The sequence below is a fragment of the Cyclopterus lumpus genome, chromosome 12 (assembly GCF_009769545.1).
Source record: "Cyclopterus lumpus isolate fCycLum1 chromosome 12, fCycLum1.pri, whole genome shotgun sequence".
Classification (NCBI taxonomy): Eukaryota; Metazoa; Chordata; class Actinopteri; order Perciformes; family Cyclopteridae; genus Cyclopterus; species Cyclopterus lumpus.
Genome location: NC_046977.1, coordinates 4,941,155 through 5,004,377, shown reverse-complemented (window position 1 = coordinate 5,004,377; position 63,223 = coordinate 4,941,155). Strand labels below are relative to the sequence as shown.

The following is a 63,223-nucleotide window of genomic DNA, read 5'->3' as shown; positions in this document are numbered from 1 at the left end:
AGCGTTCACTCCAGCGCCGAGGGTCTGTCCCCGAAGCTTTTCTCTGGCAGAGGAGAGAGCGCCGTGGAGAAACTCCAGCTCATCTCCTCCGCGGAGTCTCCGCTTCGGAAGACGTCGTCTGAATATAAACTGGAAGGACGCCACGTTTCCTCTCTCAAACCCCTGGAGGGCACTCTGGATATCGGTCTGCTCTCCGGGCCCCGAGTTTCTAAAACGGAAACCTGCTTGTCCAAGATGGCGGAGAACACAAGCGACAGTGTTTCTTTGAGTCCTCCGATTTGGCTCCAGACCCCCGCTGAGAGACAAATAACCATCCCCCACGTGAAGGCTTCAGACAAGCTGAAGAGCCCCCTGACTTGTTCCACAAGCCCTGAAGCGGTTTCTTCTCTAAATAGCATCGTTGCCTTCAAAGATCAGTCAAATAACGCAGCCGCAGAGATAAAAATAAGCACCACTGGTGAGAAAACAGACTGGCACGGCGAAGCGTCAAAGGCTCAAACCAGCAAAGTGGAGGCGTCGAGCTTCAGTGTCAAACAAGAGAGCCGGACGGCCACCAAGTCCAGTTCCTCGCTGGCTCATGAACACAGAGGCCCTCGACACGGCTCCCACTTCTCCTGTGGAAAAACACCCTCCATACGGGAAGTCAGCAACGAAGATCAGGAGGACGAAGCGGAGCCGGAGGAGGTCGCACCGCACGCCACATCGCGGGCCGCCGGCGGCTCCAAGACAGTGGCCCCTTTGACTTCGGCAACGCCGGAGGTGGACGTAAAAGGTTCGGAGGCCGCAGCTGCCGGTGAACCGCGAGCCGTGCCGCTGAAGCGGAGCGCAAACTGCGGTTTGGAGAGAGTTCGCCGTCCGGGCTGCGAGAACATAACGACTGCAAACACGACCTCCGCGTCTGATGTGACGGCACAGAACGGCTCTTTGTCTGCGCTCGTTCCGGAGAACGTGCTTTCAGCGCAGCAGCTGTTGAACATCTGCTCTTCAAATGCGGAGGCGCGGGTTTCCATCGCGTCGGCGTCGGCATCCGGTTCGGTGAAAGACGGTCGGGACTGTTCCCAAAGATCTGGTAAGGAACAGTCTAACGGATCGGCTGTGAACGCGGTCGCTGATGGAGGAGCGACAGGCAGCTCGGCCTGGATGGAGGAGGTCAACGCGTGGGTCGCAGTCACACAAGTGGAGCAAAAGAGAGAAGTTTCTAAAGTGAACGCGGTCGCCTCGTTGAATAATGTGACACTGAACTGTAATAAAAAGGGCAACACTGTCGGTTCGATAGAAAGAGAGGAACCCATATCGCCAAAGACCAAGAACATAGTCAACGTGAACGATTCAGAGCAGCCATCACAAATCTATCCGGCTGAAAAAGCACAAAACAAATCATCCGATTCGGAAGAGACTGCGAAACGCAAATGTTTATCCTCGGCGACCGCGAATGAAAATGTTCCGGTTGCCAAAGGTAAGTGGAGGCCCGTGGAGCCGGAGGCCAAAGCCCAGGAAGGGAAAGCTCCCGGCGCCGTGAAGGGCAGTCCGAATTCAAAGCGGAGAGATCCGTCGAAAGAAGTCGTGCTCTGGACGTCGAACATTCAAACGACCCCCGACCCCAAATGGAAAGAGGCCCCGTTGCCTTCCAAGCGGGAGGACTCGGTTCATCCGGCCGATACGAAGCGGAGAGAAACTCAGCCCAGAACCTCCGCAGCCACGTCGGCGAAAGAAAACGACTGGAGGCCCAAGTCTCTCTCTCCCAAATCGTCGACTCTGAAGACTTCCGCGGCGCCGACGCCGGTTCTTAAACAAGCTCTCGATCCCAAACACAAAGACCCCTCGCCCAAGAGACAAGCCCCGGCCGCGAGGAACCATCACGGCTCCAAACCAAAGGAAGTCTCTTCGCCGCTCGCCGCGCCTCACCAGCTGCCGGCCGACGTCTCCCCCCAGCCCGGCCCGCCGCCGGTGCTGCCGAAACCCGCGGCGAAAAGGGAAACGCCGAGCGGCGACGCCGCCCCGAGCCGCATCTCCGGCGGCGCGGCGGTCAAGGTGCCCAAGGAAGGCCCCGGGGCGCTCAAAGCGGACGGTCCCAGGGCCGCCGACAGCCGGACGACCACGCCCGACAAACAGGTGTCCTCCGCCAAGAGGGAGCCGGCCGAGAGGAAGAAGAAAGAGGGCGCGCCCGAGGTCGCGTCTGCACAGAGAAACTCTAAGAGAGACGCGTCCAGAGCGGCCGCCGCTGACAGGAAGCAGCAGAAGGAGTCGCCGCGTAGCTATGGCAACAAGAAATAAAAGAAGGGAAGTGAAAAGTAGCAGTCAAGAGAACCCAGACGTGTGTGTGTGTGTGTGTGTGTGTGTGTGGGTGGTCATATCTACATATGAAAACACATTTCACTTTAGTTTCTGCTTTGTGCAATCAGTGTGTGTCGGGGGGGGCGCAGTGAGGAGCCTCACAGAGGTGCGTGTGTGTGTGCGTGTGTGTGTGTGTGTGTGTGTGTGTGTGTCGTCCTGTAGAGTCCGTGCCATATGAATGATTTTGAATTGCACTCGTAGCCTCGGAGGACCCGGAGTCTTTAAATGCAGTTTATTATTTAGCAGCTGCGTCACAGATTGTTTAATCTCTCGAGTCTGATTTGATTCTTTGTGCGTCGGGTTTTTTTGTCCTGAAACTAAAAACACGGAACGTCCTAAATTAGTGAAGGGGCCTTAGAAATTATGGGAAATAACAACTTGCTGTTCTTAGCAAGGTGTGGGTGTTTATTCACATTCCTCTGACATCTGTACATACACGTTGTTGTTCTTTTTGATTTTTATGCAATATGGTGTAAATATGAAAAACACTGTAAAACTGGGATTCATGGGCTTACATGATTGTCTATATGTATAGATTTTTTTGGCAGTATCATTTGTCGGTATGCTCGATATTAAGAGCCGGATTCCTCCGTGGTCTGAAGTGATGCGTCTCTTCCTCTTCTTTGTGACTTTCAACATGTTTGCACATGTTTCCAAAACGACCTTGACGAGCGCGAGGAAAAAGGCAGGAAGGGGGGTAAACGGGCTATTTATGGAAAACAATGTAGCATTCAAATAACGAAAAACTGTGAGGGCTGTCAGCATTTTTCCCCAGGAATGTCTTTATTGTTGATGACGAGAGTGTAAAAAAAAATAATGAAATGTTGTTGTTGTTTTTTAAGGAGACGAACCAGACGCCAAATAATTGGTCTCTGAGGGCTTCGGCCACCGTCTCCGGTTATGTCCACGTGCAGAATGATATTCGGAGATCCGATCATAAGTACAGCTTCGCGAGTTCGGGAGTTTCAAAAGATTTCGATGTCCGGTTTCTGATGTGTGTTGTTTCAGTCGTGTGTGTGTGTGTGTGTGTGTGTGGGTGGTCATATCTACATATGAAAACACATTTCACTTTAGTTTCTGCTTTGTGCAATCAGTGTGTGTCGGGGGGGGCGCAGTGAGGAGCCTCACAGAGGTGCGTGTGTGTGTGCGTGTGTGTGTGTGTGTGTGTGTGTGTGTGTCGTCCTGTAGAGTCCGTGCCATATGAATGATTTTGAATTGCACTCGTAGCCTCGGAGGACCCGGAGTCTTTAAATGCAGTTTATTATTTAGCAGCTGCGTCACAGATTGTTTAATCTCTCGAGTCTGATTTGATTCTTTGTGCGTCGGGTTTTTTTGTCCTGAAACTAAAAACACGGAACGTCCTAAATTAGTGAAGGGGCCTTAGAAATTATGGGAAATAACAACTTGCTGTTCTTAGCAAGGTGTGGGTGTTTATTCACATTCCTCTGACATCTGTACATACACGTTGTTGTTCTTTTTGATTTTTATGCAATATGGTGTAAATATGAAAAACACTGTAAAACTGGGATTCATGGGCTTACATGATTGTCTATATGTATAGATTTTTTTGGCAGTATCATTTGTCGGTATGCTCGATATTAAGAGCCGGATTCCTCCGTGGTCTGAAGTGATGCGTCTCTTCCTCTTCTTTGTGACTTTCAACATGTTTGCACATGTTTCCAAAACGACCTTGACGAGCGCGAGGAAAAAGGCAGGAAGGGGGGTAAACGGGCTATTTATGGAAAACAATGTAGCATTCAAATAACGAAAAACTGTGAGGGCTGTCAGCATTTTTCCCCAGGAATGTCTTTATTGTTGATGACGAGAGTGTAAAAAAAAATAATGAAATGTTGTTGTTGTTTTTTAAGGAGACGAACCAGACGCCAAATAATTGGTCTCTGAGGGCTTCGGCCACCGTCTCCGGTTATGTCCACGTGCAGAATGATATTCGGAGATCCGATCATAAGTACAGCTTCGCGAGTTCGGGAGTTTCAAAAGATTTCGATGTCCGGTTTCTGATGTGTGTTGTTTCAGTCGTGTGTGTGTGTGTGTGTGTGTGTGTGTGTGTGTGTTTCGATGTTTCAAAGGACTCTTCGTGTCGAGCAGCAGCAGCTGGGGAAAATATTTCATACGCATCATTCACGTCCACTACATACATTCGATGTTAAATACTTGGTACTACACATATAGGCTGTATATACACACACACACACACACACACACACACACACACACACACACACGCGTGTTTCTATACTGTAGATGAATTACAAACCCTTAATGAGAATAACTTCGTCACGCAGTATTTGCCGGCTATGTACAAAGTAATAATCTCATCCGCCACGCACACACAGACATGACACATGAATATAGTTTCATCCTCACGGCGCACGGAAACAACGCGACATCGGGGGCTTTGCAGAGATTTTAACGTTAAAAGAATCTGATGTTTACTTTGCATTAGATGTTGTTAATGTATATTGCTAATGTAGTGTGAGAGAAACAAAATGCACCTTAATGTTTGCCAATATTCAGTTCAAAGGGCGAGAAGAAGAACAAATTGAACATGTTTTTGTTTGTTTTTTCCTCCTGTGACGACTGATATTAAATCCTCAAAGCACATTCAATGTTTGTTTACAAAGCATCATGGATGTATATTTTGTATATTGTTGATTTGCCAAATCTGCGTTCTGTGTCAGAGATGTTGTTTATAGTAGTGTGCCAGCAGGATGTTTAATAAGAACATTTGTTTGTGCTGTAATTAATGTATTTTCATACGTCCGGTTCTTCTTTCTCTGCTTGTTTTTTCAGTTTCCTTTTTTCTTTTTCTTTTTTTTTTTTTTTTCTTCCTCCTGTGCAAAACTAGTATTAGATGAACTTGCTTACGATGGTTTGTCTTTTAGAATATGTGCAATAAAAGTGTTTTGAGTTTTGTATTTTGCCCAAGGAAAAAGCTCTATGGATGTCATAGATGTTGTATATTAAAACAGATATTTATACTTCTAATGTTGCGTAATACTGAAAATAAAATGGAATTATAAATGAATCTCTTCGGTCCTCCTCTTGATGGATTTCATAGATTGGCAGTCAAATGTAATCGTTAAAATACGGCGCAAAAAATGGTATATGGAATAATGACAATTTCCTAAAAAGTTTCCTGAAATCATTAAAATAATTTGGTACTAATTATATGCAGAAGTAGCACTAAACTATTTAGACGGTGTACAATTGGTTAGTAAATATATAAACCTATTTGTTCATTTATATTAAATGTTTTAAATGAGCTTCAGTTCCAGTTAGACTTTACATGGAAGGTCTGAGAGTCCTAGGAGGGCCAATAGAAAGCTGATATGCTCATATATATATTTCAATATAATATATTCATGGGTGTGCAGTGTAACGCCAGCAGAGGGCAGTATCCTTCCACCTGTGTGATGCGGCTCAAATAGGTCCTCAAATATTCAGGAGAGATACTGAGGACTAATGTGATGGCCGGATATCCTCCAAGATCAGAATGACTTTGATTAAAAAAAACATATAGATTATATATTGTATAACAGTACACATTCATCTGAATTTTAAAGCAACATTCTAAATATTATGACTTATTATTATTATTTACATTCATGTAATAATGAGTTTATGACTCATTAAAGGTGCTTCCTGGAAAACTCCATTGATTCCAATATGTGTTTGGTTTGAGCAGATAAATACATAATTGTTCAATACCTGTCGATTCAAATGGGATTACAGTGTTAATGACTCGGATGGATCAGTGGCCACACAGACTGATTACTAAGCACAAATATTGGCTGGAAGAATGAACGGGGGGAAAGAAAATCCTCTTAGGGTTTTTTTTTGGGGAATGTCGTTAGCCGTCTGGAGAAGGGGGCGTTGCAGCGGCGAGTAGCTCCCACTGGGCAAAGAAAGAACGCTGACTTTTATTGTCATTAAAATACAGATAACTCTTTCCTAGATGCCCTTTTTATTGTGTTTTAGAAGGGATGTAAACCCAACTATCCCATTTCCTTTTCATTAGTGTGAGTCTGCTGTGGATCAGGGTCTCATGTGGGAGGTTTTCCACCACTTGAACAGCATTCATCCCCTTAATTAATTAATTTCACTTCATAAATAAAACGCATGGTATGACGTGCAGAGATAATAGATGGAGAGGATAATAAAATGTGTCTTCTTTGTCCATCTGACAGCGAGTGGAGGCTGGTTTGTAATCCATTTTAGAAAGACTGATCAATACTAATGATGTGACCGACTGTGTGCATTGTTATCAATCGGGTGTGTGTTTACACACATACACACACACACACATTGTAGAGAGAAACCAAACAAAGGGGGTGTATCTGATGTTCAGCAGGTTTTGAGCTATTTGAGCTTAACCTGCTAATAGTTGCTACTGAACACATTATGGGATTGTCATTAGTTTTGCAGGTATTTGGTTGATGAATAAATCCAGATTTTCAAATGTTTGACCTGATGGTGGCGCTAGATGAGAAGTTAAGAGATCACAAAAGGTATAACAATTCACCTCGCGGGTAACAAGAATGTCTGCGCCAGATATCACGACAATGTGAAATATTATATTGTATATCTGAAAACTTGAACCTGCTGGTGGCCCTAGATGAAAAGTCATGGGATCACCAAAGTCGGTAGGCTTCATCCTCTGGGTACCATGAATGTCTTTACCAAATTTCCACATATAACTCTAAATCAAACGTACTCAGTTCAATGTGGTGCGAGAGAAAGAACTAGGGCACTTCCAAAGTCAATAATCCTCTGAAAACCATGAATGTCTGTACAAATTGTCCTAATCATCGTCATGGGAACAGGACTAACGTGTCCCAATCTATGTTGTAGATTCTTTACTGTATAAGTTAAGAAACAACAATCAAAAACATATTAACTTCAACCACCAAAATCACAAGGGATCATCCTCTGAAAACCATGAATGTATGTCCCAAATTTCAACACATTTCCACAATTGTGGATATTTCACAAAGCCAACATCAAACATCAGTAGAGAAAATGTTAAGGGATCATCAGAGTCACTAGAAATCCTCATCTGGGGACCATGAATAAACCTGTCCTAGTCTGTTGTAAATGTAGAGATGTTTAACTGTGTATTTTGACATGCTGGTGGCTCTATAAGGGAAAAGAAGGGATCACCAAAGTAATTGAGATTCATCCTCTGGGTACCATGAATGTCTACAAAAAGTTCAGGATTGTCAAGATATTTAACACCAACATTATTAACTTCAGAGAGTAGAGAAAAATCTTGAGGACCTCCAAATTTGCACCAAATGTTCATTTCAGATTGCGAACGTTTTAGAGGAAAACGTAGGGAGAAACCCGGGTCTGGGGACCACGATTAACATGTGTCCAAATCTATGTCGTAGATTACTTATTGTATAAGTTACTATTTTGACACGATGGCAGGCACTGAAATGAAAAAGAAGGGACCACCAAAGGAATTGAGATTCGTCCTCTGGGTACCACGAATGTTTACGCCAAACTTCACGGCAATCAACCTAATAGTTGTTAAGATATTGCATTTCATTCTGGACCAAAGTTGTGTGTGTGTGTGGGTGTGTGTGTGTGTGTGTGTGTGTGTGTGTGTCGGTGGAGGGGGGTAGCGGTGGTAAAAAAATAAAATAATAATCCCTTAAAACATCCACTTGTCCTCTTTCTGTGCGTCTCGAAAGGACTTTATGGTCATTTTAGAGTCGACCGCGGAGGAAAAGTGAATCTCTTATAAATAAAGAAGTGGAGCCGTTGAAGCCGGCGGTGGGAGGATTGCTTGTTCTTGTACACACACGCACTCCGAGACACGGCTAGATAAATCCACTCTGGCCTGTATTAACTCTTGTCGCTGGAATTTGCTCAAGTACATTCTGTGACTTGGGGGGAAGCCAAAAAACTCCAGCCCAGCTCTCATATCTCATGTTGCAACTAATGGCTTCGCGCCGAGCTTTCAGCCCTCGGCCACAAGGCCCATCACACACACACGGGGAGAGGCGCGCTTCTTTGTGTAGGCGAAGGGTTCAATCTGGCGTTTTAGTTCTTTACTTCCTCGTTTCTTGCAAGCCTATCGTTCCCTCCGTGAATTCCACCGGCCTTGCTCGTTTAAAGCCGCAGTAATCCTGTTGTTGTAGTGTTTCAGCCGCTCCGTTCAGTAGGAGTAACGGCTCAGCAGTTGAAAACATTCTTGACGATTACGCAACTGTTCCAACTGTCATGCGTGTCCTGTACCCGACCCCGACCTGTCCGTCGCGTGGCATATTTCAACCGTGTTGACAACATTAAACACAAGTAAAAGTGTGTGTTTGTCTTGGTGGGTGGCGGGTGTGTGTTTTTAAAAAAAAAAAAAAAAAGTTAAGAAAAATGTTGTGTGTGTGGCCCCCGAGTGAATGCACGGAGATTGTAAACAGTGTGGAACACCGAGAACCGAATATTATTTTGAGAACTCCAGGAAATGCTTGTGTTGCGACATGTCAAATAAATAAACACTGGATTGTGACCGAATCACCTTGCGGCCGTGATGAAATGCCCGCTTTTTAAAATAGATTATGGGACTTGAAAAGCTTCTTTAAAAACTCCTTGTGTGGCAAAAAAAAACAAAAAAACAAGGAGCGCGTTGATTAAAACCTTCTCCGAGACCTGTGTAGTTACAGGGAAATGAGAGGATGGCGATGTATGACTGTATGATATTGTGGTTTTTTGTGCAAAGGCTGCTAAATGGTGGGTGTACAAAAGAGTATATACAGAATGGTGCTGGGTCATCACAGTCACTGCACATCGCAATGACTTCATTTTAGTCTTTAAACAGACAGTTGTACATATTGCAGTTTGTTTTGTAAGGCGTGCACTCAAAGAGCTGCAGACTGCACATTAAGACTTGTTATCGGTAATCGGATGGACCTACATCTGACTAGAACTAGAACACATCTGACTAGAACTAGAACTAGAACACATCTGACTAGAACTAGAACTAGAACACATCTGACTAGAACTAGAACACATCTGACTAGAACTAGAACTAGAACACATCTGACTAGAACTAGAACACATCTGACTAGAACTAGAACTAGAACACATCTGACTAGAACTAGAACTAGAACACATCTGACTAGAACTAGAACACATCTGACTAGAACTAGACTAGAACACATCTGACATCTGACTAGAACTAGAACTAGAACACATCTGACTAAAACTAGAACACATCTGACTAGAACTAGACTAGAACACATCTGACATCTGACTAGAACTAGAACTAGAACACATCTGACTAGAACTAGAACTAGAACACATCTGACTAGAACTAGAACTAGAACACATCTGACTAGAACTAGAACACATCTGACTAGAACTAGAACGAAATGAGCCAATGGAAACGGAAATAGACTGCAGCTTGCAGAGATGAAGTTAACATTGCACCATTTAAAAACTTTAAAAATGTTAATTGACTTGAATGACCGATCTCTAACCTTCCCTTCCTCTCTAAGATACTCAAGATCCTTGAGAAAATAGTCGCAAATCAGTAGTGTGAGTTTCTTCCTCATAATAGTTTATTTGAGGAGTTCCAGTCAGGATTTAGATAACACCACAGCACAGAGACAGCACTGCTGAAAATTACAAATGACCTCCTAATTGCATCAGATAAAGGACTCATCTGTCTTGTCAGACCTTAGTGCTGCGTTCCACACCATTGATCATGACATCCTATTAGAGAGATTGGATCAGTCGATTGGCATTTCAAGGCCCTTCAATTTGTATTTGTAAACGATGAAGCCTCGATGACCACCAACGTTAATCACGGAGTTCCACAAGGTTCTGTGCTTGGACCAATTTTATTTACCTTATATACGTATGCTTCCTTTGGGCAATATTAATCAGGAAACACTCCATAAACTTTCATTGTTATGCAGATGATACTCAATTATATATATGGATCAAGCCAGAAGAGACCAACCTGGTCGCCTAACTTCAAGCATGTCTTAAAGACATAAAAACTTGGATGACCTGAAACTTCCTGATGTTAAACAAGTTATTTTACTGGGCCCTGAACACCTCAGAGATCAATTATCTGGTGATGTGGTTTCTGTAGATGTCATTGCCCTGGCATCCAACACCACTGTCTTGGTCACATCTTGTCTCAAAGCGATGCAGAAAAGCTGGTTCACGCGTTTATTACTTCCAGACTAGATTACTGCAACTCCTTATTATCAGGCTGCTCTAATAAGTCTCTTAAATCTCTCCAGTTGATCCAGAATACTGCAGCTCGTGTACTCACACAAACTAAGAAAAGAGATCACATTACTCCTATATTAGCTGCTCTGCACTGGCTCCCTGTAAAATCAAGAATCACATTTAAAATTCTTCTCCTCACCTTCAAAGCCTTGATTGGTGATGCACCATCATATCTTAAGGAGCTTGTAGTACCATATTGCCCCACTAGAGAGCTGCGCTCACTAAATGCGGGGCTACTTGTGGTTCCTAGAGTCCTAAAAAGTAGGATGGGAGCAAGAGCCTTCAGTTATCAAGCTCCTCTTTTATGGAACCAGCTTCCACTTTCAGTCCGGGAGGCAGACACAGTCACCTCATTTAAGAATAGACTTAAGACTTTCCTCTTTAATAGTGCTTATAGTTAGGGCTGAATCAGGTTTGCCCTGGTCCAGCCCCTTAGATATGCTGCTATAGGCTTATCGGCTACTGGGGGATGTTTTAGGATACACTGAGCACCTATCTCATCTTCTCTCTCTCCTTATGGATGAATTTACGTCTCTCCATTGCACATTACTAACTCTACTTCTTCCCGGAGTCTTTGTGCCTTTTCGCCTCATACAGTCCTTTGGACCTAGCTGTGTCCTGCTCACCCTGCCCCCTTGCCCCTGCTTCCTGTATCCAGCCCCTTGCCTGGGCCTGGCCTCCTTCCCATTGAACCTGCCTCCTTCTTTGTGCCTCCTGCCTCAAAGGCCCTGGCCTCATTGGTCCGGCCTCTTTCGCGATGCCATTTCCTGCCATGGCCCCCACCCTCTCCTCTCTTCCTCCTTCTATTTCATGGGTTGTGGAGGTCTGGATCGTGGTCCATGCCTGCTTCTCATTATTCATACATTTCTGTCACATTCATTGAATGTGTTGTAACTCTGTAACGCTGTACACATGACATCTATTTGTGATTTTGGGCTATACAAAATAAACCGAATTGAACTGACTCAGATACACAAAATGTGTTTCGATGAGTAACGGTATACTTTACGTATAACTTCTACACATTTTGTGGGGAGTCGCACTTTTAACTAACATTCCATCTATTAAATTCTACACAGTAGGGTTCTTGTTCCAACTCCATAAGTATTGAGTAAAGCAGAAAGACAACATCTGTCTCTCAGATGATCAACAGTTCATATTGCGGCTCTAACTCTGCCGATCATCACTCGCTTGCTTTCTTTCCGTTACTCATTCCTCATGATGAGATGTGAACTTTGCCTCTTGCACAACACAGTGTGAGACCCAGAACATCATTGTTTGAAGTGGCAAGAAGCGAGGCTCTCGCACACACATGGCAATCATTTTTGAATATTCTGGTTCTGTTTTGCCGATTCATTACTCATCTAAACACTATTGAGTCATCGAGGTGCTGAGTAACAAATCAAATTACTGCAATGACTGTTTGCCAAATTGCACGCTCGTCTGCGACCCTCGAGGACAAGCGGATATAGTAAACGGCGGGATGGATAACAACTTCCGTCTGTTTCCAGTCTTGTTTCGAGCTCAGCCGACCACAAAACCGCTTTTTCTTTGAAAGCCACGTAAACTCTGACTGCACTTTGTGGCCTGAGAGTGCTCTCTTAGTAATAAGAGGTGTTATAAATGCAATAAAAGCTGTGCTTTTCCCTTCCAGAACTGTATTCTAAAAAGATCACCTGGACAAAATGAACGAGAAAATATGTCACGGAAGGATACAGTCAGACAATTGTGAATGTGAGTGTACTTTAAGTTCATTTCCACATCAAACAGTTTGAGCAAAGACGTCGACGTACAACTAAATGATGAGTTAATGTTGCCGTCCTTACAGTATACCTGTGGAAGGGGATGAGGAGGCCAAGAGGGGGAAGAGGATGAGTAGCATTGGTTGAGGATGAAGAGGAGGAATGAGGGAGGAGAAGATCCCCCGGTCAAACCCAGGACAAGGGTCTGGGCTCAGGAGAGTGACACAGGCCCGGTGTGGTTCCACAGCGAGAGCATTAATGAGCGTCTGAGAGGGATTTAAGCCTCGGGGCTTAACGCGGATCAGGCTCTGATGCTCCGGTCTTTGGAAAACGGGACCGGAGTCCGAAAAAAAAGCACCATTCTGGAGGCACCGACAGTCTAAAAGGAAGACGGACTTTGAAGTGTTGACTTGGTGGAACTCCCATCGGAAGGCTAAAGTGATGCTCCCTAGCATGACATTTCAGTATTGGTCAGGTTCATTAACAAGTACAACAAAGTACAGTTTTGAGGTACTTGAGTATTTCTAAGTTACAAATGTAGACGATACAAGAATGTACAACTTAAAGTTATTAAATTATGGACGACTGAGAAAACACTGCTTAAAGTTTAAAGAGTAATTTCTTAAAACTCGGGGGTGCAGTTCTTTGATTGACTGACTGTAGAAACCCGAGCAAGAGGAACATCCTACAAGAACCAGAATGCATTGCAAGGCCTCGTGCCCTCCGGAATGACACAAACAAGTGTTTCCTCATTCCTGGCGATGCACATGTTTCTTTAAAAAGATTTATTTTACTTTTGATACTTTAATTACATTGCAATGCATTTTTACCTCAGCAAGATTGTAAATTCTGTAAAGACCTTTTTCTTGCAATTTCCACTGCTCCCTGTATAATAGACACCGCATCGTCTCCCGCATAGTGAGCAGTAAATACAGATTTAATGATCCATTGTCATTAACAACACTAATTATAATGATTCAAATGATTTCCTCTCGTAAGTGCCAAATCAAAACAAAGGCCGTCTTTGTTGTCGTGTCTCGGCGGTGGGTCGGTGTATCATTCGTGCGTTGAAATGTTTTGACCCTGTCTGTCAATCATCGCTGCGGTCATCCCGGCTCAAATATTAACCAAAGATAGACTTTGGACTCCCCAACCGGCCGCAGACATATGCTCGTATCGAACATCTAAAAAAACACCATTACTGAACTGTTTCACTCGTAAGTCGGTGAAGGGACAGAAAAATACGTTTCCATAGGTTGCGGGGGTTAAATCTGCACTCATCCGGCTAATTCACGTGTGTATTAAAAGACATAAATGTCTCATTAATTAATACATTTGTTCAAGATTATGTTTTACAGCTTGAGATAGTATCTTCTTCACTCATCAATTATATCTACATTTACATAATAGTGGAGACAAATGTGAAGGAGATGAATAACAACCTCCAGTAAGAGAAATAATTCTTAAAGCCATAAAAAAACAACACTGAACATCATGCTTTAAACTTCCTATAGGACCTGCTGTGTGAATGGGGGGGGGGGGGGAGCGTTATGTAAACAGTGCCAGCGCACACGACCCAAAACTGCCACAGCTGGCTGAGTTTGCGTAGGAGGACCTGGCTCAGACTCTGCGTACGCCATCAGGGTTTGTGGATCATTGGAAATCTGCTTCGGTCCAGGCACCGACTGCAGCGGGGCGGATTACCCTGGGAGCGGGATTGAGCCTGTCCCAGATGGAGTCCTCATTTGGTCCCAAAGGATTTTACAAAAGCATTTGTGAAACTTTTTTTTTTTTTGGGGGTCGTCCGAAGGTCATGCGCATCAGTTATGTGCGTGTATTACGACGCTTTTTATGGTCGAAACAGAGAATGTGAAGTTATTAGAAGTTGTTTTTGATCGTTTTTTTCCTGAAATGATATGCTGCAGGCATAGCGAGTGACTGGGGGGACTTGACATATACGTTGCCGTTGTACTCTAGAGGACCGGACTTCCTGTTTAACCAGCTATGTGCTTGGTGTCTTTTGTGCTTTCTTGGGGCCTTTGCGCTGTGAAAAGGAAGCGTCTTTAGCTTCTGTAGTGTGAGTATCCCCCCCGAGGGAAATGGAATATTCGAGCCCTGTACAGATGAAAGAGGGATTTAAATCAAATCCTCTGCATTTAATTGGACCGTTAAAAAGTGGGCAGGCTTTTGTGGCCAGTATAACTGCTATAGGCCACCACGTCCCATTCAAGGTCAAATAGGATACTTCTATCTCACTGCAGAAGAAGACTGTCAATCAAACACAGAACAAAAACAATGCTGCGTTCACACCGTCCCAAGATAAGGCGTTGCAAATGTTTATGCAGGCAGAAAATGCCGTCCGGCCACTTTATTGTTTTGAGACACTCACACAGCGACAATGTTTTCAGAGTAGAAACCTGCTGTACACTATAGCACACGGCAGACAGACACAGCATGTAAGCAACGGAAGAGTTGGAGAGTTCCCTAAAAGAGTCGGAGGAGACCAAAACCAGAGCTAAAAGAGAGTGAATATTGGCCTCAGAGTCACCGGGTGGCCAGAAACAGAACTCCTCGTGAATGATCATATTGCTCTGTATTTGCTGCACATGTGAATAAGCACCTTTGCCAACAAGTTTCATCATATCAACCTAAAAACTGTCCTTGCAGGTTTCAAGGATACAAAGTGCATCTCCTGTGTTTCAGTTGTGTTTTGCTCCTACAAGAGAACACGTAAACTCCACAGAGAACATTGGACATATTCATATTTGTTTGCTTCACAGCAGCGTTTATGCTGATGTCGGCTGTTTGCTGGAGAGAGGAGGTAAATACTGCTTTTGCATACGAATGAGAGAATTCACTGCGACGGAGAAATGAGAGCTAATTTACCAGAAGCACTTACCTCGGCTCGCATATGAGGGGAGGTCATGCACTGACAAGTACAGCCAGGCACTGATTAGTGGGTAATGCACTTACTTCAGTAAGTGGTGTAAAGCGCTCCACGGAAAAAAATGGAATCGTCTGGATTTGCCGCACTTAGCACGCCGACAACATATTAACGGTCACAGGAACACGCAGCTTACAGCGGCGCGTCAACTCCACAATGAGCCGCCGTTGAGAAGAAACCGCTGGTAAAATACTGCAAATTAAATGTCTTTGTGTCACGTTTTGTGTCGATCGGGTGTTCGTTAAGTGGCTTCTCGATTGTAATCTTTGGCATGTCAAACTCCTGCATGAAGAGATATTGAAAGAAGTTTTCAAATCCTTTACTTTGAATAACATTTCTATTCTTATATATATATATATATATATATATATTTCCTGAGGTAATCAAATGGTTTCTGGGAAAAGATCTCAGTGTACAAAGAAACTTGTATTGCTGCCATAAAAAAAATAGATTCCTCCGTTAAAAAAACTGTTACTGTTATCTGTCCTGTTATCTGTTTGTTCGTTGACCATGTTTATCTATTATTGCATGGTGTTTATTGTTTTTATTATATTTTTATGTCTATGTTTATTGTTATGCACCTTTCAAGTCAAACTGTGTGCAAAGTACTTGGCCAATAAATTATTCTAGATTCTGATTCTGAAAAACTCTAAAATTACAGCAAGTTTATTTATATGGCACATAATTGTCATAATTCTAGATTGTGTATGAAGTATGTACATGCACAGTCTTTAAGTATGTCTGAATGTACACCAAACATAATTACACATCCAAGTCACACTAGCTCCCTTGTCAGATTATTCCAAATTAATATAAAAACTGAGCTACTTCTTTGAGGCGAAAGTAGACGAAGCTGCTGACTTCTCACACTGTGGAGACCGGCGGCGACGGACCATCCGAGCTGCAGATGTTTACAGATTATAGGTCCGGGGCAATAATCATCTTGCTGGAGATGTGCACGCTCTCTCATTACAAGGCGGCCCCACGGACGCAAAGATCTTTGTCCTTATTCTTTGGAAACTGTGCACGTCTGTTTTTTTGTGGGAAAAAAAACCAAATTCACGTTATATTATCTCAATAAGATCGGAGGGGGAACCTCGGCCAGAATAAGCCCACTGGAGGCCACATATTGGAGGGGTGCTCTGGTGCATCTGGGTCAACAGCGCCATATATATATATATATATATATATATATATATATATATACAGTATATCTGCAAGGCCTGAGAAGGCAATATTGGACCACGAGGTCCAGGCTCAGGTGTTCGCAGGAGACGGGTGCAACAACTATAATGACTTAGTGCAGATTGACGCCGTAAAAAAGAGTTCCCATCCCCCTAAAGATGAAGTTTTACGGCCCCTCCAGAGGTCCGTTGCCTACCGACAGATGGTGAATGGTGAATTCATGACGGTGCCTTATTAAAAGTAGCACGCCGTGCTGGAATACATCCAAAACAACTAGTGGAGGTTGCGCTATAGAGCAAACACCAAATTAGATGGAAGCATATGTAAATGCTTAATGGTTTCCTGAGACTCTTATTGGAGAGCCGGGGGGGGGGGGGGGGGGGGGGGGGGGGGGGGGGGGGGGGGGGGGGGGGGGGGGGGGGGGGGGGGGGGGGGGGGACATTGGGTGATTTAATGTGCAGAGGCAGAAGCGAGAGATTAGCATGCACGTTAAAGCAAAGTCCTTTAATTCAGATGTGTGTAGCATCTGGACTCTAAGACGTCCTCAATACATGCAAACCACAACATCCATCTATCTTTTAAAAAGTGACAGCTAATCTACGGACGATATATATATATATATGCTCACATGGTGCACAATTTATTGAACACCCTTTTGAATGAAAATGCAAAGCCGACAAGTCTAATTCAGACGTTCCCCTCACAGGAAGCACTTCTCTCTCTAATGGATGACTCACGCTGCCCACTTGTTGACAAGAACATGCTGCGATGTTCCCGGAGGAGTTGCACCGAAACGCCTCCCACTCACATTAACCATTGTGCTCTTCAATAAAGGACCAGGTATAATCAAATGACTGAAAGGCCAAACTTACCCTGCGGCAGCAGACGCGTTCTCCTTGTTCCCGGCCGGTACTTCGCAGACTTTTTGGCAAAGCCATGGATACAGCAGGGTATGAACACATTAAATATTGAGTCATTTATAACGTCAGTAATTATAGTAAAAAATTTTTAAAAAACACTGACACGATCGTGAAGGTTTTCGACCTGCACAGATAGATTTTTGGAGTACACCTTTTTAGATCATATTTACACATCCAGCAGTTATGGAGAAACCATACATATAAGTTGATGTCTGGCTATCTGATGAATGTTGCATGTCCAATATCTGAATAATATCCCCTCTCTTTCTGCTCCACCATGTTCACCAGCTAGTGAAGTGTGTGTCTTTCGAGGTGAGATGAGCAGACAGTCGGTGTTTAGAGATATTTGGTGGAAAACGACTGGCCTGCAGCATCTGGAAACGACACCGACGAGAGCGAACGAGAGCAGTAAAGTTGTTATTTGTATTTTTTACAGACACCATTAAGCCCCCGAGCCTAACATTAACAAGCGCCTCTAAACGCTGTTTAACGTATACTGTATATTGTCCTGAATGTCGAGGAGAGGGAGGCGAGAGTCGTGTCGCGTTGGGGAGCTCGTAATATTAAAAAAAGAGCTTTTTTAATTAAACGAAACCCTCAGCACGATAGATCTGATACGGGACGGTCCCAACAGAGGGCCGATTCACGGGCATTAGCTTTGCCACGGGTGTTTTAAAGCACAAGAACCCAATGTTGTTGGTAAACACTGAGGTCATTTCATCACTTTGTGATGCAAGTCATCAATTTCAGCCGTGAAAAAAAGGATTAAATATGATCTGGATCTTCAAAAGAACGACTTGAACGTCGGGAAAGTACATTTCGTGAGTTGCATCAAAGCCATTCCGATTTTGTTTGTTGCTATTTAAAAACTGCGAGCGGAAAAGAGACATCTGATATGATCTTAATCTTCTTTTTTTCCGTTCCCACGTGGATAAAACGGTGGACTTCTCTCTCGTTGCGTCGAAGGTATTGGCACACACACATATGTATCTCGTGCCCTGCAGCGGCCCCTGAGGCTCTCCTGCCGAGATGTGAAATTGGCGTCATGATGAAAGTCGGAAGTGCGAGCTGCAATATCTTTCATATCACTTCCTGGAAGGCATTCCTAGAGAGCACAATGGTCCTGTACATCAGAAGAAAACATTTAATAATCAAAAAATACTGCAGTAAGGCAAGGCACGTTTTTTTTGTATAGCACATTTCAAGACTATTCAAAGTACATAAAACCATTAAAAGCATCGATACATAATGCAAAAGAAAAAAACAATTAAGAACATTCATTAAAGCATTTTAAACAGTCAAAAAGTAAGAACTATTTTTACAAGAATAGATCAATTAAAAAAACACTTAAAATTCACTTAAAATTGAACAAACCAACTTCTTTAATGTTTAAACTTTTCAAATATCTTGTTTTAGTCTCATTGGAAATGCAATAATTTTATATTATCATAATGATGACAATCACATTTAGGGATGCAACTCATTATTATTATTAATTAACTAATTCATTATTTATTAATTGGGGGAAATCACTCCCAAGAAACCAAGGTGACGTCTTCACATTGTGTGTTTGGTCCAAAATACAATACATTTACAATACTATAGAACTATAAAAGCAACATATTCTCATATTTTAGAAGCTGGAATTAGATAACGATGTTTTTCTAATTTTTTTTAGAAACGACTTGATGGATTGATTGTTAAAATGGTTCATTTTCCTTTCAACTGATCAACTAAACAATGAATCGCCTGTTGGTTTCAATTGGCTGAGTTGCGATTTAAAGTGTTATTTCGTGAGCTTACTACTTGGGAGTACTCGTTGGATGTTGTTGTTTTTGGACAGAGCCAGGCTAGCCGTTTCCCTCTGTTTCCAGTCTTTATGCTAAGCTAAGCTAACGTAACTGTAAATTAGCGCCAGGTTCCTTCCCATATTCTAACAATGGGGTATCATGAGGACACAAATAGTGTCGTGGTGATTCATCTCCTACCGTGTGCCACTAAATTCAACCTCGAGTATGCACCTGTTCACGTCAACAAGTCCTAAAATACGGAAATAAAAAGAAAAATCTAATATTTCGAGAATTTATACTTCTTTCTGACAGAAGCTGCTGTTTGAGACGCTCTGTGGGGCCTCTCTGCTCCCGGCTTCTTTATGACGCCAGATGGTCGGCCTTGTACACAATGCAGCGCTCTCTCTCTCTCTCTCTCTCTCTCTCTCTCTCTCTCTCTCTCTCTCTCTCTCTCTCTCTCTCTCTCTCTCTCTCTCTCTCTCTCTCTCTGCACACACTGATACCTCGTGGTGGGAACTGGATGCGATGGTCGTTGCTCAGACTTTAACTGGTCTCCAGAGCCCCCGGGAAACCTCCCTTTCAGCGCCCCCCCCCCCGCCACCCGCTTCTCTGTTCGCTCGCTCTTCCTTCTGCCATCTTCTCGAGGTGTTTTGAAATTCTCTCGCCATCTGCTGTCAGAGTTGGAGGCCGAATGTATGTTAGAGCCCCCCTTTCCTCTGGTTTTTTGCCTCCCTGTGGCATACAATGTGTCCCTTTCAAACAGAGGACGTGAGAGGTGGCACAGATGATAGTGTCGAGGTTATTGTGACCGTGCTCTCAAATCATAACACTGCGCTTGTTCCCACATGCAGGAATCTAACATAACAGCATATCTTGTACCCCCCCCCCCCCCCCCCCCCCCCCCTCCCCACACCCCCCTCATTTCCTGAAACCCGCTCAAGCAGCAACATGAGTTCACAAATACCACGATAAGATCAGATTGAGAGCACCGAGTGTCACCGACATCAGATATTTCCATGTCGGGTATGTCCGTTATTAGATGTGCTTACGAGCGCCTTAAACTAAGTCAGTAATCTTATACATGACAATGAAACAGCACCACGCACAAGATGATACCACAATTGTACTATTTGCATAGAACACTTACAGTGAATGTGTCTTTTGCTATACCATAAGTTTGGGTTTTAATATTATTCAAGATATTAGACTAGCACGCATTGATTTCATAATGCATTATAACTTGTAGTGTCTATATTTAGGCAAAGGGATCGGATCAACCGGGTCTTTCCAACAACGTATCTCACGATCTGACTGAAGATGTAACGGCGGGGTCCCGCAGCGCCATGGCGACAGAGTAATGGATGACTGTATCTACCAGGAAATTCAATTTTGCAAATAGCCCCCTCATGTAATTCAAATCGACACGTTGAAGAAGAAAGAAAAAAAACCTTGCTGTGTGTTGATGACGAATTTGAAAAGTAGGTGAGAAATAGCTGGACGGATCCTCTGCGGTTGGTGTGGAGAGAGGAGCGGAACAATGCGCCGCCTGTGCCGGCATCCTGGGAGTCATGTTTATTAGCGAGAGGCTGGAATATATAACGTGCGACACATGTCATGCACATTTGAGCTTTTGCTCTATATTCTTAATTGCAAATCAAATCTGCCAAAGGAAAGCTAAAGGGTAAACCCCATCCCCCACCTTGCTATTGGCTCTTTGAGGCCGTACTTACACACACAGGCACAGCTTACAATGGCAATGTTAAGCAGGTATTGGTATGAACTTGTTCGGTATTTCAGAACACGGGACTCTCCCGGATAATCTAACAACCCTCTGTGTCTGAGAAATATCTGTGATAACGGACGGGGGTCTAAAAACACTACATTACCCATGAGCCTCAGCCCCCGTAGCTATGGAGAAGAGGGGTCTAAAAACACTACATTACCCATGAGCCTCAGCCCCCGTAGCTATGGAGAAGAGGGGTCTAAAAACACTACATTACCCATGAGCCTCAGCCCTCGTTGCTATAGAGAAGAGGGGTCTAAAAACACTACATTACCCATGAGCCTCAGCCCTCGTTGCTATAGAGAAGAGGAGTCTAAAAACACTACAATACCCATGAGCCTCAGCCCTCGTTGCTATAGAGAAGAGGAGTCTAAAAACACTACAATACCCATGAGCCTCAGCCCTCGTTATATGGAGAAGAGGGGTCTAAAAACACTACATTACCCATGAGCCTCAGCCCTCGTTGCTATAGAGAAGAGGGGTCTAAAAACACTACAATACCCATGAGCCTCAGCCCTCGTTGCTATAGAGAAGAGGAGTCTAAAAACACTACAATACCCATGAGCCTCAGCCCTCGTTGCTATGGAGAAGAGGGGTCTAAAAACACTACATTACCCATGAGCCTCAGCCCTCGTTGCTATAGAGAAGAGGGGTCTAAAAACACTACATTACCCATGAGCCTCAGCCCTCATTGCTATGGAGAAGAGGAGTCTAAAAACACTACAATACCCATAAGCCTCAGCCCTCGTTGCTATGGAGAAGAGGGGTCTAAAAACACTACATTACCCATGAGCCTCAGCCCTCGTTGCTATAGAGAAGAGGGGTCTAAAAACACTACAATACCCATGAGCCTCAGCCCTCGTTGCTATAGAGAAGAGGAGTCTAAAAACACTACAATACCCATGAGCCTCAGCCCTCGTTGCTATAGAGAAGAGGGGTCTAAAAACACTACATTACCCATGAGCCTCAGCCCTCATTGCTATAGAGAAGAGGAGTCTAAAAACACTACATTACCCAAGAGCCTCAGCCCTCGTTGCTATAGAGAAGAGGGGTCTAAAAACACTACAATACCCATGAGCCTCAGCCCTCGTTGCTATAGAGAAGAGGAGTCTAAAAACACTACAATACCCATGAGCCTCAGCCCTCGTTGCTATAGAGAAGAGGAGTCTAAAAACACTACATTACCCAAGAGCCTCAGCCCTCGTTGCTATAGAGAAGAGGGGTCTAAAAACACTACAATACCCATGAGCCTCAGCCCTCGTTGCTATGGAGAAGAGGTCAGTCACAGTTAACGCCTGTACTTCTTTTTATGAGCACAGGCTCGTACTGTTCAAAAACCCAAATATTTTCAGTTCCATTCATCTTTTGTGCTAATAATTCAGATGGGAGAGGTTCATCATGTCCATCCGGAGTCGCTGTGATATTTTTGTCTCTGCTAAAGTGAACGGAATGACTTAAATCTTAAAATAAACAAGTGAGATCACAAAAGTCTCAGGGTTCAACCTCCGGTGACCATGAACGTCGGTCCAAACCTTCACGTCGTGTCAAACACAGCTTGGGTTCCCCCCCACACACAAAAAATGATTTGTTGTCGAAAAAAATAAATACCAGACGGAAAACCAAAAAGTGGGAAATGGATCTCGAGGCCGAGTCAAGCGTAGGAAATGATCATCCGGTTGTGGTTTAGTAACTGTGTCATTAATGTCAGAAAGGAAAAAAGCTCATGCCGTCCTCTGACTGATGGGCAACGCTCTCCTCGGCTCTTTTTATTCATCCAATCTCTGTGAATTATTTCCTCCCTCACAGGGAGAGCGTTGTGGCGAGCACATCAAACAAGATTACACGTATAGAGCAAAGGGTGTGTTTACTCTCCTTCGGGGGAGGGGGGCATATTTAATTTGCCCTGTCGCCCTGGTAACGTGAGACTCACAAAGAGTGGCTGTGGCGTTGCCTGTAATTACAGGAGAGGCCTCTTCATCGGAGGCTTTAATCTGGAAAAAATACGTGGCCTCGGACACCAGGAGCCAGAGGAGTAAGGACTCGGCCGAGCTCTTGAACCTGTGAACTTGTGAATTGAGCATTAAATATGATTTATAAAAATAATGGGCAATGAGGCCATCGGTGTCAATCAAATAAGCAACTGAAGGGTCGTTCTGTGAGTATACGCCAAATGTACTTGTCTCATATTGGAGGGGAAACTAAATAATTCAGGCCAAGGAAGAAGAAAACTACCAGGAAGAAAGTGCACGAAGAGATGAACACGCAGTCTATGACCTCATGGACAATAATCTGAAAAATGTCTCTCTATAAAAGTTTAAATGAGCTCCCAAAAAGAATAATTTCAATCATAAACCAAAGAGTTGGACATGGTGACAGACAGACAGACAGACACACACACAGACAGACAGACAGACAGACAGACAGACACACACAGACAGACAGAGAGACAGACACACACACAGACAGACAGAGAGACAGACAGACAGACAGACACACACACAGACAGACAGACAGACACACAGACAGACAGATACACACACAGACAGACAGACACACACACAGACAGACAGACAGATACACACACAGATAGACAGACAGACAGACAGACAGGCAGACACACAGACAGACAGACACACAGACAGGCAGACACACAGACAGACACACAGACAGACACACACACACAGACAGACAGACAGACACACACACAGACAGACAGACAGACACACACACAGACAGACAGACAGACACACAGACAGACAGACAGACAGACACACACACACAGACAGACAGACAGACACACACACACACAGACAGACAGAGAGACAGACAGACAGACACACACACAGACAGACAGACAGACAGACACACACACAGACAGACAGACAGACACACACACAGACAGACAGACACACAGACAGAGAGACAGACAGATGGACGTCGCTGAAGTCCTGCCGCTGTAGCTCGGCTGAAGAATGTAAGAGAGGTGAAAGAAGAAGAGACGTAAAACCAGAGAAAGCGAGAGAAGACACGGGGGGGGGGGGGGGGGGGGCGGCTCCACCCAACGAGAATCCTGTCTCGTGGTTTGAAGCCCGAGTGCTCCAAATGAGAGGGCCCCGGAGCAAGGTTTCAATCTCTGCTGGGGAAATCACTGGCCTGTGCTCATCAGCCATAAACATGTCACTGCCGAACTAGGTCACCGCTCTCTGTGCGCGCACATCAAACGGCCGGGGCCTCCAGTGCAACACGAGCTGGCACCGCCAGCCTTCTTCTTCTTCTTCTTCTTATTCTTCTTCTTCTTCTTCTTCTTCTTCTTCTTCTTCTTCTTCTTCTTCTTCTTCTTCTTCCTGGGCTGTATCTACCTCCACATGACATGGCCCATTCTTTAAAAAAAAAAAGTTGTGCGCCTCTTTTGTTTTGTGTGACACGTCTCCGCCTCTTGCGTCCACAGCGTGCAGTGAGGATGGGGGGGGGGGGGGGGGGGGGGGAGGCGTGGACAGACAAGGGTTAACAAGGGAGGGAGGGGAGAGGCGAGAACTGAGAGAGAGAGAGGAAGTGTGTGTGTGTGTGTGTGTGTGTGTGTGTGTGTGTGTACTGTGTGAGTGTGTATGTACGCACACTGTGTCAGTGGAACAGCAATAGGAAGTGTTGAGGTTTTAAAGGTGTCTGTATATGAAAAGTATACTTACCAGAAGAATAACCAGACACAAGATGATCAGCAACGTAAATAAATGAGGGACCGATCAATTAATCTAGAGGGACGTCTCTAAACAGAGGGCCACCCTGCTGCAAAGGTTTTTGTAAGAGAAATCAGAAAGGAGGACGGAATGAGATAAACACTCACTTCAGACGACAGGTCCGGTTTCTATCCGTGTCACAGGTTTCCCAGAAGTCTCCTCGACAGCCGGCCAACATCGTTCATTAATCACGTGGCAGCGCTTTCCTCCAAGACGTCTTGTTAATGCAAGGCAGGAGTTACTGGATCTTTGGATCAGGGCTCAGCTGACATGTACAAATCTCCAGTTTTATCCCTTACTCATTTAAAAAAAAAAAAAAAAGTTTACAGCAGATTTGTGTGTGTGTGTGTGTGTGTGTGTGTGTGTGTGTGTGTGTGTGTAAATTCTTGACCTCAATACTGAATATTGAATTGCTCTGTGAGTCGAAGGAATAGTTGTGTTTATTTGAGTTATTTCCGATGATTAGACGAAGCAAGATCGGTATACTTGACAATTCTTTAAAATGCAAAAAAAAAAGAAGCATATTTCACAAATTATAATTATTATTATAAGTTAAAGCTCCCATTATCAATATTTCCATATGGATTAAATAACTGTGTGTGTTGAGAAAAGAACATGTTAGTGCCTTTCAGCCCTTTGTTTTCCCTCTTATCAGCATTTTAGCAAAAAACTGGTGGTCAATTTAGTTTTATTGCGGGTTTAAAAATGTTAAATGAGGAAATGCAGATTTGATTGTTGATAGTAAACTAACAATGACAAAGACATTTAAAGATATCCTCTTCTGCACATGCAGCTCCCTCCGATCTGTTCACGTCGGCATTCTCGGGCCAGAAAAAAAACACTCGGGCTGTGGCTAATATTGGAAATGAATGATTTATGGACGAGTCCAGAGAAGAAGGTCATTGTCCGAGCCGATGGAGAGAAGTGCTCTCTCACACCGGAGGAATGCTGCTTCTCACCAGCACACTAGCCGGTCTGTGCCCCCATCAAGACGAGAGACATGTTGCACTAATGAAGACTAAATCCCCCAAATGACTCTTTGTGAGTGAGGATGGGGGGGAAACAAGGATCTTTAAGTTGGAATCATTTCAGAACCTATAAAAATGACTATTCTTTCATGCATGTGTTTGATATGTAAAGAATATACATGATATGCAATGTTAATTTAATGAAGCATGCAGTGGTGGAAGAAGTATTCCCACCCTTTAATTAAGTAAGTAAAAGTATGTTAGTATTATCAGCAAAATGTACTTGTTTATTTATTATCTTGTTTATCTTAAGAAGGTTTAAATAAGCGTTGGTGGGTGATGCATTTCACAAGTTCATCTTATGTTAATGAGCATTATGGGGTTTACGCATGTGAGAATTCTCAGCTTGCTCACAAAAGTAAAAGAATCAGTGAATAGAGAATTTGGGGGGGGGGGGGATAAAAAAAAAAGCTGCGAGTCTTGAGAGCTCCACGTATTAAAGTTATCCATTATTAAAGCCTTAAAAACACTGCATAGATTAATGGTTTAAGGGGCCCAATCCACGCAGAATGAATTCTTTAAAAAGTAGAACTCGCAGCGTTGTGCTGAGACGTACAGCAACATCTCGTAATCGTGAGACTCTCTAATGCCCGTGCAGGAATTCATGTGTGTTTAAATGCAATTCTGTGATGTTCACGTTCGCACGTGCACTATTATTTCACTTGAGGCCGGATTTTTAAATACATTTGCGATATCATTCTGCGTTGTTGACCTATTTCCGACTCTGTATGTAGCACATGAGGTCTAAGGGGCTGCACACTTTAACAAAGCCTGCCAGTGCGGTGGACCTCTCAAGTACTGTTCAATGGAATGTATGTCAACTAAAAGTGCTTATGGTAAATTATTCAAGGAGCCTACTGAAACAGCTCCAGAATTGTTATTTAGGAGGAAATACATATCAGATTTCTACAAGGAAAAAGATGTAAGAGTGCAAAACTGTTTTATTGCCAAGCATTACACGCAAGTTCAATATCAGACTTATATCTGTCAGCTAATTATCAATCTGCAGTCAGTAGCTGGTTAGCTTAGCTTAGCATTAAGACTGGAAACCAAGGGAAACAGCTAGCCTGGCTCCCTCCAAAGGTAACAGTGCAGTGGGAGCGAGCACTACAGATGGATGTCTGCAGAGCTGTGCATGAAATATGCAAACGTGTCTTGAGTCAGAATAGAATATAAATAATGGGTCACGCTATTTTGATATGTACTGGATGTGCAGCACAAAGACAAATTATTAATGTTAAGAACAAAACATTCATATTCAGAAGATAATTCAGAAATGAATGGAAATGTCATATTTTAAACAACTGTCGCTTTAGATCAGGACTTCACCAAAACACGGGCGCTAAATTTAGACTTGCACTTGTTATAGATTGAAGAAAACACTTAATGAGTAACTTTCTGATGAAAGAATAACCACTTTTTTTCGTACTTGCTTGTGTGTGCAATATTCTACAATGCCAACAAAGTACATGCACGTTTGTTTTCATGTCTCATATAGGAACAAAGTCCAATCCCATAAACCCTCTGTGTGTGCGGAGTAAGAGATCCTTTCAGAGGTGTAGCTTGGTGCAGCAGATGGGTCACCAGAGACTGGCTATTTAATTCAGGAGGGTGAGGTGTGGTGCTGGCAGAGGGGAGGGGATTACATGGTCTGGTGGTTCAAATATCAATTTCAATGTGTGCAATTTTGGAGGGGGAAAAAATGCTAATGTGAATTTAAAGAAAGACGTCAAAAGGGCATTTAATTTAAGTTTCCCCTACAGCACAGTTGGAAGTTCCTGGTTGCTATTGATTTCCCAGCACATACTCTCCTGTTTTCTATACTCCTTCCTCTTTTCTGGATGGCGATGGCCACCCGATGGCCTATCTGACTGCCGAACACTCAGACCGGCCTGGTGCAAAGCTGCTTACAGCCTCTTTTAGCACACAGCCGAGACAGTCGGGTTTATACTTGATAGGGGATTTCTGCCAGCAGCCAGTCCTCTTTCCCTGCCATAATTAGGTCACCCACATTCACAGTCATGCGCCTCTCAGATGGTGACTCTGTAAGATGTTGGGACCTTCCACACTGGGAACATGGAATGATTTATTAAAAAAAGAAACAGAAAACAATGGAGTTGAATAAATAACCCTTCTTGGCTGTGACAGAAAACTATTTTTCTTTTTTATGTTTCATTTCCTGCTGTGTTCTATTATAGATATTAAGCTATTTCTCACATAACTTAAAACAGCACTTGCTGTGTTCGGTCCTGAAATAGAAGAAGAAGAAGAAGAAGAAAAAAAAGTATGAAGCTATATTCTAGTGTTTGTTCTTCAGATATCCTCTGTGTGGTTCACACACACAGTGTGTGTGAGGTGATATCTTTACATTGGCCTCATTGCTTTGCATGCCGGGTAAATAATCCGCCTTAACCCGATAACATAAACCAAAAAGGACATTGCGTGCGGGGAAAGTTATGTAATTTTTTATATGTTTTTTTTTTTTTGGCGTTGCGTGCAAGAGGACAAGCACAGGGGGCGTGTACCGCCACTAGTGAGACTGATTGGTTCGATTTGGTGACGTCAGTTGTCTGACAGCGCCACGGGCCAATGAGAGTCCTCGCTGTGTCTCCCACCCCCACCGCCTTGTTGGACCTAGAAGGGAGCCTTTTTTTCTTCTTTTTTTTTTTCTCCTTAAGCACGGGGTAACCGTGCCGTTATGTCCGACGGGGCTGCGGTGTTGTTTAACTGTACATTAAACCCGGAATTAAAACGCATATGTGTTCAGCCTCCTTTCTCATCGTCCCGGTAATGGACACCTTGAGGGTCGGGGTGTGTTGAAAAAGTGCCTCCGCGACGCTGAAGTTTTAACCGAAGTTGCAGCGAGAAGAGGACCCGTCGGATTCGCCCCGTGGACTCGGTATGTTCCGCTCACGAAGCCAGCAAACGTTAATATATATATGTATATGTATATTTTTTTAAAGTACTAATGTCAGAATATGTGCTCGTGTTACATGTTTTCTTTCTTGGAGGTTAAACTTAAGTTTTAAGTAGCTTTTCGTCGACTTGCATACCATTTAAAATAAATAAATAAATGTATATACTTAACGTTAGTTATCTGCCATGTTCTTTAGACTACTTAATTAAACGTCGTGCTTTTTACATTTTTTTTATTAAACCTCTCGTGTCGTTCAAACGTGAACTAAAGCCACAAGTTTCTTTTGAAAACTTAACCAAAGGAGGTTTCTGTGTATTTAGGTTGCATAACGATTCACGTTGTGAGGGGAAGCTAATGTTAGCATTCGCATGCTACCCGAATGGCACTGAGGTTGACCCACAGTGTGAATGTTGAATGTACCAGCTAATCACTAATTGAGTTTCCAACAACACATCCTTTTGCTATTGGAAGAGTCCTTTTTGTACCCGGGGGGGGTGGACATTTTCACCAGGGAGAAATGGGACCATAAACTATTCAATTAGGACATTAATTAAAGGCTTAATGGTGCATTTCATCAAATGCATGCCACCACCTTGCTATTAGCATAGTAGAGTTGAAAAGTAAGTTCTTAAATACACATTTTTAATTGTGTGTGTGTGTGTATAGGCAGTAAATCAGTCAAGCCCAAGTATTAAGTAGATTGTGTATTTTTGTATTCTAGATTCTGCCCTTGCAGTATAACATCCACAAGGGCTCCACTTCTGCAGAATCATCCCTTTCTTATTTAGCAGATTTCAGTGTACATCCCAGCTTCGAGTGTGACCTGTGCTCGTCTTATGTAACATGTTTCGAATGGCCTCTGCTCTCATCTTACAGGTCTGGATAGCGTTCTCGAGGCTGCAGCTGCAGGCCATTTTCTGATGGGCGGCATACTGCGAGGCAACTCACCGGGACGACGTCAAATCATTCGGACGAGACGGCAACTGTGAAAGAATGAAGACGAGCTAGAAAGTGTGGTCTCTCCGAAAAGAAATGCAAGGAGGTTTTCTTGGAGGTATACGAATGCGCGGCTATTTGAACTAGCAAATGTTTAGCTGGACTAAAAACACAAGTCAGAGAAACCTGAAGAGTAACTTTGCTTAGTGATTCTTCAAACAAAGGGTCCGCCTTGACACAGAGTGATCAATATGAGTGCTGAAGGCTATCAGTACAGAGCGCTTTATGACTACAAGAAGGAGAGGGAGGAGGACATCAACCTGCATGTGGGGGATATACTGTTGGTAAGCAAAGGAGCACTGGTGGCGCTCGGGTACACCGATGGGCTGGAACAGAAGCCAGATGAGATCGGCTGGCTCCCAGGCTTCAATGAAACCACTCAGGAAAAGGGAGACTTCCCCGGGACATACGTCGAGTTCATTGGGAAGAAGAAGATCTCGCCCCCCACGCCCAAGCCGAGACCCCTCAGACCCTTACCTGAAGCTCCAGGATGCTTCAGGGCGGACTCGGACCCGGAGCAAGGTGAGCTTCACGCCACTCGAAATGTTGAATAATCTGACCATTATTTTCTTGATTTAGTTTTTAAAAAGCTATAACTTAAAATGTTTACATTTCATTGTTCTTTGATGGCGCCAGTAAAAACTACAGGATGTGAACTCCATAATGCCAAATTTACGATAGTGTTAACTTTTGGCACGTTTCAGCTTTGAGCTTGTAAAGATTACCTTTAACGGGGCACACTGAGCAAAACATAACTTCTTTTTTTTTTAGTCATCTTGCCTGAAGATCTAAATATTATCGTGAAGGAACAGCTGTGCCCACCAGATGTGAAATTTAAAACGTTCAAATGGTTGAATATGTTTTCTTCTTTGCAAGGTGCCCTCACTTGTTGTTTGTTTTTTTACCTGGAACCCGTTGTTGACACCATGACGAATTCGCGGTTGAAATGGGGGAAAAAAAAAAACGTAAAAAAACAACTCGCCGAATTTGGATTCGGTGTGAGAAAGATGCTGATTGTGCAGAACAGTTGCGGTTCTCTGGCTACAAGTGGCTCTGTGCCCTGAGCTGTACAGCTGCACTGGATGTGAACCAACTCAGTCCCAGAGGACAATGCTGGCGTTCATCCAGGCTATAGTACACCAGAGCCTATCGGGCCAGCCATATGCTGCCCAGTGGTCATCTGTTGCTCCACTAAGGCACATCTTAAGGGAACCAGCGTTGAGAGAGAGAGAGATGATAAGATCTCTATATACTGGCGATTAAGGCAAATTGTCCTGAAAGCCTTTGGGGAACAGTTAGGATAGCAAAAAAAAAATTGCACCATCCCACATCCTCAAAATGATCTTGTTTACTAGTTTCAAGTAGCAAGATCGCATTGGCTCAAAAACAGTGCTGCTCCTAAAAGCCACAATGCCTCCCTTTCGCCATTCCCTTTTACACGAATTGCACTTAGTGAAACTGAAACGACTTAATGAGAAGCTATTTTTACAGTTCTGACATGTGTAGAGGCGAGCAGTGTTGCCCAATTTGTGTGCACACTTTAACAAACACAAAGACACAAAATCCATCTTTTATTCACTTTGCGTGAGACGGCAAACGAGTCCTAACTCGGCCGGTTCCTTTGGGAGCGAGATAATTAGCTACAAGTGGTTTACGTGGCATCTAGAAACAATAAAAGTAGTGCCTTGTTGTACATGGAGTGTATATAGTTTTTTTTTGTTTTTATAGCAAGTAAGATGTAATTTCTGCGATTTTCAAGACGGCTGCGTTAAAAAAATAAAAATAAAAATCCCCCTTTAAAAAAAATTCTGAATCAATTTAACTGCTCAAAGCCGCAACTTCGAACTGCAATTAAAAACTTGCATCTTTTTAAAGACACTGCGGCTTGCACCGATGTGCGCTCAAGGGCTTTTCTGCTCACCTAAAGAGCAGCTGTAGCTGCCAGGTTTCTAGTTTCTGCCCTTTTTGTGGTGCGATTGTGAAATTCTTCGCAGTGTTTTTTTTTTTTTTTTTTTTTAAGCTGGGGCGAGCGAGGAGCTGTATGAAGGGGGCATGTGTTGAATGGCTGTGTTGTGGTTGAGTGGCAGCGCTGAGCCCCGGAGCGAGTGTGAATGTAGCACCGGGAGAAGAAAAGTCTCTGTGTCCTGGGCTGTGGGAGAGACACACACACACACACACACAGAAAGAGAGCGAGAGGGGGGGGGGGAGAGAGAGAGAAGGGCCCCCCTGGTTGTGGTTAAGGAAGAGAGAGAGAGAGAGAGAGAGAGAGAGAGACCATGTGCTTGCTAAAGGGTCCGTGCAAAGGATAGTGTGCAGAAGGACCAGGACTGGAGCAGAGCTGGGGGCTTGGTAGAGGGGCTGATGCAGGCGTGGGGTACAGGGGGGGGGGCATTGGGCGGGACCCGGGCTCTGCATGCTCAAGGGGGCTTTGAAGAGGGGCTCTGGGATGAAGGCAGGGCTCTTGTTGCTCCCAGAGTGTTTGTGATTTATTGCCCACTACCAAGGGATCTCACTCCCTTCCTCCTACTCCTTTTTTCTTCCACTTCCCCTCCTCCCTTTTTTATTTATTTTTTTTTTTTTTTTAATGTTTTGATAGTTCCTACAGTCAACTCTGGTCCGGGGGGGGGGAAGAGGTGGAGAATGGAGGGCCCTCTCTGAGCCACAGGGGTTTACATGAGTGCAGCAGATGTGGAAGAGGGTGAGGGAAGAAAGAAGAAGAAGAAGAAGACTGGGCTGGGAAACTATTCTGCCTCATTCCAGCTCTCAGGCCTTTTTTTTCCCTTCTTTTTTTAAACATTAACGTGTTGCTCCTTTTTCTGGGCCTCTCAGTTGAGAGGATATGCATGTGTTGGGGCCAACTCGGGAGATTTTAAAACCCAGAGAACCAAAAAGCCCCATTATTCTTTATTTGATTGCTATACAGAAAAAGAAACACAAACATATATTTTTAAAAGCAGATGTTTTAAGCACATTGATACTTTTCTCAATCTCGGTGACGAGGTTCAGTGACCGCCAAGACGATGGTCGCTACGTGGTTAAAAAAAAATAATTGTTCTCTTTCCAACAAGCCACAGTCTGCGCGAACGTTCTTCCAAATGTTCGAGATTGAAGGTGCCGAATAACCAATTGTTGCTCTACGTGCTCTCGCAAGGTTCGGCCTCACATGCCCAGTCTTGTTAAAGAAAAATATTTGATGCCGTCGTCAGGCTTCGTCTTCGTCTGAGGCTCATCATCTTTTCAGTTTCCATGCATCGGGTACAGTACCAACAAAAAAAAAAAAACTTTTAAAAAGCTTTCTGTTGAATATGACTGGAGTACATTTTATTCTTTAATTTTGTATAAAGGCAAAACGTTGATTTTACGATTTTTTTTTTTTAATCAACAGTGCTGTTGATTACCGTTTCACAACATGCGTGTGGTTTAAGATTGGTATACATACACACTTACTACTAAGGGTGTCACGATTTAGATTACATTTTTCAGCTTTCCATGTTTGCAGCCGGCCACAAACAAAACGGCGCAGATTTCGGACGATTTTAGGGTTTTTCACGGTGCATTCAGGGGTACCTCGTAAACTCTTGAGAAACACAGTTATACAGTAACCTCCTGCCATCTAGTGGATCCTCCTTTTTTCCCCAATTGACTGGTGTAATAAATTGTTTTATAAAATTTTGGCTACGTCAAAGTCTACAAATTACACGGCGGGAAAAACAATTTTAAAAAAATCGAAAAATCTAATCCAATCGTGGATTTGGAGAATCGCGACACCGCCTCACTTGCACGTGCACTTTTTTTTTTTTTTTTCCCCCAGTCAAGGACGGTCGCGTGTCGCTTAATCCAATCCGAGTCAAGAGGAAGCACGAACAGTGTTTTTTAATAATTATCTTGTGATGTTTTCTCTGCGGGGCTTAAGGCAGCTGGGGCCAGGAATGTGTTGGAGCTTCTTTTGGTGGTAGGGCCGCGTGGCACAGACTGCATGGTAGACTGATCTGTAGCTTTGTGATGCATCAGTATTGTGCTAAATGCTGATTGCAGTAACTCGGTGCACAATGCATCCGCACAATAAAAGGTTTGCACACTGAATAGGACCCCGGGCGGTTGCTGTTTTACACCGTCGGTGTACTTGCTGCTGGCGTGAAAGCTAATTTAAGGTTTATTTGTCTTTTTTTTTCCTTTTTATTAGTGCTGCTGCGGTGAACTATTTTGTCAAACTTTTTCGTTGCTTAATATTCCCTTGCTACGCTTCCAGCACGAGTAGAGCGGCAGCGAGGGGGAAAAAAAGCACCGCCTGCAGCCGTCGGCTTGTGGTAGTTTCCGACATTGGATTGTGTCACAGGGAGGATTGTTCACCAAATGTTGTGTGTTCGGAAGCCCTCGTTTAACTTGTTGAATGAGTTGTCGCTTCTTTTAAAAAAAAAAAAAAAATGTTTTGGTCTGACCACCAGTCGGAAACTCACGATATTGAGTTAACTATTACATAAGACTGAGACCAATGGTTTGACAAGCTAGATCCAAAGAACGTTTGCCACTAATGCTTGAAATTAACTTTGAAAAGAGGTTGACTAATCAATTCTTTGCGCTCCCTGAAAATTACACCCAAAAAACATGATGTAACATGGCCGAATATAGATCTGAATTAAAACTAGTTTGAGCGAGTATCACTTAAAAAATGCCTTCTCAACTGCTGTAATTATACAGTTTTTTATTTTTATTTTTTATATATATATATATATATATATATATATATATATATATATATATATATATATATATATATATATATATATATATATATGTGTGTATGTGATGTGACAGAGAAAAGATAAGTAATGTAATTTCAGGGCTGAATAAAATCAACATTGCAATTATATTTCGCTCCAAACTGCGCCAGTGGGTGAAAACCTTGAGTTGTGTGGGAGGAGGAGGAGGAGGAGGAGGAGGAGGAGGAGGAGGAGGAGGAGGAGGAGGAGGAGGAGGAGGAGGAGGAGGAGGAGGAGGAGGAGGAGGAGGAGGCACCCTTCGATAGACTTTAAAAAAGTGGTGCAACAAGACGAGGTGAGATGAGAGAGGAGCACAAAGTCGAGGGAGCCAAGGTAGACTAGCCGTGCTTACGGGGGTGTGGCTTTATTTTAGACCGGGGGAGCTTATTTCTCCTCGTTGGGGGGCTCATAATGCAGGTGTGAGAATTATTAGCAATGGAAGCACTTGCTTTCCTCAAAGGGCCTCCTTGTATATCTTTTAAATATGCGGTTCCAGCACACAGCTTCAGTGCACAACTCGCATTGCAGAAGTTACACTTGCAGCCTACATACTTGTGAATAAAACCAAGTTTAATGTGACTTTTACTTTTTTTTTTTTATGTTGTAAATCAATGCAAACAATGACATGTCGGCATATCTCATTTTAATGCGACCGAATTGCAGGAAAATAGAAAATTTAAGCTTAGTTTGAGTGGATTTGAGAGATATTTCCAGCTTTAAAAGTTAACATTTTCATTAACTTCATACTGAATGTGGTCCGTGTCTCCTGAGACCGTATTTCAGGCATTGCGTGTGTCCTCTCTAAGTAGTAGTTGCTCAGTGCACGTGTTGTTATGTGGCCCAAGATGACACCGATTCACAGTTGATTGCAAATCAGGAAACTGATCATTTGTGTAGGTGTTCCTCGACAGTCTGCGCCTTTTTATAGGGTTAATTGTCAGGCTGTAGCAACAGTCTCCTCATTGGCTGTTGCTTAGCTGACGCACTGCATCTTCCACCCTGCAGGGGGAGACATTGCCTGCCCTTTTTTTTATTTTATTTTTTTATTTTTTTTACAAACCGTCTATCAGGCATTGACTAAAACGTATAAGCATGTTAAAGCATGTTTGAGCTTCAATTGGAAATGGGTTTCCGAGAAAAATTCTCTACTTTTTCGAAGTCTGAGTCACGCTTTACATCAGCTGCACCCCTTTTTCATGACTTCTACCCAACAGACAAATCCACATTTTCTTTTCTTTTTGCAATATGTAACACACTCTCCTGGGCCATTTAGTGGCGGGGCTCACCGTTCAGACGAGAAGAAACGGTGTAACCTGAAAACGCCGGTTACTTGAGCAGACCCTCTAAATTTATCCGAAGTGTGTGCTATCTTTAGTGCGCCGGTGGTGCCCCCACGCCTGTCCTGCCCACAGTCTGCAGTCTGTTGGGTTCAGACATACCGTTTCAGCCGCGGGAGATTGTCTCCTCACACACGCACACACACACACACACACACACCACAGCAGCACCAGTGGCAGCTGCATCCACTGCCTCAACTTGCGGTTGACTAACTGACTGGCGGAGGCCTTTTGGGATATCATGAGAAGGTCTGCCAAAAAAAACGCAGGCTTGCCGAGACGTGTCCAAAGGGGCCCCCGCGTCTCCTTGTCCCCCCCTCCCCCTCCCCCCAAGTCGCTGCAAAAACCAACTTCAGTTGAGAGAGTCACGATCAGCTGTTCCAAAACAAAGCAACAGTAATGCATTGTGGTGCGACTGGAGGAACGAATACGATTAGTGTGTTCGGGGCATTGATTACACCGACGGGTATTCTAATTTTCATGCAGAAAGTGCATCCATCGCATGCACACTATGCTTTTTAGTGTGCATGTGTAAACGGCTATACCCGTTTTCCCCGACAGCAGCAAAAGCTACCTCGCTATTGCCATCGTCATTACGGCTTAAATTAACTTCCAAAGTTATTCGTGTGTATTTTTGAACGCGTTTCCATGGTTATTTGCTCCGGCCAGCATGTTCGCCGCTCGATTCACCGTGCCAAAAAAAACAAAAAAAAAACGCTTCCAGACATCATCGCTCGACGGCGCGAAAACATTTCTGCCATATTTTGTCTGCCACTTGATACAAATCCACCGGTGCCATAACTATCACGTCGTTGACGGTACCGAGAAGCACCTCCTATCTTCAGACCCGGCCCCGTGTCACTCGGAGGACAACGGCAGACGGGGAGTAAATAAATAAACCGGCGGATCACTTTGAAAGGTCTTGTTTGGGGGATTATTACGTACATCTAGAGACATGCAAGGTGGATGTCTATTAAACCTTCTGTTGAATAGGTGTGTTAACTTTTTTAAAGGGGTTTACTATTTACAAATTGCCATATTTAAACCCTCTTATAAAGACTTAAGTTTATCAGAAATTGTATCTTTTTATGAAACTAGTCTCTGGATGTTGCAGTCGAGCAATTTACATGGATATGAATATTGTGTGTAGGGGAGGGGTTTCAATTTAATTGAGTTTCTCAGAAAAAGATTGGCAGTAGAATTGGCAGGCGTGTTGGGTATCTTGTCTGGCAGAAAGGTTACATGTCCAAGGTGTGCGATGGCAGTACTACGTGTCTTTGCTTGATCTCTATTTAGGGAAACTCTGGTGTTCCATCTCAGAGTTCACTGCTTCTGAGAAACGCCCCCCCACCACCACCCCTCCCTCCCTACCCTCCCCTCCAGCTTTGTGGTTCCAATAATGTCTTCCAGATGACCAGTTGTCCTACATGGAGTTTTGTGTGTGCTGTGGTTAGAGGGACTTTGGTAATCCAGTTTCTTCACACGCAACATGCCCAGCCTGGGCCAAAGAGGATGTGGATTTGGATGAAGAGGTTCATTATTTGCTTGATTGAACACTCTGCGGTGGAAGAGGGGTGACTCCTTTTTTCGTAATGAGTAGCATGCACGCATCCAGTGGATGCCTGATACAAAAAAAATAAAAAATCTTATTAATTTTTTCGGTAGAAAGAAAGAAAAATATGCTCACTAGAAAGGGTCCCATTCATAGTTTCTCGAGCGCTTTTTGAAACTGCAGACTCTGTGTTGGAACAGTCGAGCCTTTCAGAAAAGTGCCCTTTCAACAAAAAAAAAAAAAATACGCCTTTGCAAATCCAAATAAAACCCCCGTGCCAACCGCCTTCATCCTTTCATGTCCACACCTGGGTGCAAAGTTCTGAAGTCAAAATTTGGAGAGAAAAAAACAAAAAACTGAGACCTGGTTTACCTCACATCACCGGGTATTTGCTTATTTCCACCAAACCCTGAACCTCCTGTTCCTGAATCAAGTCGGAGGCAGTCCTCTGGTCTCGTACCGGCTTCCTTTCTTCACGTTGTTTTTGAGAGCCGTGCACCTTTTTGTTGGTTCAGATGAAGTTCTGCCCCTCGCTGCATTAAATGTAAACATTCGTCCCAACTTCTGAAACCTCTGACGTCTAGCAGACCCATTTTATTTGCGTACGGGCCACATTAAATCTCCTTTTTCGTGTGCTTTTAATTCTGTTTTTAAATAACCTAAAACCCCCCCAAAATAATTCATTGTCACCACTTGCCAGAAATGGGCCAAACTGCACCTCCTCCACTGCTCCTCTGTCTCAGGGCGTCCCCCAGGGTTCGGTGCTCGGTCCTCTTCTGTTCATCCTCTACCTGCTCCCTCTTGGTAACATCATACGTCATCACGGTCTCCTCTTCCACTGCTACGCTGATGATGTCCAGCTCTACATCCCCACAAAAGCCATTACCACTACTACTCATTCCACTCTGACAAACTGCCTCACTGACATTAAATCATGGATGAAAACCAATTTTCTCAAACTCAACTGTGACAAATCGGATATGATCATCATCGGCCCCAAATCTCTTCTGCCTCACCATTGACAACTCCACTCTGTCTCCCTCCCCTCACATCCGCAACCTCGGAGTCATGTTTGACAGCAACCTCTCATTTGAACAACACATCAAACCAGAACCTCCTTCTTCCACCTAAAAAACATCTCAGCCCGTCTCCGCCCATCACTTTCCTCATCTGCTGCTGAAACTTTAATCCAACGCCTTCATCACCTCCAGGATTGACTATTGCAATAGTATTCTTTATGGCACATCTTCCAAAATCCTAAACAATACATCCAGAACGCTGCTGCTCGCCCACTCCCGTTACCGTGATCACATCACCCCTGTTCTCCAGAGCCTTCACTGGCTCCCCGTCCCACAACGGAGCCAATACAAAATCCTTCTCCTCACTCACAAAGCCCTCCATAATCAGGCCCCCTCCTACCTCACCGACCTGCTCCACCACCACACTCCATCCCGTTGGCTTCGCTCCTCTGATGCCGATCTCCTGTCCATCCCACATAGGACCAAGCACCGGACGTGGGGTGACAGAGCCTTCTCCATATCTGCCCCCTCCCTCTGGAACTCTCTCCCCAAACTCATCCGAGACTGCACTGATCTTTCCTCATTCAAATCACAAATCAAAACCCACCTGTTCAGAACTGCTTTTAATGTGTGATTGTTTTTGTTTTCTTATCAGGGTCCGAGCGACTCAAAGTCCCTATTTATTTGTTTTACCTGTATTTTAGCTATTGTTATTTATTTATTTTTAACTTTTAGGATGTTTTAATTATGTGAATTGTCTTTGAGTATTATCAAAAGCGCTATATAATATTTGTTTATCAAAGGAGAGCAAGCAGCATCATATTGCATCAGACAGGTGGAAAACGGAGAACTCGTTCACCTTCTCATGCTCCTCGGCCTATTGCGTAACGGAGCTCTCTGGCGATCACATGATCAAAGGTGTGAAGCCATTGTGTACTTCCTGCTTTTTTTTTTCTTGTGATAATTAACTAGTTTTTTTTTTTTTTAGGTTTTGGGGGGTTATGATGTGCATTTTTCTCTACTTTGGCACATTTTATAGAAGAAGGTCAGTCTAGAAAATAATCTGAAGATTAAGCCCCGACTGCTTGTAACTACTTTTGGCAGTACGCCCAAAATGACATTCATTGTGCATCAGAAAAAGTAAATAAAATACACCACAAGATTAAGCACTGATCCATAAGGACTCCTTTTTATAAAGCACCGTGTACTCTTTTTTTTAAAAATCTGTTTGTTTGACGACCTGTTGTTGTTGTTGTTACCTCCAGGCTTCTGTCTGCTGGACTTGACGGAGCAGTTTTCCCTCCCCGAGACCAGCCCACCCATGCTGGCCAGACTGCTGGAAGCCATTGAGAGGAAAGGTGAGCTTGACCGAGAAAATCTCTCTCAGTGACGACTGCACAGAACCGAACGGTCCAATACATGTAATGATTTGTGTTTTCGGAATTTTTTTTTTTTTTTTAATGCAGGTCTGGAAAATCCCACTTTATATCGGACATTTACTGCTGGTGGTGGACTTGAAATCAGGCAGTATTTTGATTGTGGTGAGTAGTTATTTTTTTTTGCATCATCTCTGTGTGATGGTAGTAAGTCCCCCAATCGTTGAGTGGGAAGAAGACTAAAAAGAGGAAGTCTCTCATAGAAGAGAAATAATAACGGACCAACGGAGATAAATGTGTGACGTGACCGAAATAAAAGAGGATGTGTGCATAACTGTTCAAAAAAAGGAATGCACAAGGCTTTCTGTAGGCTCTATCATGCATGATACAGTTTTGCAGAGTTTAAGTTTGGAGTTTTTCCATCATATCTGGTTTTGTGCTTCAGACCCTCCCTTACCGGACCTGGATCCTGTGGAACTTCCCGTCCTGTGCGACGGTCTGCGCAGGTACCTGCAGGATCTTCCCCAGCCCGTCATCCCCACTGCAATATACGCTCAGATGGTCCACACTGCCAAAGGTGAGACCAGATGGCCCCCTGAGCACAGATGCACCGATCATTTCCTTACTGTACAAGAAAACAGAACTGCAACCCCCCTGCACACAAGACACCAAGTGTAAAACCATAAAATAGATAATTTGTGTATTTTGTCTCAATGAGTCTTCTGTCACTTAGCTTGCTTTCTCTGTTGCAAGCACAGACACACTTTTCTCCAACCACACGCACTGTTCTGTCGCGCGGCATTCTCTTGCTGTCACATGGCCAGAAACAGGATATCTGTGGTTTAATGGGAACTAAAACCTGCCTGAGAGTTTATCTCTAGCATCTCTGAGCAGCCAATCACCTGCCAGTGTACCTTACGCTCATTGCCTACCACACAATCTCTCTGCGGTTTCGTAACCCAATTGCACACGATGTGCTATTTTCCATCCGTCCCTCCAGTTTCTTCTTCTTTTTTTTTAAAAAACATCTTTCATTTCTAGCTCTTCTTTGACTCTTTTGACCTTTTTTCTGTTTTCAACAGAGGCGGTGAATCCTGAAGAATGTGCCCAGCTACTACGCCGCATCGGCAGCACCCCGAGCCTGCCTCCCCAATACTGGCTAACCCTCCACTGTCTGCTGAGGCATTTCTCCAGAGTGTGCCAAAACAGCTCCAAGAACCTGCTCAGTGCCAGAGCCCTGGGCGAGATCTTCAGCCCGGTGCTGTTCAGACAACAAGCCACCAGGTGGGTGTTCGGCTCCGACGGCGAACAGCGACGCAGCGGAAAAAAAACGAGTGTGCGAGCTCGACCGTGCAACTCAAACACACATTTTAGGCTCACACACACACACACACACACACGTACACACAGTCGGAGCGCAGTCTGTCAGGCACTCGCAGGTTTTTAGCTGCACGCGATTTATATAGGTTGGAGCTTTTCTACTTACCAGCTGTGCTGCGCAATTAAAGTAGATAAGCCTGAATTACCATCAGATTTGAAGCCAGCGCAGAGCGGCACAGACTTTCACCTGGGCTGTAAAACACACACTTTATGTTAACTTTTCTTCCCCCCCCCACACAGTTGTGAACCCAGCTCGGATGCTCACATCAAGATCATTGAAGTTCTGGTGACCAGTGAATGGAGTGAAAGTCAGGCAGCTCCAGGTATTTAACAACTTCATTTTTTTTTTTTAGACTCCCGTCTTCCACAAAGTTTGAAATGCTGTTGGTGGAACGTTGTTTATGTAATAACTTAATGAGCATTACATCGGTCCTGATATGTAGCGTGTATTAGTGGGTGAGGAGCTTGGTTGTATGTTCTGCAGAACGAGAACTGAACGCCCTCAGATAAGAACTATTAATAGCTTGAAGAAAGATGTTGAGACTTGCAACTGCTGCAGTTGTAGAGGGCCATGGAGTACACAGTGGCGGGCGAGTTAACCACTATATTAGGTTACGGGTCAGAGTTTTAACAGGAAAAACATCCCCCGATTGTCTTTGTGGTACAATGTTCAGAAAGGTTTACCTGAGAAAGTTTCTTTCTTTTTTTGGGGGGAGATTGCAAGTTACCTTTTTTAGAAATTAAATATTGCATTCAGTTTTTAAAGTTTACAAAATGGTTTCCATGAGAATTAGTTGGATACAAAGTGCAACTCTTTTTTTCTTTTTTGCTGAGCGTGATGAATGTGGTTGCCTGTGAATTTCCATTTCACAAATAACCGTGTGAGAACGCAAGATAGATAAATATCTTCTGAACAAATTCTGTTTTTCTTCTTTTAGGACACGTGTGATGTTATTAGTCCGTAATATATCAAACACACACACAGAGAGAGCTGCACAAAGTCTGGTTTCATGGCCGGTGCAGTGGTGGTCTGCCATAGCTGAAGCTGGTCTGGTGGTTTGTGTGAGTGCACAGCATTGCGTGGCACAGTTATGTTTTCACAGCGCTAGTTAAAAGCACGGTCGTTGGCTGGCCCTGGACTGGCTGTGGCTGTTTAAACATTTTATTACCTGTTAGGTCTATTTATAATGTTCCTGTGCATGGGCCACTCTCAGCTGTCAGTAATTTGCACCTGCGGGAGCACTTTGGCACTCGGATGGAGGGATGGATTGAAGGGCGGCCAGGCCGGCGGGCAGGACACAAACCTCGAAACACTTTTCTTTTTTTTTAAGTTCTTTTTTACACACACACACACACACACACATTTATATAAACACAGGACCCAGTCAAAGATACAACAAAGTTCAAGTGTGCCGAGCTGGTTTCAGTCACCTGTCTTCTACAGACGACAACTGGGTCGCAAGAAGAGAGAGGAAGAATAGACTTTGTCAATACACATGTACATTTGGTACATGTGTTTCTGTGAAGTGTGTGTGTGTGTGTGTGTGTGTGTCTGTGTCTGCGTGCCTCCTCCCAGTTACTGCGTGCCTATTTTAAGTAAGCGACAAAAGGCCCACTTAGATTTGGTTGGCTGGAAAGTCGGCCTGCTCCACAGAGCGCTTCTTGTTAAGTGAGGGCTGCTTCTAGTTTCTAGGGCCACTCTGCCCCCCCCACCTTCCACCCCTCCCCTCCTACCCCCCCCCCCCCCATCCTGTCCTCCCTACGCCTGGATCTCCACATGTCCTCCCTGCCTCAAAGTGCCCAGCTCAGCAAATATTTGAAACTTTGCAAGTTAATCATAAGACTGAACTCCCCCTGCCTCCTCCTTTACAAACAGAGCGAGGGAGCGAGGGAGGGAGGGAGGGAGGGAGGGAGGGAGGGAGGGAGGGAGGGAGGGAGTGACCGACCAACCAACGAGAGAGAGAGAGAGAGAGAGAGAGAGAGAGAGAGAGAGAGAGAGAGAGAGAGAGAGAGAGAGAGAGAGAGAGAGAGAGAGAGAGAGAGAGAGAGAGAGAGAGAGAGAGAGAGAGAGAGAGAGAGAGAGAGAGAGAGAGAGAGAGAGAGAGAGAGAGAGAGAGAGAGAGAGAGAGAGAGAGAGAGAGAGAGAGAGAGAGAGAGAGAGAGAGAGAGAGAGAGAGAGAGAGAGAGAGAGAGAGAGAGAGAGAGAGAGAGAGAGAGAGAGAGAGAGAGAGAGAGAGAGAGAGAGAGAGAGAGAGAGAGAGAGAGAGAGAGAGAGAGAGAGAGAGAGAGAGAGAGAGAGAGAGAGAGAGAGAGAGAGAGAGAGAGAGAGAGAGAGAGAGAGATGCATAACTGGCACGAGTGGCTGCTTTCAGAACAGGCAGCACTGACACCGGGGCAGCTACCGCTAATCATTAACTATCTGCCTCCATGTGAGCAAGAAAGAGAGAGAGAGACTCAGCCCTTTACCACACTCACAGCAGGAACACACTCAGTCAGCTAGACAAGTCGCATGTTGCACCTGCCTCACGCCGAGCGGATTACCTGGATTTCTTTAAGAAGCCCATAAAGCTGTTACCTTTTTTTTTTATTTTATTAAGAATTCTTTAAAAAAAAAAAATAGAAAAAGTCGCTTATCAACTATGAAATGGAGCTTCACTGGAGAATCTGTTGGATTTAATTTACCATTTGGGAATAAAAGAGAAGCCACAAAGAAGAAAGTGTTGATTCCACAAAACATGCACAGTTTACAACGTAAGTTTTGATGTTCTGCATCTTTTCTTTTTAAATTGTCGTACGAAAGCGGAGCGTTGTGTTTTCTGCCGCTTCTGTCTTCGGGTGTTTTTTTTTTTTTTTTTTTAAAAGCAAAATCTGCTTGAAGAATAAGACACAAATACCAGAGCCTACAGAGAGACCAGAACCAGAATAATAGGTTTTTTTGTTTCCTTCAAGCCTCCAGTCAGAGATGCCAGTGAACAGTTTTGCCTCTGGCTGCTGCTAACGCCGTATATTTTAGTCTCGCAGACTGCACATAAAACTGTGCTTCACTCTAAGGCAAGTTTTAATAGTTCAATAAAGATTTTAATTACCGACTTAATATTCCAACAGGAATGTGTATCAACACGGTGGAGAACTGCAAGTTTATTTTAAGTATTCTTACCCAACAGATGATGATAATGTTCATATGCTGGAGTTTCCTTGCACTTCCTAAAGAAAGGGGAACAGACTTTTGCCATTTAAACCTTTTTCTCTCTCTCTTTTTTTTTTTTTTTAAAACACTGACTTGTTGTTAATCTGCTCAGTTTAGTTCATTCTTAAATTGAGCACGTAGGTGCATGTGTCACCGTGAACCCGGCAGGGCCGTGTCCTCATACCGTACCGAGAACCCAGGTCTATTTTAATGTCACTCAGGAAATCAAGAGAGTTATCTCCTGTCATTTCATGAGTGTCACGCTGTGGGGGGATTACAGGCGTATTTCGGAGCTCTGGGTGCCGCTGACCGGACCAGGCATTATAATTTAGCTGCGTACGTGCTGCTGCAGCAGAGCTGGCTTTGTCTGAGTGCCAGCAGTGGGCCGGACTAAACCTCCGCACGACACATGCTGAGAGGAGGGGCTGAGCAACCTGCAGGGGAGGGAGAGGGAGGGAGAGAGAGAGAGAGAGAGAGAGAGAGAGAGCGCAGCCGAGCTCGACAGAGGGGGAGAGGATGACAGAGGAAAAAGCATGGAAACAAGCTGCAGGTCCTTTTTCTTCTCCTCTGCTCGCGGAGATGCACAGCTGCTCTTAAGATGGACGCGTACTAGGACGTGACGGTGGCCGCTGCAGAGAGAATGTTTTTTTTTTGTTTCCCCGTTAAGCTGCAGAATTGAAACCGAGAGGTAAAAGGTAAATGGACTTTCAGAATGACCTCATCACTCTTGGGAAAGATGCAGGAGCGGTTGGTGACGAACCCCCTCGTGTGATTGGCTGTGGGAAGTGATGTAACACGTTACTGAGCAGGCTGCCCCTATGGCTTTTCAAATGGATATTTAGGTGGTTGTCTACGGAACTTTTTAGTTTTTGTGCCTCTGCAAAAATATTTTTGCAGTGGGCAAGCTGCACGTCTGTAGACGTGTGTCTGTGGAGCTGTGTTAAAGACTGGGTTGTCCACATATGTGGGGCTGAGAATCATAAGTTTCTTGTGTAATCCGAAGAGGAAATGCAATGCGATTGGAAGGCAAAGGTGCTGAGAAGTGCAGCGGAAACGACGAGCTGCGGTCGAGACGGTTCGGCTGCATTTTGCACAGATTGTCAAGCTTTGTGTTTTTTTTCTGCCATGCAGCGACGGTGGCCGTCTGGCGAGTGAGTGCACGCACACACAGGCCTGTGGTCGTCGATGAGCCCGAGACCTGCGAGAGAGGTCCATTGTAGCAGAAAGGGTGGTGAACAAAGGCAGCGCAGATTTGTGGGTTAAAAATAGCCCGCTACCTTTTTGCTCTGCTTCGACTAGCGTCACTGAAACCGCCGGCTTCTGAGCAGCAGATTCAAGACGTCTGTTTTTAGATCACCGCCGTAAAATATTCCATCACTTGATTATCACGTGAAAACTCATAAAGATGCAAACGCATCTGACCCCCGAGTGCTGCCTTAAAGCTGCATGGCGGGGTGGAAGGAGCTCTAACGGTCTGGTTTATGAATCTGGTTATTTAGGATTTAAAGCTGGGTATTTGCTGCTGGAGAGGGGCGTCAATTTTTCATCCCTATTTTAATCAATGGGGGGGGGGAGAAAAAAAAAAAAGAGAAGAGCGCCACAGAGCGTGTGCGTGAATCCCGGCGTCTGCAGAATGTTCTAAAAACTCAATGTAGCGGATCTCAAATTTGGCCTCCGGTTATTGTTGTGTTTTTTCTCTCCCGCCACTTTTAAAAACGAGTAAATGAATGGTTCCATTAAAGTTGAAGAAGCCGTTTTAATGTGACCGTTGGCACCAACGGGCTCCGCTTCACTGTCTTTTTATTTACATTCTGCATTCGCTCCTCTTCTCTCCCCCCTACAGCTCTACCTCCAAAGCCACCCAAGCCCACACCTGTGACTAACAACGGCATGAACAACAACATGGCGCTACAAGACGCCGAATGGTACTGGGGAGACATCTCGAGGGAGGAGGTCAACGAGAAGCTGAGGGACACTGCGGACGGTACTTTCTTGGTGCGAGACGCCTCCACTAAGATGCACGGAGACTACACTCTGACTCTGAGGTGAGTTTTAAATCCCTTCCCCCTTATCTGACGTCTGTTTTTCTTTTAATTCACGGAAGGTAGCTTAACCGGTTTTGCATCTTTTTGTTTGTGTCTTACAGGAAAGGAGGAAACAACAAGCTCATTAAGATATTCCATCGGGATGGGAAATACGGCTTCTCAGACCCGCTGACCTTCAGCTCAGTTGTTGAGCTCATCAACCACTATCGCAACGAGTCACTGGCTCAGTACAACCCCAAGCTAGACGTCAAGCTGCTGTACCCGGTCTCCAAACACCAGCAGGTGAGACGTCGGCTCACAGCCTCCACTAGCGAGCCGAGCGTTTGCTTAACTTCATGCAAAGTTCACTGCAACTTTTTTTGCATGAATCTTTTCTCAGGATCAGGTGGTGAAAGAAGACAACATAGAAGCTGTGGGGAGGAAGCTGTGCGAGTACCACCAGCAGTACCAGGAGAAGAACAAAGAGTACGACCGTCTGTATGAAGAGTACACCAGAACTTCACAAGTGAGTACCGTCCACGGTCGAACTACCGGCGAGGAACTTTCACCCCGCGATATTTGCGCGACGCTCGTGCTTACGCTGTGCCTCTGCTTCCAGGAAATCCAAATGAAAAGGACGGCCATCGAGGCTTTTAACGAAACCATAAAGATATTCGAGGAGCAATGCCAAACACAAGAGCGGTACAGCAAGGAGTACATCGAGAAGTTCAGGAGAGAAGGCAACGACAAGGAGATCCAGAGGTACGAATACGCCACACTTTGCCATATCACTTAGGGGGGAGGGGAGCGCCACATTAGATAATTAATTATAAGTAATAAGTTGAATTGTGTTTAAAGAAAATTGTCTTTGTTGCTTTCAGGATTATGGGCAACTACGAGAAGTTGAAGTCCCGGATTAGCGAAATCGTAGACAGCAAACGCAGACTGGAGGAAGATCTGAAAAAACAGGCGGCCGACTACAGGGAGATCGACAAGAGGATGAACAGCATCAAGCCAGACCTGATCCAGGTCCGCAAGACCAGAGACCAGTATCTCATGTGAGTGCGGCTGCTCCCCGAAAACGTCCACGCTTCCCTCCCGGAGAAAAGCCCAACTGGATCTGACCCGGTTTCTAATGTTTTCTCCTCTCTTGCAGGTGGTTGACCCAGAAGGGAGTCAGGCAGAAGAAACTCAACGAGTGGCTCGGAATCAAGAACGAGAACACGGAAGAGTGAGTACCCCGTTTTTTAAAATTTCAAATCAAATCAAATGACCATTAAAACAAAAGAGAAACAAACCCCGCCTTTCACCTCGCAGCTCACACGCGTCTCTTTTCTTTTTTTGGTTTTTCTTCCAGTCAATATTCTATGGTGGACGACGACGAAGACCTTCCTCATCACGACGAGCGGGCCTGGAAGCTGGGCAACATCAACCGACTGCAGGCGGAGGCTCTCCTCCAGGGCAAGAGAGACGGAACATTCCTGGTTCGAGACAGCAGCAAAGCGGGATGCTACGCCTGCAGCGTTGTGTACGTATCTCGTCGAAAAACGGCTGCTAGAGGAGAGAATCTACAGACAATGTCGTCTGTAGTTATTTAAGGTTAAAGCTGTGGCTTGTGAGAACCTGATTCCCCCCCGAGACAAATCAAGAGGGGCGTCCTCCAAAGTTAGTCTCCTTAGGTCAAAATGTGACTTGTTTGTGGACATGCAAAGACATTTTATCCTAAATAGACTTGTAACTGTGGAAGATATCAACTAGTGTAAGACTGCTGCTCCTACGATCTTCAGATCCCATTGAGAGTGATCTCTCGTTGTCCAGTATGATTCCAGCAGTCTTAATGTACATCTGGGCTCAGATTAATTGTTGGTAGAAGTTGTAAAAACAGCGTGCGGTTTGCGGGGTTTCTATAAAGAAACAAGTGGTCGTAAAGAATTTCTTTTTATTTTATTTGTTTTATTTGCCTGCAAGCCACCGAGCAGATTGTGACCGGTTCTCTCTCCTCTCTTTGCAGCGTGGACGGTGAGGTGAAGCACTGCGTCATCAACAAGACCCCCTCAGGTTTCGGCTTCGCCGAGCCGTACAACCTGTACAGCTCCTTGAAAGAACTCGTACTCCACTACCAGCACACGTCTCTGGTCCAGCACAATGACTCTCTGAATGTGACGCTAGCGTACCCCGTGTACACCCAGCAGAGGCGGTGAGGTTCCCCGGCTGTTTTTCCACACGGGACACTCAAAGAAGAAGAAGAAGAAAAAGGAAAAAAAGGCCTTGTGATGAGTTGGGATATATACACACATATATATATATATATATATATATATATATATATATATATATATATATATATATATATATGTGTGTATCTATGTGTCCTCGGGACCCTATGATTTATAACACGCAGACGCGCGAGAAAAGGAGGGCTCTGTTTGCCCCGACTCGGACTTGAAATTGGAGGAGAAGGAAAGCGGTAAAAGCCTGAAGCGTTTCAGTGACTCTGCCCGAGCCCGAGGCGAGTCTGAATGTAGATTTATTTCTCTCTCGCTTTTTTTGTTTTTTTGTTGTTGTTGTTGTTTTTGTCGGAGCGGAGAATACCGGCGGGAAAAAAAACTGCTGAACTCAGTCGCCGGCAGGAGGATGAGGAGGAGGAGGAGGAGGAGGAGGAGGATGATGAGGAGGAGGAGGATGATGAGGATGTTTTCCGAGGCCTTTTCCTTAACGGTGCTCGTTCTTTTTTCAAAGCTTTACCAGCCGGGGGGGAAAACGTCGAATCGCAAACAGATAAACTCTTCGAATGGAACTATACTCACCGGCCACACCGCTGTTCTCCCCCCCCCCCCCCCCCCCCCCCCCCCCCCCCGCCCTCCTCCACCACCTTTTTGTTTCTTTCCCTTCATCTTTGTGCGTCTGTGTTTCTGCACAAGTGTTTGTGTGTGTGTGCGTGCGTGTTTGCGATTGTGTGAGTGTGTGTGTGTGTGTGTGTGTGTGTGTGTGATTGTCCATGTGACCAAAACCCATAGAATCAGGTAAATGTGTGATGTCGGGGCAGGCTGTGTAACACATTTGCTTGTGTTAACTGTTCAGTAGCAGACCATGGATCAGCTGATAAATGTAGCAAAATGGCACTTTTTAAAACAAAGTTGTAATTTCTTTTATTTTATTTTTTTGTTGTTGTTGGAAAAAAAGACTCGTATGGACTTTTTATGAGAAGAGGCAGAAGGAGACGAGACTTCCGCATCCTGCCTTCACACTGTTGAGCATTATAGTGCAGACGTGAACTTTTGGTCTTTACTGTGGGGCGGGTGAAACTATGAATGGACTTTAAAAACTATTTCATGTACACGTGTGAAAATGTGCAAAGTCGTGAATCAAAAGTGCACCATACCAAAAAGGATCCGTTTCTGTTTTTAGTTCATATTCTGATCTGCTATGCAATTCTTTCTCTTTATTATTTCTTCAGAATTGCGTTTCATTCTGTCGCAAACAAAACCCACAATATAAGCTTGTTTTATTGCTTGAAAGGCATCTTTTGCTGTGCGAAAATATCCAAAAGGATATTTTGAGTCAAAATGCCAAGATACAGTTAAAAAGAAAAATAATAATAAAAAAAAAAAATGCTTATTTTTTTTTTTTTTTTTTAAAGATGATAATAATAGCAACATACACTTTATTATAAATTACTTTAACAACTGGTATAAAGATGGAAAAAAATGATGAGTTTTTTTTTTGGGGCTTCAACCTAATGTTCTTCTCAGGCAGAGAGAGGCCTTCTGGGTACTATTTTTCTCACGAGACGGACAAAGAAAGCACTCGGGAGGACGAGACGACGGGGATCGTACGACCCCACGCGTCACCATCGCCGCGGCAACCACAGCTATAGATTTATTTTGTTATAAAATATATATGTTCCCCCAACGCGAGAATATATCAAAGCAGACCGGATCATTGTTGTTTAAAAGATCGGCACACATTGTCCACTTAGTATTTTTCTGTATCAGAAAATCACTGTTTACGTAAGTGGATCGGCTCATTTCAGATGGTCTTTAATTTCATATTTTCACCGAGGACAAAACGTGAGAAAACATTTGTAAACCCGCCCCCCCCACATCTTTTATTCTCTTTTTGTTTTTGTTTTTTTAAGTTACGGTACACTTGTGATAATTAAACAAACGTTTTTTTTTAGTTTTTTTTTTTTAAATGAAGCCACCAGAACTACCAACGTATTATTCTTGTTAAGTCTAACACTCAAAAATCACTCGTATGACGGCGTCTGCCATTAATAATAATAATAATATATATATTTTACGATCATAGATCAGCCTGTCGAAACAATACTTAGATATATATATTTTTGCTCCCGCTGTTAAATGTAATCGCTGTCGAGTTAAACAAATTAGTTGTAAAAAAAAAATATATATATATATTTTCAAATTTGACTCTCTCCATCTTTGGTAGAAAGGAAAGCTCAAAAAGAGACATGAAGGGATTTGTCAGCGTAGAAACATTTGATCATTTTTAGCTTATTATTCCCCTCACGGCAGAAATGTTGAACAAGCTACTAAAATTTTTTTTTTTTTTTTTTAAATGTATGGGACCAGATTACTCATCCAGGATTGGTTCTTCCAAAGCCGTCGTCACGGATACTCGATCTGGCATATTTCACATTTATTTGATCATTTACCGCCCCAACAACTCTTTTTATTATTGTCAATTTAATTTTTTTTTTTTTGTTCTCTGGACAACATGCACCATTATTTTCTTTGCCCCCCCTCTTTGGGGTCGTATGGTTATTTTAGGTGTCTCATCTTTTTTTTTTTTTTTATTGTTTGAAGCTCATCTTTTTGTGGGTCTCCCAGACATGATGATTAGATTGAGATTTACCAGTGTTTCCCAAGTTATGCTTCAAATCTGTATTGGGCTTTGTTAAAAAAGGAAATAAAAACACTTCTTTTTAAGAAACTTGTTTGTCTTGTTATTGAAGTTCATGTGAATATTAATGCTTTTTCTTTTTTTTCTTTTTTTTTTACTCAACATGCTATACTATGACTCTTATGGCATACTGTCTTTTCTTTTTTATGATGTATATAATGACTTCTAAGTCAACGTATTATACTTTGACCTTTTTTTTTTTTTTTACAAACTTTGGAAAGTCTATATGTATACATTATCTTTTTTTTTTTTTAAACCTCTTTTTACTAGTTTATTTTTAATTACTTTCTAAACCGCATACTATGCTATGACTTACTATACAATGACTTTTCATGACATGCTATTTTATTACTTTTTACAACATACCGTGACTTCTTTTAACATAAAATAATAAATAAAATAAAAATGCAAAGTGTACACTATACACTTTACACTTTTAATTCCTTTTAATTTCCTTTTATTTAAATTCTTTAATGTAATATTCCCTGCTATTTATTGTATATATTGTAAACAAGCGTGCTGCTGCAACAAAGAAATTTCCCGCTGGGGATGAATAAAGTAATATCTTATCTTTATCTTATCTATAATATGACTTTATGACTTCTTTCAACATGCTATAAATATATACTATGACTTTATTTTGGGGGACAAACTAACAAACACTCCTGTGCTGCCTCACCGAAGCCCAAACTCTACTGGCCTTTCTCTTGTGAAAAGATGTCCGATTGTATGGAAGTCTATGAGGAAAAAGAGTTTATTTCTCCATTATTTAGTCAACTTTAGTCCCCGACCTCACGCTCTCTGGGACCCCTTTACAGCCGGCATTAAAAATGTGTTTTGGGTTATTTAAGTTGCAATCGCGTCGTGCTCGCCCACATGAAAGCGCCGAGGGAAGGGGAGGCGGGGCTCTGCATGCAGAACGCTCCCGGCTCTCCTCCGGTCCCCCGGACCGCCTTGAGGGGTCACGTGGGGGTCTACCTCAAGGTCAAGTGTGTGGGCCCCCCTCTGCGCCTCCACGGCAGATGTTTTCCTTTACAGAGAGCGATCGGATCTCAAAGGGGTTTCACCGTGGACACCGGAGGTTAAATATGTATCTATATATGATTTATACACATGGATACAATCTGGAAACGGGACCTGTTTTAATGCATGGTGTAAAAAAAAAAGAAAAAAAAAGTAGGGCATTGGTCTTCAAAGGATTCATAAAAGCAACTGTTCTTCCAGCCTCTCAGATTACATCACAGCTACCTGCACGCCGGAGAGCACGAGAGTTTCTAACTGTCACAAAAAAACCAGTTTTCTTTTTGAATGACAGCTGGAAGCCGTCGCCGTGACGATGTTTTTTTTAAGCCGCACAAACTCTGCGAACATGGCCGTCATACCAGAACACTGTGTGACCGATGTTTTTTAAACACTTTTCTTCGGTGGAAAGTTTATATTTGACAGCTATGAATATATATAGCTTTATAAGTTCATTGACCTCGTTCTTTTTAGATTAAACTATTAATAGTCGTATAAATCAGTTAACATTAACTCTAAAATGCTACTAACACGCTTATGCATCAGTAATAAGGCCTTCAATAAAGAATAGTCTATATAAATATGTGTATTTGTACACATTGCTACTTTTACTTTAGTAAAGGAACCGCATACTTACACAACTCCTCCGAATGTGTTGCAGAAAGTATCCGCTTATAAATCAGTGACAGTACTTCTATTTAAGATAACAAACCAAATATATTTCAAGGTAATTATCTAAAATACAGCAAGCAAATACCATATTGTGATTGTAATTTTTATGTAAGGAGCAATTTACTGTGAGTGCCGATGCTCGAAAAGGACCGATCTGAAACGAGCGTTAATATGAGGTGCCGGGCTTGAGATAAAATGCAAAAGATTAATATTAAAAAAAAGGACATTGCTTGTGTTTTAAAGCAACAAATTCAGCAAGCAAAGTCTGAGGTTTTGCTTTGAAAGTTGCTAATAAGTTCATCCTCTGCATCCTCTCCACGGGGTTAATGGAGCGATACAAGTTGTGCAAGGGTAAAAAAAAGTAAATAAAGAATTGTCTCGAGCTCTGGACTCGTTCCTGGTGAAAGGTTGACTCTCAGAGTGGATCAATAAATAACACGTAGCATTACCACCACCGTCAATAGTTCCCCCCCCCAAAAAAAATAGAGCCCTATCATGTGCAAGTGGCACTTCCATTCATGTGCCATCGTTACGGGCCACTCTAATGTTAAGAGTATATAGGCGATGATTTCACAGCTCCTATAACTGTGATTAATGGTCATAATCTGCAGGGACTATTTAATAGCTTAGAGACGGGTCGAGATATTTAATGTGAATCATACATGAGAGGGTGCTTCGTCTTATATAAGCCAGCTCGCTTCGATTACAGTGAAATACCGTTATTTCTTTTGCCAGCGAAAAGTAAAATTATCGTATACGGAGAAATTCACGTTACGGTAAATGTACTTTTGGACCTAAAAGAGTAATTATTTCCTACTTTTAGGTCAGATTACACTGAGTGTAATGCAGTCGGACCAGTTGGAGAGCTGTAAAGGATGAGGTATGAAGATAAGGCAACGGGTTCAGACGGCTTATCTTTAAAAAAAAAAAAAAAAAAAACCCTGATAGAGGCAGCGAGTCTCTGGCAATGTACGGCACCCCCTGTTAATGTTTGACAGATATATCTGAAGCATTGACGAGCAGCTCTCAGAAAAGAGATCTCAGGGATGTAATTGGGGAACAAAGTTCGTCAATCGTTGCCCCGACAAAGTATCGACGTGATCAGTTAGTCATTTTTGTGTATTTTAAATATTTCAGCATTCACATAAAAATGTGAATGCTTAAAAATGCCCTCGTGTTTTGGTGTGTTTGGGAACTATTTAAGTCTCTTTGTGACAGCCGCGACGACACGTCTCTAAGAAGCAGGAACAATCGAGAACAATGAGTCCTTTCATTCTTCGGAGCGTGCGGCCTCGCTGCGGACGTTTGATTTGCATACCGGCACATTGAGACAAAAAAATAAATTCCATTGTCGATTGCTTTCAGTAAAGATGCAATCAAACCTGTTTTTATTTTATTTTTTTTATTTTTTTAAACTGGACATGTTCCAGGAAGCAGGTTGATCCAAATAACTTTTGATAGAGTGACAAAAAACGGGACCCGCCTAAAATATGGGACACGTTCTGGAAACCTGCTTCCCAGAATAGGACCGAGTAACCTTTAAGAGAAGACCCCGGAGGCAACTACCGAGAAAACTATCTGGGAACGTTCCAAAAGTGCATATAGCGGTGGGGGTGGGGGGGTAGTAGACGCGGATGTAGCTCTTCCTGTCGATTGTCCCGATGTCTAGCATGTGATCGCACCCTCAACCCTCCAGATGTGCACAAATCTGACCTTTTTGGTCTTACTTCTTTTTTTCTGGGGGGGGGGGGGTAATCATACTTTAATTATTGGTACTACAGTCCCCACAATCATACGGCTATTGGGGATGTGAACAGGACATAGTAGGAGACATGGCTACCACTTGAGCCCCATATATTTGTGTTTCTATTTTTAAAATATGTCGAATAAGCCGTAACTGCGAAACCCCTAAAGTCCCCAAAAAATGAACTCAGGAGTGTCTTTTTCCCCTCCTTTGATTTCTAAGCGTATTTGTGTACGTTCATTCGAGATTGATATGAGAAAAATATTAGTCAACCCTAACTCTGATTTAATACGTGTTCAGATTTGAGTTGTGACTCCAAGAAGAAGATGATGAAGAAGAGTTTTGTCAGTCGGGTGTTAAGGGTTTAAAAAAAACCTAAATGGCCTTATTATACCTTAATGAGCTAAAAAAAAAACGACTGCACGAGAGTAACTTCTTAACTTCTTGAGAGGGACTCATTAATTTTAAGTCACTTCAGATTTGTTCCCCAACCTAAAGGTTTCAACAAGTTCAAGAACCCTGTAGCCCTTCCTGTCGATCGTCCCGATGTCTAGCATGTGATCGCACCCTCAACCCTCCAGATGTGCACAAATCTGACCCCCTGAGGAAAAGAAAACAGCAACAACCTCGACCTCCACGCTTACGGGACGTCTCAAATTAAGCGAGGCGACTTTAGCACCTCTGGTCACCTGCCGCGCACTGTAAATACTCAAGATGGTTAATCGATAATCCGGGTTCATTATCCTGACTCAGCAACTCTTGCAGCAGCAATGTGTGGCGTCTGCAATCAAGATGGACGGCGTGCCTTTCATATCGGCCAATCGTTGAAGCCGGTCGGAGGGGTGACTAAGGGTTCTTGAACTTGCGCTGGACGGGTTGAAACCTTTAGGTTGGGGAACAAAATCTGAAGTGACTTAGAAAGTTACTCTCGTGCAGTTGGTTTTTAAACTAATGAACGTACATAAATCCGCTTAGAAAAGGGGAAAAAGACACTCCTGAGTTCATTTTTTGGGGACTTTAGGGGTTTCGCAGTAACGGCTTATTCGACATATTTTAAAAATAGAAACACAAATATATGGGGCTCAAGTGGTAGCCATGTCTCCTACTATGTCCTGTTCACATCCTCAATAGCCGTATGATTGTGGGGACTGTAGTACCAATAATTAAAGTATGATTACCCCCCCCCCAGAAAAAAGAAGTAAGACCAAAAAGGACTATGGGAGGGACGAAATCAATCATTAACTTCTTCCATGAGGCCCACATTTAAAATCACAATCTGATGGCAGTTGGTGGGCTGTTTGGTTAATGTCAATACAATTCCATCACAGTCGCCATCAATAGAGGAGCTGTTGAGTATTAAACGCTCATATTTCCCTTATTTGCCTCTTTAATCATAATATTTGATGCTATATGGAAAAAGCTACATTTTGGAAGGCGTGTGGGGGTGGGGGGGGGGGGGGGGGGGGGGGGGCGATAATCTAATTGCTTATGTTATACGGGCCTTTCAATAATTGAAGAGGTCCCGTCTGGCCCGCGATGACATCATCCCTGATTAGCGTTGGTGTGTGTGTGGAAGCAGCAAGAACAACACCGTCTCTGCTGCCCTCATAATTCACAGTGAGATATTAACCGGTCTGTATTTATTTATTTTTTTATTGTGTTTTTTTTTTATTGTCCTATAAGAGCTCGCTCCCTCTTCAAAGCTGCGCCCAGAGCTAAAGAATAAATTACTTTTAATCCTTACCGTCCCCCCGATCTACACGGGAGTCTGAAGTTTATTATTTCAGGTACAAGATGTGATCTCAATAACAAATAAGGTTTGATTGAGAAGGCAATATACAGAAAAATTCATAACAAAAATATCAAAATGTATTATTAAAATACAAAGTACTCATTGTGTAGAAAGGCCCATTCCCAAATGATATATTATTGATGCATTAATGAGCTCATTGCGTTAATGTTACCCTGGGCTTCTTCGTTTACTGCTACTATATCCCAAAGGGGTCGATAAAATCTTCTCTTTATCCATAACCATAAATCCTCCTCACGTGTGTTCATTTTATTTTCTACTATCAACATTTGTTGTCTCGTCGCGTCGTAACTTAAACCGTCTTAAAACTCGCGGTTTGTTCAAGTTTCAGAGAGAAAAAAAACGGCGAACGTGGAGGACGGCGCTCACTCTTCACTCTCTTTTTTTGGTTCTTTTGCACTTTGTGAAATCCTCATCGTGCTCTTTACGTTACGCGTCCCCTTTAAAATGTTCCTCCGCTGACCTTTGACCTCTCGATTCTCAACAAATTCAGGCCTCATTTTAAAAGCCGTTTTTCTTTTTGTTAATCAAAGATCGGAAGGACGAGCAATTTGTGGCTTTGCAGATATGAAGGCTTTTAGTCTATTTAGAGCTAATCCATTTTAACTATTGATAGAGGGATACTGCAGGCCAGGTTAATTAAGGTTTGTGCAACAGGAACATGTTTTATTTTACTCATTTTTAAGTTGAAACAGCTTGAATGTCATGTATTAAATACATAAATTACTCTCAAGGAGTTAGTAGACCGATGATTTGCTTTGCTCCGGGTCCATTTGACCTCCGTGTGCTCCTCCTCTCTCCACAGTTCCTCAGTGAACCTCGAGCTCGTCCTTCATCCGATATAAAAAGGAGTCCGATTGAAATCTTGTTCGGGGGGTATTTATGTTTCCATCAGCCGAGGATGATAACTCAATTTTAAATCATTTCAAACAGCTTTGTCCACGGCTGGTGTTCCTCTCGTCGGGATTACCGTCGCTCTCTTTACTTAAACCATAAGTCAATCCAATAAACTCTGCGTCTTGGTGTTTGAAACTGGAATTCATTCGCGATTTTTGTATAATTTTAGCGTTTGTAACTCTATTCAGTAAATAAAGTCATCATGTTATTATTAGAATGTGTGTTATTTAATTGATATTGATGTCCAGATCAGTGGTTACAAACTGCAAATAGCATTTTTTGCATTGCAAAGTAAAGAATGACCTTAAGGAACCAAAGAAAAGCACGAGAACGCGGTTGCAACGCACCGGAAGATGAAACCTGTCGCCGACCGGAAGAGACCCTCCAGAACGTCGCCTCACCGCGAACGACAGCTGATCAAAATCTATGTTTAGCTATCGCAACACAGATGGAGGATTTATGGACATTTCAAATGTCAAAGGCCGCGGAGGAGCTGACCTCTGGGCTTGAATGCCAGGGGATTCATTGTGATGCTAATCCTGTTTCATCCAGTCGGACCCTAAAATAAACCCAGCGCTCTGAAGAATGAGCCGTAATCCCCGTCGCCGAGGCCCATGTGTGCTCCTGTCCTGAGCCGGGATGTTATGTCACATGCGGCGCCGCAGAGCGACGTCCATCATTAAAATGAGGGCGGGGGATATCGTGAAGGCAACATATAAATACAGCTGTGTGCACACACACACACACACACACACACACACACACTGTTATTCACGTTCTCACAGAGAGTTACAACACAATACAACGCTCATGTTTGTAGCTTAGCATGTAGCATGTAGCAAGACATGGAGCCGCGGGGGGAAAACGGCTTACCTGGCTCGGGCCAAATGCCACATAAAATCCATCTACCAGCACCTTTAAATCCCACTTATTAACACGATATATATCTTGTCTGTTCAATCCGTGCAAAAACAAAGTGTACAAACGCCTATTTGAAATAATGAGGCCAACAGTTTACCTCCATTTCCGGTCTCTATGCTATGCTAAGCTAACTGGCTGTAGCTTCTTATTTAACGTATACAGACATTAGATCTTCGAATCATCTCTGCAAGAAAGCACATTTTTTTCAAACTATTCCTTTAAGGAAGTAGCTGATAAAAAAAAAATGAAATAAAAAAATGCAAAAGTAAAGACATTTTGGACTGAATGAATGCAATAAATCACCGTACGACATGTCTTTTCGTGACAAGCTCTTTAATCAGGATTAGCGCTTCGCAAATCTATGCAAATAGAAGACTTTTTACTATACGTTCACTAATGTATAGGCCGATGAAATTTGCGAGCATTTCCCGTAAGGAGCTTTGGACCCAAAAGGCCCAAAAAAGCCCAGATGGCAACTTGATGAGTAATGTGATGTGATCTCCGTAGTGCGTATATATAGGACCGCGGTCAAGCAGCTTGAGCCGGTCATATGTGAGGGCTCGACGTGCATGCTATAAACACAGCTACAATCCTCTTAGGCTCAGGTCCAACTCGACGTACATCTGCAGCCGCGTAATGAAATGTATTTCGCCTTAATGCTCTCAATGTAGAGCTACAGAAGGAGGAATGAACATGCACCGGCGTGCGAGGGATTACAGGATCACTTCATTTGGCCTGAAAAGGAAGCAAAGCTACTGTTTAGAGCACAAAAGAGATGAAAACTAGCTCCGATGTTCAAATCATTCACGTTAATAGCCGTCGGCTCTGCTTTCTTGGGTTTTAATCGGAGGTCAGACATCTGGCCTCGGGGCTTTTCATGTAATTGCTCTGCTTTCCAGAAGTGGACAATAGCATCACATATACATTTTGATCCGATCCTCAGTGATTAACTAAATGAGCTCTTTTTGAAATAGGGGATCCATTAGAGGAGATTACTCGCCATCTTGATAGGTCGTAAACCCCCCCCCCATGCCCCTCCATCCATGCACGTTGTATGCATATTACATGGGAGGTCACTGACCCGCTCTCATATTTCACGCTATTAATTTTGATGACCCCGCACCCATTGTTGAAGCCCACAGATGTCAAGAGATTATGACGACGGTTAATGACTATATCATGGGATGTAATTGGGTGAATGTATGCGACTCCGAAGGGGATCATGGGCAAAAAAAAAGAAAGAAAAAAGAGCTGTGCATCATTTGACGGGGGAAAAGAAGAAGCATCGTAATCAACTTTTGGATTAATAGCGATTTTTACACCCTGTCTGGTGTCCAGAAAGAACCATTTTTCCGAATGTTCGCAGCACGGCTGCAGACCGAAACCTCTCAACGACGATTAGATTGATTGCTATGGAATCCTCTACTGATGCCCAGAGGATAGGATTTTAGTAGTATTAGCCTATAATAGATTATTTTTGTATGACCCTTTAAGACGAATGATTCCTACATACACCTATAGACCTGTCGCTAATAACACAAACTGAGCAACAAAGTAACATTTTCAAGATATTTACATTAATCAACCCCTCAATAACATGTTTTTGCTGTTTATTTTTGTACTTTTTGGGAACAATTGAAAGGCCCTACACAGGTACCAAACCCAGGCAGTAATAACCAATAGTGTAAAAAGTTTTAAAAAAAGTAAAAGTCCTGCATTCAAAGTATCAAAATATACTCAAAAGTACAAAAAGTAGAGAGAACTCACTCTGCAGAACGGTCTGTCTCAGTAGCTAATAAATACTGTATAATATCATAATAATTAGCAATGTATTATTTCCCATTAAATAAGGTGGAGCTATTTATTATAAATTTATTTTAATTACTTATTGCGCTGCTGGGTAACTAAATCATTAATAATTCATCATATTTAGACATTTAGTATTAATTCATCATCTGTAAAGTCACTGGAACCATTTGATCCAATGTGCCTTTACGTGGGATTTCCATTAAAAAAAACATGCTGTATTAGTTATTACACAGTAATTACACTGTATTACATCGCTGCTGTTGAATGCAGCTCATTCTAGTAAATGCAGTATTAATCAATGGCCTATGATGTCACGTTATATAGCCTGTGTACGTTGATGGGTATTTATTTTTCAAATCTTAAAATCCACAACCTAGATTTTTAAAGCAGTCTAAAAAAGACGATTTAAATTATTCACATCGTATATATGTATCCGCATGCATGTTCTTCATGCCACGGTCACCTTCAATCTCCAGCACAGGGCACGAGGAGCTCACACACCGAGCGTAACATCACCCTCGTATTTTTTTTTTAATCCGCACGCGCCTAAACGGCGCGGTGGAAAGTAGTGTTGGGAGAGCAGATGATTTTAGACACATGTTCACACAGTGCCAGGGACTCTGCACCTGAGAGCGGAGCCAATTCAAATATAGCGCACGGCTCTTGGGAAAAGGTTTCCTCGAAAAGCATGATTAATGGCAGCCCGGCGTGTTTCTGCGAGGCGGCATGGCATGACTAATGCAAACAGGTTTTTCTTTTTCTTTTTTGCAGGTAACAAACTAAGCTTTGCTCAACAGTTGATTATATTTGGCTCCCATTTGACCTTTTAATGAAACTCAAGCACAGAATATATTTTACACCCATAAGCCCCCTTTTTTTCTGCATGTTGACAAACACTAACAATGCACATATTATGACCCGATAAAATGTAATTTAACCAGATTTGGTCGTTGCGTCAGCAGGAGAGAGTTGGCCGTGCGGCTCTTTGAGCAAACAATGATATAACACTGTGCAAACAGGCAGCGTATCACAATGTGTAGCAACACCGTGACAGTTCTGAGAACTGTTGGCTAATTTTGGTTCACATGTATTGAGGCAGGTCCTTGTTGAGCCGCAGCCGTACCTGTGCCCGTATGCATTACCCTATAGCTGCACAGCAGGTTTCTATACGATTAGGAAACACCTTCTAGTGGAGATTTAATTGTGTTTAGGCACCTTTAGGCTTTGAGCTAAACGCAAATACGAGCATGGACTCATATCATGCAGTGCACACTATATTATTTCTGTGTATACATGGGTATATATAGTATATATTGTTTTATTTTATTATTTTTTAAATACCCTCTGCGTCCTCTGGGGGCTACAACTTGCATTTCATTGTGAAAAATAAAGGAAATCGTGAATCTTTGCGAATTTAATGCAAAACGGCCACTTAAAAACTACAAGTTGGTGTTTTTCTGAGCGTCTGCTTCAATTGAGCTTGAAGTGGTCGAATCGTCATTCATGTACCAATGAATGCAGTCGCGCTAGCGGCTAACTGCTAGCATCATGATGCTAACATGTTGATATTTAGTGCGCATAAAAGCTCCATCCTCTTAGATTAGCGTGCTAGCGCGCTTTAATTTCCAGGTATTTTGTCACAGAAAACTAATTAAATGAAAATAGTTTCCACCTCACCACAAAAAAAGGTGTTACAATTCACCCTCTGGGGACCACGAATGTCGTGCCAGACTTTCCAATAATCCGTCCTACAGTTGGCTCGTTTCACTCAGAAACAACAAAGGTGGTGCTCTAGAAAAAGAAATCCAGAGGATCACCAATGTCATCGGGATTCGTCGTCTGGGCAACATGAATGACAAAAGAATCGTGCAGATGTTGAGATATTTTCGTTCTGGGCCCAACGACCAATAAGCAGCAACGTCGCCATCTCTAGAGCCACGCCACTAGAAACAATAGCAATCCAAGAGCTATTCCCTTGGTTAGCTTTTGAGAAAAATTTCACCAAACACCAAAACCCCCAGAAACACCCGTCGTCTCTGAACAGGAGCCGTTATCTGCTCTTATCTGTGCCCCTGGCGACAGGAAGCAATCGGGGGTCATGGGAAATATGCCGCTAATCTCCACCTCAACATTGGAGGGGTAAGATTATACAGTTTCTCTTTGGAGCTGTATTTACAAGGGCAACGGAGTCATGGCCTCCGGGTTCCCATTTAGAAACATCTCGGGACGAAATTTGAGCTCGTCAATTTGCATACGTAGAAATCCAGGTCAACGGTTATTTCTAAATCCTCGAACTTCGTGTGGAAAAGTCCCAGCCCTTGTGTCAGCCGACACCTAGCATCTCCTCATTCCTCACAGTCAAATTCTCACTGAATGTTCCAACACACTAGACCCTCGACAGCTGAGTGTCGGGGCTTCTCTCTGAACGCCACGAATATACTCGGAAAAAAAAAACATCCCCGCATGCGATCTCGACCCGGACCGAAACATTTCTGGGTCTGGATGACCTCGAGGAAGATCGGATGCGGCGAGAGGCCAAAGTGTACCCATTAAAGTGGGCTTCAAAAACAAAACACACAGTGCTCGCAGGGTGCAGAGAGGACACACGAACGATCGATGGGTCGGATCACTAGATCGCCTGCAGGATGTCGAAAGACTGCAAAGAACCAATACTGCGTGCGGTAGGAGAGAAGTAGGACATGCAGATCGGTCGTATATATAATTCAATCACCTCTCATTTAAAGCACTCGTGTTATTTCCAAGAAGTCGGAGGGGGGGGGTGGGGGTGGGGGGTCTCCTCTTGTTATCAGGGAGGGCTTCAGATCTGGAAGCTAAACGATGGATTTGATGAAAAGTGCAGAGCAAAGATATTGATTTTCTTTGTAAACCTTGCACAAAAAGGCTCCAAAGGGCTCCAGAAAGAAAGATAACACTGATTTCAACCGAAACTTTGGAACCATGGAATAGATCCTAAACATGAATATGTCTTATGGGTTTATTAAAGAACGCTTGGAAGGCTTGGTTTTTTATGCATGTTCATAAAAAGTCCCCAGAAAGCAAAGTCAATTTCAAGAGTTTTAAAGTTTCTTGTTTGAGAGTAAAAAAGCCCAACTCCGGCTAAGACATTCACTGAAATTGAATTTTTATTTGA

General features: G+C 43.4%; 2 protein-coding genes across 8 annotated transcripts in view; both read left to right on the top strand.

Moving 5' to 3' along the window:
* Positions 1-5,380, top strand: part of mast4 (microtubule associated serine/threonine kinase family member 4) — a 76,406-nt gene extending 71,026 nt beyond the window's left edge. For all 5 annotated transcript variants that reach the window (XM_034546224.1, XM_034546225.1, XM_034546223.1 and 2 more), the window contains one exon: positions 1-5,380. This exon is cut by the window's left edge and continues 1,157 nt beyond it. In XM_034546224.1, the coding sequence (XP_034402115.1) occupies positions 1-2,274 (2,274 nt within the window). In that variant the 3' untranslated portion in view covers positions 2,275-5,380.
* Positions 5,381-28,389: 23,009 nt separating this feature from the next.
* pik3r1 (phosphoinositide-3-kinase, regulatory subunit 1 (alpha)) lies at positions 28,390-49,610 on the top strand. 3 transcript variants are annotated; one of them, XM_034546408.1, is made up of 15 exons: positions 28,390-28,624; positions 29,519-30,160; positions 39,572-39,664; positions 39,773-39,847; positions 40,128-40,259; positions 40,765-40,966; positions 41,303-41,385; positions 46,093-46,294; positions 46,396-46,576; positions 46,674-46,799; positions 46,893-47,035; positions 47,155-47,331; positions 47,430-47,504; positions 47,631-47,801; positions 48,285-49,610. In XM_034546408.1, exons 2-15 carry the CDS (start codon positions 29,830-29,832, stop codon positions 48,472-48,474), a joined length of 2,181 nt encoding a protein of 726 aa, XP_034402299.1. In that variant the 5' UTR covers positions 28,390-28,624; positions 29,519-29,829; the 3' UTR covers positions 48,475-49,610. The 3 variants fall into 3 exon arrangements, with proteins under 3 accessions (XP_034402299.1, XP_034402300.1, XP_034402301.1); XM_034546409.1 differs by lacking the exons at positions 28,390-28,624; positions 29,519-30,160; positions 39,572-39,664; ... (2 more) ...; positions 40,765-40,966; positions 41,303-41,385 and adding an exon at positions 43,390-43,813; XM_034546410.1 differs by lacking the exons at positions 28,390-28,624; positions 29,519-30,160; positions 39,572-39,664; ... (2 more) ...; positions 40,765-40,966; positions 41,303-41,385 and adding an exon at positions 44,705-44,944.
* The last annotated feature ends 13,613 nt before the right edge of the window (positions 49,611-63,223 follow it).

Coding starts and splice junctions, on each gene's coding strand:
- pik3r1 (XM_034546408.1), top strand. CDS start 29,830: ATGAGTGCTGAAGGCTATCAGTACAGAGCGCTTTATGACTACAAGAAG. Junction 30,161..39,571: donor GGACTCGGACCCGGAGCAAG/GTGAGCTTCACG, acceptor TGTTACCTCCAG/GCTTCTGTCTGCTGGACTTG. Junction 39,848..40,127: donor CAGGCAGTATTTTGATTGTG/GTGAGTAGTTAT, acceptor TTTGTGCTTCAG/ACCCTCCCTTACCGGACCTG.